This window comes from Labrus mixtus, chromosome 6 (assembly GCF_963584025.1).
Source record: "Labrus mixtus chromosome 6, fLabMix1.1, whole genome shotgun sequence".
Classification (NCBI taxonomy): Eukaryota; Metazoa; Chordata; class Actinopteri; order Labriformes; family Labridae; genus Labrus; species Labrus mixtus.
The window spans coordinates 23800322-23872410 of NC_083617.1; the positions used below are offsets into that span (position 1 = coordinate 23800322).

General features: G+C 47.1%; 1 protein-coding gene and 1 long non-coding RNA gene across 8 annotated transcripts; both read right to left on the minus strand.

The window, feature by feature from the left end:
- Positions 1 to 8426: 8426 nt before the first annotated feature.
- Positions 8427 to 51333, minus strand: fgfr2 (fibroblast growth factor receptor 2). Of its 7 annotated transcripts, none has more exons than XM_061040596.1 (18): positions 50704 to 51333; positions 48418 to 48673; positions 40614 to 40871; positions 40276 to 40350; positions 34577 to 34746; positions 31427 to 31550; positions 26683 to 26873; positions 26277 to 26415; positions 23494 to 23687; positions 22695 to 22834; positions 19161 to 19282; positions 18501 to 18611; positions 17907 to 18097; positions 17109 to 17231; positions 15394 to 15464; positions 11714 to 11851; positions 10818 to 10923; positions 8427 to 9424 (listed from the first exon to the last, which is right to left on the minus strand). In XM_061040596.1, exons 2-18 carry the CDS (start codon positions 48596 to 48598, stop codon positions 9260 to 9262), a joined length of 2499 nt encoding a protein of 832 aa, XP_060896579.1. In that variant the 5' UTR covers positions 48599 to 48673; positions 50704 to 51333; the 3' UTR covers positions 8427 to 9259. The 7 variants fall into 7 exon arrangements, with proteins under 7 accessions (XP_060896579.1, XP_060896578.1, XP_060896576.1 ...); XM_061040595.1 differs by having other exon boundaries at positions 22695 to 22833; positions 23487 to 23687; XM_061040593.1 differs by lacking the exon at positions 26277 to 26415 and adding an exon at positions 25433 to 25577 and having other exon boundaries at positions 22695 to 22833; positions 23487 to 23687; positions 48418 to 48668; positions 50704 to 51332.
- On the minus strand, positions 41291 to 48389 carry LOC132975823 (uncharacterized). The gene is made up of 2 exons (XR_009673312.1): positions 43641 to 48389; positions 41291 to 43605 (listed from the first exon to the last, which is right to left on the minus strand). It is a non-coding gene; the product is annotated as an uncharacterized LOC132975823 (long non-coding RNA).
- Positions 51334 to 72089: the final 20756 nt, after the last annotated feature.

Genomic DNA, 72089 nt, shown 5'->3' on the forward strand with positions numbered 1-72089 from the left:
CACACGCACACACACACACTCACACACACACACACACACACACACAGAGACACACACACACACACACACACACACACACACACTCACACTCACACAAATACAGACACACACACACTCACACACACACACACACACACACACACACACACAGAGACACACACACACACACACACACACACACACACACACACACACACGCACTCACACACACACACACACACACACACTCACACAAACACACACAAACACACTCGACTTGTTTATCCTTCCATGCAGAACCAGACATGGAGCCTTACAAGTCCCTAATCAAACACACGTAGCCCCCCCCCCCCTCTCACGAGCAATGACCTGCTGATGAACCGTTCATTATCTGCCACTCTGAGGATGGCACAACGAGGTACACACACACACAAACACACACACTGCACAGACACACACACACTCTGCTTCAAATGCAGGAAATAAAAAACATGAAAATAGATGGTTTTGATTGGATGAAAAAACGGCCTCTAATTTTAGCAGAAGTCAAAATGACCAAAGTACAAAAACTTTCACTTTTCCTGAAGTAAATATTCAAACATTTTAATTTCCCTCCTTCATTTAAACACAAATATCTGAACTTTTTTACCCCTTCAATTCTCTAAACAGGCTTGTTGTTTGGCTTTAAAGCATTACTAATAATAATACAATTACTGTATATTTCACCCTGAATGTTTAAAGAATCATTTATAGAAAAGCTGATCCTGTAATGTTTCTGTCAGTGTTTATGTCACAGGACAGAGAGTTAGGTTGTACTTACTCTCAGACATATTCACGTCGCTTTGGTAAAAAAAGACTGCTAAATGAATTTGTAGAATTTTGCATCATGGTGTGCCGACGTCAAGACCTATATGAGCCTAAAAGTTTGAACAACATGTGACTCAAAATCTGACTCGTTGTTGTGTCCGTCAGGTCACAGGACACAGGACAGACTTAACCTTGTTGTAAACGGTGTAAAAAGATGTTAAGACAAACAGACGTCGAGAGAAACTGTTTGGGGGAGAGGAGGCTGTGGGTGACGGGAGCCAACATGGCGACCAGCAGCAGACTGAGAGCAGACACATCAGAGGTAGGGAGGTAACGATTGACTGAACTAATGATGAACTGATGTGAGTAACCCGGTTTCAAGCTTTAAATAAGAATCGCCTTATTCAGTTTTATTTGTGATGCTTTTATTTTGCTTTTTTTACTACCTTTCACAATGTGTTTTATTTTGGAAGGACGTGTAGAGACTTTCCCTAGATTCCAAAGTTGTTGTTTTTTTAAGATCTATTTCTGGGCTCTTTGCCCTTACTTTAGAAAGGACAGTGAACAGAGTGGATGTGTCGATATCCACTGCAAATCCTTCACCTGCTGACGCCATGTCTGAACACCTTTATTCAGCTCCATGTCGGAGACGTGATGACCTCCAACAGCAGGAGTCAGAGACAGTGAGTGTCCTTTGCTGTGTGAATCGTTAAATCATGATCCATTTTTCATTTTACCAATCGTACCTTATGTATATTGATTTTTAACTGACTTCCGAGGTACAGTCACGTCCCTAAGAGGAGCGATGTGAAGGCTCAATATTTTGTTGATCTTTGATTAGAAGTTAGAAGTGAACTTCAGTTAGCTTCAGTTAGCTTTGCACACAAACAGCTGACAGAAACGTCCTCAGAGACACTCTTTACTCTGAGAGGACATCTCAGAGCCGACATCGATCGACACTTTTACTACAGGAGAGGAAACTTGAACCAGATTCTGTTTTTCACACAGCACATCTGTGCTTCTACAACCTCTGCTTATTAAAGAAGTGTTGGAGTTTGGTGGGGGGGGGGGGTTATGTTCAGGATTAAGCTGCGGGTAAAGCGGTCACTTGGCAGCTTTGTTAAACTTTAAGTCACCCTCTGATACACCTCCCTCCTCCTCCTCCTCTGTGGGGTTGGTGGGGTCTTATCTCCAGTGAATGTGGGCTCCTCTGGCTTCACACAAAGCCTCATGTTGACATTCCAGAGGACCAAGCCTTGTGCAAACACACCAGGCCCCAGCAGATGGCCTGGCGAGGGAGGACAGGGCGAGGGAGGACGGGGCAAAGGGAGGACATGGCGAGGGAGGACGGGGCGAGGATGAAGGACGCAGACGAGGAGGAGGGACAGGAATAAATATCACTCTTACCACAAAAATGTCAAGATACCCTCATGACTCCTCGCTCTGTCACAGCATCAGAGTATCTCAGTCTCTCATTTTTAAACATCTCAAATATTTCTTTGCGTGAAGGTTGATATTTGTCCCTTTGTAGATTCACCACTGCCCTAAAAATGCTCTGATGTCCTCAGGCTGCCCCCCGACCCCCTGAAGTTGTTCAGAGCTAATATTTGAGGGTCACTGGGTTAATCTTCAGGGCATTAGGAAACCATGGAGGAAAAGCCCTCCAAATGAAAAACTCATTTTAAGCTTTGACCGAGCGTGGTGGGTCGTGTTTATCAGTTTCTCCGCTCCATGAGCCCTCAGGGCATCGTGGAGGGAAAATTATTATTTTCACAGAGAAAGGAAAGCTGGGCTGCAAAAAAAACAATGGATAGATGTTTATATTCTAAAGTATTTTAAAAATGTGATCAATCCTCTGCAGGCACAGAGACAATCATACACGTCTTCATCTCATCTCACATTGATGATTTCAGGACTCTGTATCTTCCTGATGCTGGCTACACACGAGATGATTTTTAAATCTTGACCGATTTTAAAAACGTGGAGAGCACGGACATGAGGACAGTTTCCACTGATGTTTAACATCATGATCCTCTGAACGCACACACTAGGCAGACGGCGAGATCTCACAAAAACATGCTTGTTCCAATGTAACTACCCAAGAAACGTTGTTAGCTATATGTCCTGCTGTGTGTTCTGTTTCGCAGCGAAAAACAGAAAACCAGAAAAACAACACTGATGAAATCCTGGCTGAGAAGACGGATTGTGTGCGGTTGTTGACGCTTCCAAGTCTGCTCGCTCTCATTGGCTGCTTCTTTGATTCCATCGGAGGTAGTCCCACCAGGAATCGTGATTCCAGATCAGATCAGAGGCTCAGAATCGATAGTGACACCACACACTGGAGGATTATATGGACATAAAATCTGATACCGCAAGCCTTGAATCGGGCCACGCCCCCCTGGTCGTTGCTGGGGGGGCAAATCGGACTGTAAATCATCTAATTTCTGGCCAGCTCAAACCAGAGAAATAGTAACATCCTTCCTTTTTATTTACTTGTCAGTAAAAAGTCAAAGAAAATGATTATTTAAAGAAAGTGTCCTTAAATATTTCACCCTGATCTTTCTTTTCCAGGAAATACAAACGTCCTGACGAGAGCGGAAACTTTCACTGTTAGACATCTTTTGGAGAAAACAACAGACGTCATATCACTGATTTATATCCTTCCTGCCTCTTTGGGTTTATCTCTTCCCAGAGTTCACTGGATAAATGAATCTCCTACAATCTAACAAAAATATCTATCCTTTTCTATTCAGACTGTAGAGAGGTCAACTGCAGGCTTCAAATCAAGACAACAAAAACAAGAGTTGTTCAAATTACAGAAAATACAATTTTAGAGATACTAAAATATATCGTCCCGTTTAAACAAATCAAAAACTTTAAGGTCAATAATCATGTGATGATGACGACCAACAAAAAGTTGCTAACATTGCACTTTACAGAATATGTTCTGCAACGTCGCTAATGAAGTTCCACCATCACCACGTGTTCTTACACATTGAATATGCACAGAGCAATCCCCGTGTCCCAGTGTGTGAAATCACATTTTGTTACGGCGTTGCAGAAGTGCGAGAGGCACGGCTTAAAGGTCCCATATTATGCTTTTTCTGGTTTTATATGCCCTTTAGTGTGTTTTCCAAGTGTCCTGTGCATGTTTAGGCACATCTATTTGCAAAAAGTCAAAGTCTGCGAAAACGCGGCTTCTCCTACGTCCTCCTGTTAGCTGTAGCATTAGCTGCATGTAACGCTCGGTTCTAGCCTCCCTCGCTAAAAATGTGTCAGTGCAACGTCATTGTCAGTGTGAGATCACTGATCTAAGCCCATTGGCTCATTGTGGCAAGCCCAGCAGCTCATGTTGAAATTTCCGAGAAGCGTGCTGAGCAACTGACCAATAACGACAGAGCGGATCGGCAGACCAATCAGAGCAGTCTTGGCCCACGTGGGGTCTAACAGTGGGGGCTCAGCAGAGCGTAGCTGACGGACTCAGAGCGTAGAGGGAGCAAGGAGGAGCAGTACATGAAAACAGACACTTTTTTCAAACTTTAGGTATTGTGAACGTACAAAAGTAGGTACATAGATTAAATATACGAACCCTAAAAAGGGCATAATATGGACTCTTTAAGTTAGGATGCCAGAAAAGAAAGAAGAAGAAACAGAGGGAGCTGAGTCGGGTGTTTGACTCCAACAAGAACTTGTTAACAAACTTATTTCAGTCAACTCCAAAGGCTGATGGGAGCAAAGGCAGAGGGAGCTGATTTTAGCTAGGAGGCTAGTGTTAGTCAGGAGGCTAACGCTAACAGTACTGATCGAATGTGTATACTTTGAATTGAATCCTGGGAGGGTCCATTCACCAGACCTTTCAGGGGCCGGGACATATCTGTGGTGGGCCTGCTGAATACATATAAAGTGCATTTCATGTTTAAAGTCCGTGTAAATTAACATGAGCCTTCCTTGAGCTGATTAAGGGCGGTTTCACACTAGGGACCTTGGCCTGGATCCGACTACGCTTGACCCTAAAGTCTGGTTCATTTGATCAGTGTGAACACAAACGTATCGTACTCAGGTACTGTGCTTGAGTCTACTTGAAGAGGTGGTCTTGACAGATTTGGAAACCAAATATGTACATACCGCCACCTGCTCTATCGGACTGTGTACATACGTACTCTGGTATGGAGCGATGTTATTAATGTGATCGCAGACCAGCAGGGGGGAGGGTAGGGGGGAGGAATCGGGCTCGGGCACTGTACGAAACAATCGTTCCTAATGTGAAAACGCCATTAGACTTTCCTTGCTTTCCTGATGTTTGTTTCTCAGTGTAGTGTTTTTATTTCTGTATTGTTATATATTGGTTGTAAAAGAGGTTTTAGTCTAAAGGGACTCCCTGGTTAAATCTTAAAAATAAAAATGTGTCTCCGAGGGCAGGATGGGACAAACTAATCCAGTATTTGGTCTCCCTGGAGTTTAACCCCCCTTCCTCTGTGTGTGTGTGTGTGTGTGTGTGTGTGTGTGTGTGTGTGTGTGTGTGTGTGTGTGTGTGTGTGTGCCATCAGCCCACAGCACAATAGACATCCATTCTGATAAAAGTGCGCACTAGCCAGTGTGGATATCCGGCCTCCTTTCTCTCCTCCTCCCTTTAATGAGGGTGTTACTTTCTGCGGTTTATCCAGTCACTCTTTATTTCCAATCCCCCTCCAATCCCCTGGCTGCTTTCTTCCTCCTCATTCTATGGAAAAACACAAATGTTGTCTGACTTTCCCTCCAATCCCCTTTAAAGGTTCCGGAGGCGTGAGGGGACACGTCCTTATAGTGTGTGTCTGTGTGTGTGTTTGTGTGTGTTAATACAGATCAGGTTCAAACCTGTAACAGAAGAGACAGAGATATGTTGAAGAGCATTTTTTTTTTGTGTTACAGTTGTTCTTATTTTGATGATTTCTGTGTTTTTCAATGCTAATTAGTCAATAGATTAATGTGACTGGTTGTAAAAAGTGGAGCTCAGACTTCTAGAACGATCTGTTTGTCCAATAAAGCTCACAGAGAGAGACAGATTATTAGTCTGATATTTACATGAACAAATCTCCAAAAGGCTCCAACAGCACAAACACGACCCAGAGGTTAAAGGTCCAATCAGTGAGATGTGTTGTGAGTGAAATGATAAAGTGACCTTACTATATGATCAGACATTAAGGAAACATGCTATGTTGAAGTGCTGGCTTCTCTGACAACAATGCAGCAGCCAGTATGTCCTCCTTCTAACTTTAGATTCTGGTCCTGAATGATCTGGATTTGTTTGGACCAGAGAAGGTAGGCGGGTTGAGCCACCCACCAGAACAATGTCATGAATCTTGGACTTATCTATCTTGGCATCTCTCAGGGCTTTCTCAACATGTTCAAGTGTTCCACGAAACAGGTCTCCATTGAGCTCTTCAAGACGAACCCTGGTGATGGAAGTATAGAAATCTGCGCCTTCATAGAATGAATCAATGTCAATGCTGGCTCTATGGGGACTGACTCAATGCAGGAGACAGGCTCTAGTGGACACTGGAGGAACTGCAGTTTTTGGAACCTTGGTTGGTGTTGGCTTCATTTCTCAGCGCTGGAGGTTACTGCTATAAACTCAGAGCTGCTAGCACGGCTATACCAGTAAAAATGATTGCACATGTTTCTAATTACAAATGATATAAATACATCTGGGCTTGTTTTGTCTTCATCCACTGAGAGCAGCAACCTCCATCACTTAATACCCCCACATGCCTGTCTGTCTTTATCAATCACTCTCTAATAGATCAACTGTGATTAACTTAAATCAAATCAGATCAGATCAGATCAATTAACTCACTCTGTTAAATTAAATGTGCTCTGATAAATCAATCAGTTAATCACAGGTCAGATTATTCTGACACACAGTCTGATCAGAGTCTCTGATCGAGACGCACAACGATAACAAAGTCTCTGTTTATTCATCAAAATTACTCCGACCACACAGACAAATCCTTCACGGGAAATATTGACGAAGCCTGAGTGATGTGACCCGTCTGTTCCTGCAGGGGGCGCTGGAGTCCCATGGATGGCGGTCTCCATGCTGGAGATGCTGTCTCAGTCTAACTTTCAGTCAACCTAACGACAGGCTGAGAGCTGGAGCTGAGGCGGGTTTTAAACCTCCTGACAAACCGTTACACCGCGCCCACCTGTCAATCATGTCAGCTACACGCCTTATTGTGAATAACTCTTATCCTTCATCAAATCAAAACTGATGAGTCATCAAAACATTCACCCCCCCCGTACAGTGTGTGTCGATCGAGACATGAGCTAATCAGACCTATTTGTTTTTTTGAACCAGGCTGTAAACATGATAATCTCTGCTGTAAAAACAGGCTTTTTAGAATGGGTGTGTATGTGACTTCCTGAGCTTCTGCAGCCAGCCTCGGCTTCATGTTTCAACACTGCAGGTTGCTACTGCCTCTTTGAACAAACTCAGTGTCTGACCTTATCTAATTTTTAAAGGATTATTTTTGGGCCTTTATTTTAGAGACAGGACGCTGGATAGAGTCAGAGTATCAGGGAGCAAGAGGTCAGATTTTAATCTAGGCTGCCCGCTTGGAGGACTATAGCCTTCGCACATGGGGCGTGTGCACTAACCACTATGCTACCGGCGCCCTGACCTCATCACATTTACTGTGTTTGTGCCGAACGCTGCAGCTTTTCATAAATCTCTGCTTAATACAGAAATGGAAAATACAGAAATGTTTGTGCTCCTCTAGTTTTGTCCAACTCTTCTAAATGATCTACAGATGTCATGGAAACCCCCTCCTCACAAGAATCAAAGCAAACCAGCGGAATACTTTCTAGCTCTGACAGTTTAACCGTCTCCACCCACATCACGTACGAAATAGCTCGAAGGAATGTTTAGTTCAATGATCTTTACAACCCTTATCAAATCCTGCAGCTTCAACCCCCAGAAGAAGTATGAGACGAGGACGAGGACATGTTTTTTCCATCATTTATTTTGCAAAAGTGTCGTGAACACTCGCAAAAAGAACATCATCATAAAGTTGGTCCAGTAGAAAAAGACATAAAACACTTGAATGATTAATAATACTTTGTTTTCAGCTTTCAATTCTGTCGAGTCAATTTGGAGTCTAGAGTCTAAGTGAGGGAGTGGATGCTAGTAAAATAAATCTCTTCTGTCCTTGAATATAAATATCCAGAAATCTTCCTATGAAGCAAATCTACCAAATCGTTAAACATCCCGATAGAAAATGGCGCCGACTTCTACGTACGAAAAGGGATTAGCTGACTATAAAATGTACACTTTTTAAATTTAACTTAATATTCACATTCATATATCAAACTTAGAAAACCTGCATCTTTCAGAAACCCTCTAAAAAAAAGATTTATTTTAAATGACCATAAACGTAACGGATTATTTAAACGTTTGATCAGCTTCATTAATGTCGTTAATGTTTCCGCCATTTTATTCTGATTCATCTCATAAAAACATAAGTCAATAAATTAACATGCTACCTCAGTCCCTGAAAGCCGAAACTCACCTGTTACTGCGTCCCAGTAAGACAGGTTTGTGTGTATGTGTGGTTCTGTGTGTATATCTGAGTGTGTGTGTCTGTGTGTGTGTGTGTGTGTGTGTGTGTGTGTGTGTGTGTGTGTGTGTGTGTGTGTGTGTGTCTGTGTGTGTGTGTGTGTGTGTGTGTGTGCGTGTGCAGAGAAATCTAGGACACAACCTGTTAGCGTACCTGCCTGTAAGAGGGCGGGGTTATTTCCATACAAAAAATAATTCATTGTAAATATATAATATATATATTTATACATTTTTGAATATATTTACAAATATACCCAGCGCTATACATTTGACTGTGTATTTATTTCTCTCCACGATAATCGTTGAATCAAGAGACAGAAAAAGAAATGCATCAATATGACAAAATAAAAGAGGAGACACGTTTCTATATGAGCTCTCCTTCCTCTCCTCTCTTTGTTAGTTCCACTTTAGTCTCTCTGTCCATTTTCCTTTTTGTCCTTCTCTTCTGATCCCTCGTTTTTTTAGCAGTTCACGTAGGTCCATACATTCCTCCAGGAGCAGGAAAACAGTCTTGGAATGCCAGCCGCTGGAATGAGACCGCCAAACAAGTCGCCGATTGTGAAACAAAACCTCCGAGTACAAACATGAAAACGTCTGCTGAGGAGCAGGAGGAGTACAAACATGGTCCCTGTCCTCTCCTTTAAGACCTCAGGTGAGTGTGTGTGTGTGTGTGTGTGTGTGTGTGTGTGTGTGTGTGGCAGTGAGAGTGTGCGACAGCAGCGCTGCCACCGGCCCAGCCCCCCCTTCAGGTCCGTTAGTCCACCAGGAGCCAGATGGGGGGGGGGTGGGGGAGGCAGGAGGAGAGGGATTCTGTGCTGTGTGTTATGGGGGTAACCCTGGGGCAGGAGGAGCTGGGGTTGGGGCAAAAAGAGGGGTGTGGCCTCATGTTTTGACGTTCCCGTTGATGTGCTGGTACTTGGGGAGGCAGGGCTCGTCCGGTAACGGGTCGTGGGAAAACACTGAGTCGTCGCCGGAGGAGCAGGAGCTGCGGGTGTCGGGGAAGCTGGGGGAATACTGTTCTGCCGGGGCGCACAGGTCCAGGTACTCCTGCAGACACAGAGCAGGGAGAAATGAACACTCAGACACGGGATCGAGTTACAATAAGAAACACTGAACGTACACATCGTGCAGGAAAGTCTGTCAACAAGGAGCGGGGCTTTCCAGAGAGGAGATCACCTGCATGTGATATTTATCTAAACCTAAGACGGATTTATGAAACGGGACAGGAAAAAAAATCTTCAGCTTCAGGATACTGTCTGAAAATATCTGCAGGAACAAATCGAAGGTTGGCCTGCCAGCAGAGGCTGGAGGCAGAACGTTGACCTGGTTACTTTTCAGTCCAACTTCAAGTGTTGATGAGGTCGGGGAGTTCTGGTGTACATGTAGTCAGAGAAGTGGGTCAGAAAAGTGGCACCCACTGCACCCCGTCATGTTCAACCTCCTTTCAGTCCAAACACATGAGACGTGTGACACTGAAACACTCGACATCGACGCTGAGAGACGGCTGGAAAAAATAAAGAAGCTGGCAGAACCGAACACCCCCCTTTCCAAAACAGAACCAAGATGAAGGAAGATGAAAACCCGCAGAAATCCTGTGATTAATTTCTGCCTGGGCCCAGTGTTGGGAAGTTATTCTGCTCTTTTCATGTCGCTGAGGCTCGTCCCCCCCCCCACCCCCCCCCGCTCGTCTTTCATGGCGATGTTTGGGTCGAGTTGTGAGGAGGAAGAGCTCTTGGGGTTTTCTAGAAAATGAGCGCTGGCTTCCATTTTCCCAGCTCAACACGAGAAGGCTCACATTACTAAAGACCTCCACATCTGCCAGCGGTTTAGGGCAAAGAGAGAGAGAGAGAGAGAGAGAGAGAGAGAGAGAGAGAGAGAGAGAGAGAGAGAGAGAGAGAGAGAGAGGGAGGAGGAAAAATTCAAGAAAAAGACGCTTTATTACATTTCAAAAGTTCAAACTCAAAGTCGGCCTTTTTGGCATAAATTCATGAAGTTTCAACTCCACAGCAGACGAGTCCTGACAGCTTTCCATCGACGGCCTCTCTTCAGGCCGGCATGCAGATATCACAAGAGACAGGAAGGGGGATGGAAAGAAACGCAGGCTGTTATACGGAGCGAGCACGGACGTGATGATTGGGCAGCTTCACAGGGCCATGTTGGGCCTGGATCGAATCATCCGGACGTTTTTTGAGTCACCATTTAGACCTGGAGTTAGCAACGTGGCTCCTAATGCTCCTAAAGCTTTCAGCAGCTGAACCCTGTGTGCACCGAGAGCGTGATTCACTTTGGACTGAGAGACGTGTTTCTGTGTGGAGGAATGTAACGTATTATTCTCTTTTATTCTCTTAAAACGCCTCATCTCTGCCGGGAAATCATACACGAGTTCAGCACGAGTTCTGACCGCTGTGAAAACCAGGAAGAAAGAAAGAGCTGCTCTCACCTCGTTGGTGTTGAGGGTGAGGATCCGATCCAGGTCCTCGACGAGCTGCTTGAAGGTGGGTCTATGGGACGAGATGGCGTGCCAGCAGTCCTTCATCATCATGTACCTGCGAGCAGGAAGATATAAACAAGTTTAATCTGGAGTTGGAGGACGGGTTGTTTCTCTGCCTGAACTCACACCAGCTGCTCTTCTCGTCTCTTCTGTCTTCCACTTTGCAGCAGACATGATTTCTGCTTCTGGACTCCGGAGTCTCCAAAGCAAAGTCAAATCAAAACGTGTCCTCCTTGTTTCAGTCGGAGCTCAGGGAGATTAGTTCTGCCCTGAACACAATCACCCCTCCCAGTGTTTATAAAGGTTTTTAGAATGGAGACGTTTTGATTCTGTTTGTGGTACCAAGACGTGAGGCTTGATTCTACAACTCGTCTGATACCTGTGCCATGCATTAACGCTTAACCTGTTTTTGTCACTTGATCATTTGAAAGAATCCGTTTCTTTGGAGTGCTTATTACTGATTATGCTGTTGGACTGGAGCATTAATGTCACGCCTGCAGATGCCACATTTGAGTCCTCATCAGAATCTGAAAGCAACACTTCAGTCTGTATCTGAACATCGTGTGTGTGTGTGTTTGATGCACAGCCATTGTCTCTGCCTTGTTGTCGCTCTCAGTGTGACTGCTCATTGTCCTCTGACTCTCTGTGAATGAGGACACTGATAGCAGCCGCTCACAGCTGTGCAGGGGCCAAACACAGGGGCCGCGGAGCCACAGAGTCATGGATCTGATGGAGGCTGTCTGTCAGAGCTGCTGTGTGTGTGTGTGTGTGTGTGTGTGTGTGTGTGTGTGTGTGTGTGTGTGTGTGTGTGTGTGTGTGTGTGTGTGTAATAGTGAGGCTCTTACAGCTCGTTGGTGCAGTTTCCAGGCTTGTCCATGCGATGTCCCTCTTTGAGCAGCTTGAAGAGCTCCTCAACAGGAATGCCGGGGTACGGGGACCCCCCCAGGGTGAAGATCTCCCACATCAGCACCCCAAACGACCAGCTGCGGACACAGAAACAAAGATGGCCGTTAGTGTTTTCACGAAGAATGGATAATAAATCAGTGGGTGTGTAAACAGTGTTGAGAGGCCGCTGGTCCATCAGTGTCACTGTCCTTTGACTCTACAGATCGTTTACATGCAGTCACTCTGCCAAACTGTGACACAGCTCGCCCAGTGTTCCCGCCCGGCGTCAATGCCTTCTTTCTGCCGTCCGGTGGCTCGTGGTGCGAAGCCGCTCTCTGTGCCACTCTGCCCTCATCTCAATGACGCCTTTTGTGCCCGCTGACCGCTCACACAGGCGGGCATTGTCCCGTCACACCACACCAAAACAAACAGAGGACCACCCACAGCACAGAGAGGAGGAGGGGAGGGGTTGGGGGGGGTGGTCGAGAGATGGTTAACGACTGTTAACGATTAACTACTTCCTCATCCGAGTGCCTCGCTAAGTCTCACGCCGTCCTGCTGCAGGTTGATATCACTGAATGTTGATCATTCAGCATGCTGCACAAAGCCTGTGTGTCTGTGTGTCTGTCTGTGTGTGTGTGTCTGTGTGTGTGTGTGTGTGTGTGTGTGTGTCTGTGTCTGTGTCTGTGTCTGTGTGTGTGTGTGTGTGTGTGTGTGTGTGTGTGTGTCTGTGTGTGTGTGTCTTTGTGTGTGTGTGTGTGTGTGTGTGTGTGTGTGTGTGTGTGTCAGTGGTCCGAGCAGGTTAGTGAACACACACGGGCAGGGCGCAGGTTTATCAGCTCGTCCGTCTGTTTACACAGCAGCTCTATCACTGAGATGAATCTGTCCTCATGTTGACACACTTTGTCTCGTCTCTCAGTGATCGCCATCATGCTGCAGACGCTTGTCGACCTTCAACCAACCCTGACTCCCCAAACACCCACACGCAGACCAACACGCTGCGGGTCACTTTAACTGACCTTCAGTCGTTGTGGGGGGGAATGGACACTGGGGATGAAGTAAGCACACTTCCTTACATTCTTCTGTATTCGAGCTCTGGTTGCTTTACTTTAATAAATGAACCAATCAGATTAAAGAGTCTGTATCTGCAGGTTCATATTTCAGAGTCTTGTTTGTATCTCATTACACGCACATCTCCGCTCAGCCGTTCGCTCACGATATCGACTGAAAGAAACATGAATATAAATGTTGGAAAACAAGTCAATACTTGTACATGCATGAGCAGAGGCTCCTCTACATGGTGTGTGGGGGGGGGGGGGGGGGAGAGAGCCCCTCTCTTACTTAATCCTGAGCCCGTCTGTCAGAACAACACGCAGCGAGTTCCATTGGAATTCATGTATTCATTTAATCTGATGTCATGTATGGATCGCCCCCCCCCCCAATCCTCTACACCCCCCAACACACACACACACACACACACACACACACACACACACACACACACACACACACAAACACCTCCTCTACAACCCCCCCCTTCCCTTCACACTCTCTGTGAAAAAGGCAATTACTAAAAGTGAGTGATGAAACATAATTAGCAGAGAGCTGACAGACCACAGCAGGCACGTCATACCGAGACACACTCCCCCTCCCCCCCCCCCCCCCCCCCCCCCCCGGTTATTGACTGGTGCTGCTGCCGGGGATATGAAGGACATCATGTGTACAGTACACTTGTTATTTATGTGCACACACACACACACACACACACACACACACACACGCACACAGACGGTCCATGTCCGTCTCTGAACTACTTCTGTGTTCAGTGTGATGCTGTAAGAATTCATCCCTCTGAGGCATTGTCAGACTCAATGGTGCGTTCCAGTTTGATCTCGGAAGTCAGAAATTGCGAGTTGCCCGTCTGACACTTCATCAGGAACGCTCCATGAACGACTCTGTGTCGATGTTGTCACGTTACTTCCGGATTCAAACTATCACGTATTGTGTTGTTAACGCCTGACAGCCAACAAAACAAAGGTACTCCTGGAGGCGTCCGAGGTTACTGTTAAACGACTTCTTCTCTGTGCAGCGTTTACGTCTGCAACATGGAGTTCAACCTAGAGGAGCGCCCGCTGAGTCTCAGATCAACAGAAGAAGAGAAGCGGCTTCACGCTGACTCACTGCAGCGGTACGAACCTGAAGAAGCTTTATACCTGGCCTCACATTAGCGGGTCTGAAGTTCAGACGAATAACAACATGATGACGCAGACGCTTTGTCCTCAAGACGAGAAGAAGGGAACTTTTTTAATGTTTTTGAAATGGAGGTCAGATCGATCACTTCTGATGCATTCAGGGAAGTCAGGAAATCTAAGCGTTGGTTTTGTCCCACAGTGTTATGGAGATTGTTAACTCCAGTGCAAATGTTTGATCTGTTTTGGAGATCAGTAACTCATCGTTAGAGCGCCGCTGATGAGAGCTGGTGTGTCATTAGCGCGGATAAATCTCCTGCACAAACACCAACGCCTGCTGCTACGTGATTGGTCAAGACAGCTCAGACTACAAATGAACAAACAGAATGTAGAATCTGTAAATAGAGATTTCTGTATGACTACCACACCCACACACACACAGGATCTCCTCTCCCGGGGGTCAGTGTGCGAGCATTTATCTAATCGCCACACACACTCTCCGTCTGGAGCAAAACTTCAAACACTGCTGTCAGATCGTATGAGCCTCAAACACAGAAACAGAGACGCTCTTCCTTTGTTCTGTTTTTAGAACCAGAACTCTGCGAGATTAAAAAAAAGAGAGACAGAGACGGGTCAGCAGCTCACACACCAGATGAATGAAAGGGAGAACGGCGAGCGGAGAGGGAGGGGGGAGGGGGAGGGTTTGTATTGATTGAGGAACGGCTCTAAAATGATGAGCCACATGTTTCAGAATGAGAACCGGAGAGAAGAGGGGACAGAGAGGAGCCGGATCAGGAGGAAGAGGAGCACAACTTTGTGACGTTCAGACATGCAAAAGGCCCAAAAGGAGGGGAGACTTCCAGGCCGGGCCAGGGGGGTAGTGAGGGGTGAGTCTGAGGGGGGAGGAGGTGATGGCGGGCTCCTTCCAGGCCCTTTGAAGCCGCTCAGATTAGTAACACGGCATTGGCTCCAAGTCTAGCGTGAAATCCTCACTTCTGCCACAAACCGGCCAGAGCTGGACACACCCTCTGCATACACATACACACATACACACACACACACACACACACACACACACACACACACACACACACACACACACACACACACACACACACACCTAACACTTACCAGCACTGCACCAAAACACCTCACACACTCCTGAAAAACAAGCCCCTGAACCTGACAGCTGGGTGTAACACGAGTCCTCCAAACAGCACAGAAGCGGTGTGTATCACCTCCTCCAGGAAGTCGCCAAACTCAACATCGAGCCTCAAAATATTGGAACTTGCATGACTTAAAAAGCAGCCACCAAATTAGGCATCAAGGCAGCAACCATCACAGAAACAGCCTGTGAAATCTTGCGGTGCTGGCTGACATGGGAGAGTGTGTGTGTGTGTGTGTGTGTGTGTGTGTGTGTGTGTGTGTGACACAGTTTGTTTTGTACTTACACGTCACTCTGGTGTGTGTAGACCCGATCGAACAGAGCCTCTGGAGCCATCCATTTCACCGGGAGTCGACCCTGAGGACACACACACAAACATACACATGCTCAGTTGAGAGGTCAAAGGTCAAACATTTACACACAGCTCTCTCTTTGATTTCTTCATCCCTGTCCTGATAAAAACATGTTTGATTCTCTGCGGGGAGATCGGACTGGTCCTGCAGTGTGTGTGTGTGTGTGTGTGTGTGTGTGTGTGTGTGTGTGTGTGTGTGTGTGTGTGTGTGTGTGTGTGTGTGTGTGTGTGTGTGTGTGTGTGTGTGTGTGTGTGTGTGTGTGTGTGGAGGATTCTCCCAGAGGAACATTTACATTGTTAGAAGAAGCGGAGCTGATAAACAGGGTCACAGATAAAGAGGAGAGTTTATCTCTCAAGATCAATATCTGGGAGATAGAAGGATGATACGACTGATCTCTTCAGTCACTCTGAGATACTAAACACAGAGAGGACATCCTGGATCAGACTGCACCAGGTTTATATCTGACCCTGGTACACTGATGGATTGATCCAGCTCTCCCACAAGCCCTTGGTCAGCTTGTCTGTCTCACGTGATTTGAAGACGTGAGGGTTTTATAGATCCAGTGTTGTTCCTCGTTAACAGCTCACAGCCTCGTTAGCGCTTCTCAGAGAAAACAAGACATGCTTTATTTTTTTAATTTTAATCCTGGAAGTTTTGGAAACTCATTTTTAAGTTTGAACAGATTTACAAAAAACTGAGAAGGTGAGAAGGAGACAGAGCTGCTGAATGTGTTCCAAGTCACAGTGAGCATTTTAGCTATGATGCTAATGTAAGCTAGCATTTAACAGAACTGATTTCGTAACATGCATCCTTATGGTGAGTTCCATTTCATCTCTAAAGTCGATATGTCATCAGGAACGCCCCCCCTGACGTCAGACTCACTTTTAGTTGTTTTCTCAAACTCAAGTTATTTATGTCATTATCTGAAGAGGAGGAAACAATGACAGGAAGTGCAAGCAAACAGCTTCCAGTCTGACCACAGGTGCTGACAGGAAGTGATCAGACAGTCCGTCCTCAAAAGTTCAGAATTCTGCTCTTTAAAATAATCCGGCCTAATAAACACGTTCAGCACAACAACAACTTTCTATCTCCTAAACGTAACCGATCATCTCCCTCACAGCTGTCATGCTCCTAATCATCATCATCATCATCATCATCATCATCATCATCATCATCATCATCAGCGTCATCACTTAGTGTTGTTGTCACTGTCAGAGGGATTGTGCATGCGATGAAGATCCATCCATGCATACTGAATGAAGAAGAGGGGATGCTGCTCTGTGGTGGGAAAGAAAGAACCAGCCCGCTGTGGAGATGTCAATTCAGTTTAAGCCCCTCCCCCCTCCCTCTCTGTTTCTCTTTGCAGGCTAATTGTAAAAGAGTCCATGGAACTAAAAAGGAACAAGAGGCTGAGGGATAAACAAGCAGAGTCTCCAGAAGCTCCACATTCAGAGTCGGCCTGGGAACCTGCAGCTTCTGCCAAAACACCAGCTCGGAGAGAGAATCCGAGAGACGAGGAGCGAGAAGAAAAGAGAGAACGGAGGAGCGATCTCACACGGCTAGGCTCACAAACATCTCTGGGTGTGTGTGTGTATGTGTGTGTGTGTGTGTGTGTGTGTGTGGTGCACGGGGCGGGTGGAGGACTCACATTGGTCGTCTTTTTGTAGTAGTCGATGTTGTGGACGTCTCTGGCCAGGCCGAAGTCAGCGATCTTCATCACGTTGCTCTCTGTGACCAGAACGTTCCGGGCCGCCAGGTCTCTGTGAATGCACTGAGAAAGAGGGGGGGAGGGGTCAACGAGTGGAAAAAAGTGAAGAAGAAGAAGAGGAGCGTTAGCTCATCCATAAATACATCAGGAGTGAAACAGGTGTAAGCTTCACGTGGAGCCGTGTTCAGGTGTCTGTGGTGGATGTGGTCGTGCAGGAACAGGCCACTCGACGTGACGCCATGATGACCGAGAGCTCCGACATGCCTGCATACGCTCGCATTCCTCTCATACTTTAACACATACATGGTCAGAGATGTCTCCGTGTGTGTGTGTGTGTGTGTGTGTGTGTGTGTGTGATCTGTCACATTCCAGCAGTGAGAGGGAGCATGAGGCTGCGTTGGCCAACATGGCCGCCCCCCCCACTGTGAAACCCTCACCCTCTCTTCCACACAGAGGGGCTTTGTGGTGGGACGAGGGACAATGATGAGAGGGGGGGGAGGGGGAGGGGGGGGGGGGGGGGGGGGTGTTTTTTAGGAGACAACATTCCCACAGTGACGCACATGCAAGCTTTCCGCGTAAACGGTCCTGGATCCAGCGTGTGTGCTGGCAGAGAGAAGTGTGTGTGTGTGTGTGTGTGTGTGTGTGTGTGTGTGTGTGTGTGTGTGTGTGTGTGTGTGTGTGTGTGTGTGTGTGTGGATATTTGGTGACATTTTGTGTTGCTGTGTGTCCTCCTCTCACCTTCTGGGACGCTAAGTACTCCATCCCTCGGGCCACCTGATAGGTGCAGGACACCAGGTCTTTGAAGGTCAGCTGTTCGTCAGACACTCGGGCGATGTCGTACGAGTACTCCATGCCGGGCGGCCGGCGGGCGCGCAGGTACTCCCTCAGGTTTCCTTTGGAGGCATACTCCACGATCACATAGAGCGGTCCTGCAGCGGAGAAACAACACACACATTACCTCCAGAGGTCGGACATGAACGATTCTCTTTGAGAGGAACGAAACTTAAGAAAGTGAGAGAAGAAAGTAGAGGCTCTTATTTTGAAGGTTTAGACTTTAAATATCCTTTAAAGCCTTACTAACTGTGATGACAAGCTTTAAGAAAGGAGAGTTTCTAGATCTTTTTCTCAGATTTATCGACTCTTTGACTTTAATCAAATCTCTTCCTGTGTCATTAAAAAGCTTCCTGCTCGATCTTTTGAATCACAGTTCAGCTTCCTCCTTCACAGTAAAACAGAAAACTAACACCAACAAACTAAGAAGATCGTCTGAAGGAACATCTGTATATTCTGATTCTTTGAGGCAGTGAAGTCGCTCTCCTCGCCCTCTCTCACCTTCTTGCGTGCACGCCCCCAGCAGATTGATGATGTTCTTGTGTTTGCCGATCATCTTCATCATCTCCATCTCTGACACCAGGTCAGAAAGGTCCTTCTCCGTGGCGTCGTCTGTGGACACAGGAGGTTTCAGGTTCTCTTTATTACATTTGGCTGACAGGCAGATAAAACTACTCCAAACAGACCACAGAGGAATTCTTTCAGAGCAGGGGGGGGTTAAGACTCTTTTCAGACAGACCAGACAGAGCTGCATCACCTGTATAAAAAAACAGTTTGGATTTGTTGCTTTAAGGTGAAAATAAAAACTCCATATTTCTGTTTCCTATGTTGATCCACTCGCCTGCTGCTGTACCTGATCTGACCCCCCGCCCCCCTCCCCCTCTGCTGTGACTCTCCTCTTTGTGACGGAGCTCCAGCCAGCTGCTGCTCTGAGGTCAGGTATGTGACCGCCCCTCACCCTTACCTACACACAGCCTTCCCCCCCTCGTCAGTCAGCAGTCACCAATAAGGAGCCATAATGACGGCCTCAGGCTCCTCCTCACATCTCCTCTGAACTCTCAGAGCGGCTACACAAAACGTTCTCATGTTGCCCACCAGAAATAATGAAGCATCTCATTATTCCGGCGCTCTGATATTTATTTAACCGTGAGACCAACTCACCTTTCAGCATCTTGACGGCGACGGTCACAGCCTCCTTGGGTTTGTCCTTATCGATGCCCAGAGCCTCCGCCATCACTACCTGCCCGAAGCAGCCTTCACCCAGAGGTTTACCCAGAGTCAACCTGCAGAGACACAGACACAGGGGGACGTTAGGATGCTGAAACACAAACTACATTTAGACACATTTGTGTTCACGCGTCATCTTCTGGGTAACGTCCTGACACTTTCAGGATGCAGTGAACGTGTGAAAGCAGCTAAAAGCTCGAGAGAGAGAGAGAGAGAGAGAGAGAGAGAGAGAGAGACAGAGAGAGACAGAGAGAGACAGAGAGAGAGAGAGGGAAAGAGAGAGACAGAGACAGAGAGAGAGACAGAGAGAGAGAGAGGGAGAGAGAGGGAGAGAGAGACAGAGAGAGAGAGAGAGAGACAGAGAGAGAGGGAGAGCGAGAGAGAGAGACAGACAGAGAGAGAGACAGAGAGAGAGAGAGAGAGAATGAAACCAGGCACAGAGCCAGTTTCTCAGCCTCACCCTGAGTGTGTTTTTTTACTACACCACTCTGTTTCATCACATCGTGTCTGTGTCTGTGTGAGTGTGTGAGTGTGTGTGTGTGTGTGTGTGTGTGTGTGTGTGTGTGTGTGAGAGAGAGAGAGCTTTATTGGCGCGGTGACTGCAGCCTGTGCCAGGCCAGTAGGTAGAGAGCCGACATGGCGGTGATAATCACCTGATAAACCCGGGGAGAGACTCTCCTCTCTAAACTGTTTACCCTGCTCTGGCATGTTCCAGTATACACTCCCTGCAAGTCATTACACAGGGCTGAGCTCAGCATGCACTCATCAGCCTGTGAGTGATGCACTGCTGGATCGGAGCAGACAAACAGGTGTCCGACTCATTGAAATTAAAGTTTGACTTTATTGCACAACATGTCACACAGCTGCTTCATCACACTTCATCTCACAGATCGATCAGGAGACGAGATAAACACAGATGTGGACTGTAACACGTGTTGTATCTATGCAGGAAGATTTCAAACCTGGATATGATTCTAGTAAATGATATCTGTTTCATTTCCACGGCAACAAAAATGAAAGTACCAGGCCCCAAATATCTACTCATTTATTGTTTCCAATGATCAAAGATCGCAGGTAAACTCCTGCACGCTGTCTTGACGTCACAGAAACATTTTAAATCTCTGCAAATGTTTGTCTGCCATTTTGGATTTGTTCATTCTCCTCTTACACACCTCTCTGAGGAAGTAAATGTTGTTGTTTTTTTAGAGTTTCAATCCTTTTTGATCCTCTCAAACATTAAATGAACAGATGGTATCATTTAAAAAAGGAGGCTTCATAAAGGAATCGAACATTTTGACACCTTCACCTTCAACAACAGTGAGTCCCACCTCTGCACTCGTCTGACCCCTGAGTGCCTGTCTCATTTGATTGACAGGTGAAGCCCCGCCCCTCAGGCTCTGTGTCCTGGCTATGTAAACACTCACACAGCGCGCTGCAAAGCCAAGCGCCCGAGGCCGGCGCCCTGCCGCTGTAACACAATCCCCCTTCTGTCCACACACACTCTCCACGCTCAATGGCAACCATTCTGTGCGTCCAGCCGCACATAATCAATGTTATTTTTCCTCCTCTCGCAAAGCGCTAACGTTAGCATTCCTCAGCTCGCTGCCGTCCCAACACGATCCCTCAGGCTCTGGGACGACAGGAGAGGAAGAAAGAGGCAAACAGAGCGGCACACACTGATTTATTCAGAGCACACAAAAACTTCTTATGTAGCGAGTCCGTCAATTAAAATCAAAGTTCTCAGCAGAAAGCTCAGGTCTGTTTGCACACCAGAGACGCTGGAATTACTGCACACATGTTTCTCTCTGTGATCAGCCATGGTTACATTCATCATCCAGCTTTTATACACAGACAGGCCGCTGTTTTGATTGGTTTGTATTTCTTCGTTAAACCCAGAGGCCTACAGTGGGATCAAACCCGTCTGACCTCTGCTGTTCTGTAAATCCCTCCTGAAGCGGCTCACACTGTGACTAAGTGAAACCTCAGCCGTGATAATTCCTCCACTATGAACGCCAGCAAACACCCCTCGGCCGAAACATGCAGATAAAAGCTGCGAGAGCTAACCGATAATTAGCACGGCTTCATTCCATCAGAAGCAGAGAGCGCCTGTTTATGTGTGTGTGTGTGTGTGTGTGTGTGTGTGTGTGTGTGTGTGTGTGTGTGTGTGTGTGTGTGTGTGTGTGTGTGTGTGTGTGAATCAGGAGCCTCTATCTCAGACAGCCTGTACTCTCAGTTAGTCATCTTTAGCTGCCGTCTGTCAGACTTTAAGTCTCTGTGCAGTCATCAGGTCGTTTAGCAGCACAGATACAAACACACACACCCTCGTTGTGTTTCAATCTTTGACTGTAAGATGAAGATAGATGCATTAGCATGGAGGAGAAAGGGTTAAAGGTCCTGCTGTATAACCCTGAACTCTCTGCTTTTTAAGATTCTCCAGCTCTGTTTTTTAAACTCATTCAGGCCAACTGGTCCCAGTTTGGTTCAGTGTGGAGCTGAAATGTTAATTCTTTCTGGTTTCATCAATCAAGAAGGAAATGAAACAGGCCGGGTTTTCTTCTTCAGCATTAATGAACGGGCTGTTTCAAAAGTTATTTTGCTTTATTGGAGAGGACAGCTGGAGAGAGACAGGAAACGTTCGGCAGAGAGAGAGCCTGCAGAGCCGGCAGAGAGTCCGATTGGACACACAGAAAAGGCCGATGGTCGAATAAAACCATCGGCCTTTCCCCTCCTGAGACGTTCCTAAAGATCTTTTATAATCACCTCCGTTGCTGGATAGTCTCACCTGAATCTGTCTTCTTCTGCTGAATTATAATTCAGTTTATTTATTACATTTTTTTCAGATTGTTGGCATTATTATTTTACAGAACATTAAGAAACGACACTTTAGTTATCTTTTTTCAATCAAAAACATGAGACGTCAGAGAAATCACTCAATAAAAATCTGCGTTACAGTCGAGAGCAGCAGGACGTTTAGTCCCGGGAGATTCCATCTCTTACCTCCAGCAAGTATTTTTACATTCAGTTGACAAGCCTGAATCAATGTTGTATTTCATTTTTCATTTTTTTAACCAGTAAGAATGTTAAGTTAAATCCTTAATGTATAAATCTCTTCTTATTCTTATTTTTAATTTTTTTATATTTTAGCTTATATTTACTATGTATCTATTCTTATATTGTTTTATTTGCTCTGATAACATGCTGCTGTAACACCACAATTTCCCAGTTTGGGATCAATAAAGTAATTCTATTCTATTCTATTCTTTTCGATTCTTTTCTAAATGTTGCACAAGATCGTCGTCGTTGTTGTCCATGACTTCTAAGGAGTTCACTGAATTTGTGAAGCCATGTTTCTGATGCTTTCAGTTCTCCAGTGATCTCAACTGCATCCCCAAAGTTCTCCTGTCCCCCTCACAGGGACCTAAATATGTCCTGCCTGGTTCCTGCAGTAGAATCTGAAAACAACTTTACCTGTCTCGAGAGAACTCCCAGCGTGGATCCTCTGGAAGGTCGTACTCCGGGATTGGGTCGTCGTGCGCCGAGCTCCGCCGCGTCGTGATGCGTACCAGCGGCGTGCTAGAGTTCATGGACGAGCTCGAGTCCGCCGACACCTACAGGACGAGAGAGATTGGCTGATCACCGCAGTCTGGGTTCAAAGGTCAGAGAGAGCTCCAAGGCATCAAAGAGGAGTGTAAGGTGACCAATGTGTTTCAATCTTTTTTTTTTATTAAGAACTTAACGACGCCGTCTATGTGTCCGAGGTTACATCACAGTGTGACAGTAAGAAGAGTTTCAGAGTGAACCATGCAGCCGGACTTACCTGCGCACAGGATCACGCTCTCCACAGGTTGATATTCAACCCGTTTTGTACCTTAGTAACAAACCAATCAGCTTCTCACAGAGATAAAACAGCAGCCTGAACATTCGCTTTAAGGCTGGATGAAGATGTTTAAAGTTCAGCAGACAGAATCTATCAGGCTGTGTGGACTTTAGTAAACCAGCTGTAGTCTTCTTATTTATCAGCCATGCAGCTTAAACAACACTTTGTGATATTTGAACATCAGCCTGCTGCTGTGTGAAACGTCTCAGGTGTGTGTCTGTGTCTGTCTCCTCTCAGGTGTGTGTCTGTGTTTGTCTCTTCTCAGGTGTGTGTCTGTGTTTGTCTCCTCTCAGGTGTGTGTCTGTGTTTGTCTCCTCTCAGGTGTGTGTCTGTGTTTGTCTCCTCTCAGGTGTTAGATGCCATTAGAACTCTTTATCTACTTTCTGTTACCTGGCGGCGCAGAGGGATCTGTTTGCTCAGTTTGTGGACCGCCGGTTGGCCCCCAAAGTCGGGTTTCTTCGCTGTGTTCCTCATGCGACACACGACCACGATGCCGACCATGCAGGCGATCAGGAAGACGCCCGCGCAGTAAATCGCAATCTCCACGTAGTCTGGAGAGAGCGGGCCCAGGGGTTTCTCCAGAGCTGAGGGGGGGTAGAGAGGGAGGAGTGAGACGCAGGTCGGACAGAAACTCACTGACAGACACACACACACACACACACACACACACACACACACACACACACACACACACAGGTACAGAGAGACAGAAAGCGTCGCTGCAGACGACTCCTCATGTGTGAATGTGAAACAGAAGATGTTCATGCGGCCTCTCTTGAATCAGTCGGACCTGAAACGTCTCCACAGACTTTAAATCTCGGCGAGTTCGACCGGCCTTGCATCTGTCTGCCTGCTGTGCTAACACAAACACACCCACGCAGGGCGGGAAAAAAAAAGGCTTCACTTCAGATTACAAACAAGGAAGAGCGCTGTCCTGCAAGGTCGTCTACGACCTGAAGCGCCCGTAATGGAAACAGGCTGCATGTGTGTGTGTGCTACAGAAACGCTCTGCTCCGTGATGCTGCACGCTCCAGACCACAACCTCTAGTGCAGCCCGTCATCCAGCTGGAGGTGGAGGAACTTTTCTCCAGTCGACCTCGTATCTGCAGGTCCAGGAACCACAGCGCACACACACACACACACACACACAGACAGCAGCCTCAAAGGCACCGTCAGTGCAGAGGGCGCTCATCCAGGGTCATAAATGTAACATATCACCCTCAGAGGAGTTTTCTCCTGTGATCTTTGGCTTGATTTGTTTACAGAAAAAAACCAAAGTGTCCTGTGGTGAGCACATTAAGAGCGTTCATAACGCTGCAGACAGTCTCTCAATGATCTCTTCTAATGTCTGCTGGCGTTTAGATCGACATGACTTTTAAAATTCATTTTTTACCCTGGAGTCAATCTCAGAGCTGTGACGTGATACAGCCTCTTGGAGTGATGGCCTTATTTCCTGCTTTCAGGGTAGCCAGCGGTTATTCACATGAGAGATGAAGACATTCTAGTCTAGACTTCCTGCGTTCCTTCAGACGCCTCTTTTTGCTCTTTACACGACTCCTTTCCTGCAAACAGCTGAAGCCTAAGCAAATACGAACAGAAACCAGAACCCTCTCTGACACCAAGTATCTCATCGATGCAGCTTCTGGATTCTTAGCAGAGTCGGCTCACAGAGATAGCTCTGCAGTGATCGTTTGGTTTGAGTAATGACAGGCCAGACATACAGCGACTAAATGAGGATTTAACCCTCTGAGGAACGACATCACAAATGGAGAAACATTCACAAACATGAGTGTGTCGTCGTGCAGCAGTGAAGAGGTTTGGCTCTGATAATCGAGAAAGTCAAGCCAACGTTTCCGAGTGTTGAGCTCTAACTTTCGACCTTTATTTCAAGCAGAAATGAGGATCTTCAAAGACGCCGATTATCAGAGCCAGGAAAGGAGTAGAGAAACGTTTGAATGCTGAAATTAGACATGCAGAAGCAGAGCCATGATGTGGCACTGACAGAAGAGGGAGATGTAAAAGAAGACGGACGACAAACCCCTCCCCTCCTTCAGGAGTCTGGACACACTCCAGCTGCAGCTTCATTTCCGCCTCTCGTCTGAAAAACGAGCTTGTTATCTGCTCGGAGCTTTCAACAGCTCAGATCTTTGAATGTTTAACTCCGCTCTTATGTTACACCATCCTGAATGTTAACCATCGACATCACATATCTGTGTGTCTCAGACTCAGAGGGGAGGACCTGACGTCCACAGAGGTCATTCAAAGTCAAAGTCCAAAGAGTTGAGAAAAGTCAGAGAGTCAAAGAAAGGAGAGTTTAGAGTGTGTATACCTGGAAGCACCGTCAACCAAGCAGTGTGAAAGGAGATCCCAATAGAATTACCCGCCAAGCACGTATACTCCCCAGCATCCTCAAAAGTTACATTGGGCAAGTAGAGAACTTCTATCTCCTTATCTGTAGTGTTAACACCTGCAGTCTGGGGAGAGGAGGAAGAGGAGGAAGAGGAGGAGGAGGAGGAGGAGGAGGGGGTGAAGATCAGAGCAGACGGGGAGTCACAGAGGAAGTTGGGGGGGGGGGGGGAACAGAGAGAGGAAGAGAAAAAATGAGACCCAAAACACCAAGAGAGGAATAAAAGAGGTGCTGGATAACGTCCATCGTCGAGGTTCCTTCTAGGGCAAAGGATGCTGGGAGTTTCCATGGATGAGAAGACAGACACAGACAGAACCCAGTACACCACCAAAACATGAAAAACAGAACCAAAACACCAAATAAGAAGGTCCCCGACACCAACACAACCTCTGCACGTTGGAGTGAACACATGCACAAACACAGAGAGCATGGAGAGCACGGCGCTGCAGCTGCATACACCGCCTGACACAGCCACCACAGAAGAAGAAGAAGAAGAAGAGGAGAGGCTCGCCGTGTCAGGGGGGAGTGTATGAGCGCAGGACGGGCTCGCGCTTCCATGTCTGCAGCCGTCTGAGCAGCACAGGGAGGGAGCTGAAACACAAAGGGTTAAAGGTCAGGGGGGGGGGGGAGAAGGTCTGTGAACCCTAAGACCACCAAGAGACCACCAGCAGGACCACCACACCACAGCAGGGCGGGGACAGAGCCCAGGAAACCACAGCGGGGGGGGGGGGGGGGGGGGAGGTGGGGTCAGGGGTCTCGGGGTTACCTGGGATGACAGTGAGCCAGCCCGACTGGTTGGCCTCGCCTATATAATTGGAGACTTTACAGATATACTCTCCAGCGTCTTCCTCCGTCACGTTGGTGAGCGTGAGCATCTCCACATCGGAGCTGTTAATGCCTGAACGCTGCACACACACACACACACACACACAAACACACACTCTTCAGATATGAACATTTAAAGCAGACTCAATCAGACATCACGACTGTGACGGCTGGATGTGGATCTACGATGGCGAGAAAGCTAGAATCATGGACAGCTGCAGCCTGGAAACACGTTTCACTCGATAAGAGATGTAATGGTTAACTCCTTCATGTTTTCATCCCAAACACCTGAAAAAAAAACACCAAGAAGAAACGCCTCCCCGGAGAAGGAGGTGCGGTCATTTTACCTTTAAGACTCGGACGTAGGGGTGTCCATCGGGGCCGTAGCGGCTGCCGTTCTGAGTGATGTGTTTCAGCCACTGGATGTGAGGTTGTGCGTCGCTGTACACCTTGCAGACGAAGCGGGCGTCCTCGCCGACGTGCACGCTGGTGTTGGCGGGGAGGCCGGCCTGCAGGATGGGCCGGTGAGGAGAGCGCTCTGTGGAGAGGGAGGGAGAGATTTGTTTTAGGATGCAGGTTCATGAGCTGAACCACAAACGTCTCCTTGTGTTAAAACCCTGATCATGGGCGGTTCTAGGCAGGGGCCAACAGGGGCCAGTGCCTCTGTAACACTGAGCTTGGACCCCCCTGTGGCCACCCCTCCAAAAGGAAGAGCCCCCCTAATAACACATGTACACAGTATTTGACTCGAGTTCTCAACTGTCCCATGATATTTGATGTTGTGGTATTTAATGATGTGTGCTATTATTTGGCATTATATATATATTTATTTTTTAAAGCGATCATCTTTGTCTGTTTTTCACCTGGGTTTAATGTTCCCCTCTGACAAAACAACTGACCCCAGTTTGGCCCCCTCAGATAAAGTGGTCTAGAACCACCACTGACCCTGCCGACCAGCAGGGATCCAATCAGTCATCCTGTTTCTCCACCTGTTATATTGTGACGTTTTAAACTCTGGTATTGTAACAACCACAGTGGAGCTGAACTTCCTAATGAAAGTTCTTTTTGTCACACTGACTGAGTTGTATCATGTAAGCCTTCGATGGCTTGATGATGAAAGCCGTCGGCGCTCAAACCTAAAAGTGTAGGATGTGCGTTGCTTTGCAGAACAACTTGACATCCTCTGCTGGTGAATATTCCCAGCAGCCCTGTGAGGGAAGTCTCTGCTGTTTCTTATCTCAGAGGCTTCAAACAAACAAAGAGGAGGACCAGGAATTTACTATTACAGATAAAGAGCTCAGGTGGAGGAGGGTGGAGGGAGACTGCATGTGAGTGAAGGTGTCAGAGTTGGACAGAGAAATACCTCCGACCCCCCCACCCACGCAACCCCCCCCCCCATACATACATACACACACACACACACACACACACACACACACACACACACACACACACACACACACACACACACACACACACACACACACACACACACACACACACACACACACACACACCATCTCCTGCGATCTGCATTCTTTAACACGCAAACATTCGGTCTGAGAATCCAAACAGAGCGAGACCTCCTGAACAATGCCCCCTTTCAAACACCACCCGGCCTCCACTAGCCCGGAGGAGCCCCCACAACCCCCACACTGACGGCACCCACACACACACACACACACACACACACACAGAATGACATCACTCTGCCTGTGGCCCTGCAGTGCCTTCACAAAACAAAGCCTGAAGGTAGGTGCAGTAAATTCATTCTTGCGCAAGACTTGGTGTGTGTGTGTGTGTGTTTGTGTGTGTGTGCATCAGTGTGTCAGCATGTGTGTGTCTAAGGTTGGCCAGGGTCAGAGGGTGAGGCTGTGATGAAGGGAGGAGGCTCGTGTTGAGAAACAGGACTGAAAAGGAGGACGAATTACCCGGAAGAACAGATGGAATAAAGAGCAGGAAGACACTTCTTCAACGTTTGTGTGTGTGTGTGTGTGTGTGTGCGCGTGTGCGTGTGTGTGTGTGTGTGTGTCTGCCTGCTCCATCTTTCTGAAATCTGTCAGATCAGATGATTCCCACCCTCCCTCCTCCGTCCTCCACATTCCTCGCCTTGTTTATTGTCTCTCTCTCTCTCTTTTTCTCTCCATCCTCCGTCTTTCTCCAACCTCCTCGCTCTCCATCTCTGACCCACAGAGGGAACGTTTAAAAAAACCCAAGTGATATATATCTCTCTACTGAAACTAGCTGATCTTGCCCTGATGTGAGCGCTGGAGCCTTCACAGTGAGACAGTCTGGGTGTGCGTTCACAGAAAACAGGCCACATCATGATCCCGGAGCTGCCCAAAACTATAAAAGTTTGTGGAGCAATTCCTGCGTAAATTAGAAAAAGGTCTATCGCCTGAGCGTGTGTGTGGCCAAGAGCGGAGAGTCGGAAGGAGAGGGAAAGAAAAGTGGAACAGACGGAGCTCAACGTTTTGAAGAGAACATGAAGTTCAACGCTTTACTGAGTACTCCTAGTTCACTTTAGTCGTTCCACTCGAGGCATTTCAGAGCTTCAGTTTTGACTTTTTACATTCATCGCTCTCACAGCTGAAGTTACTCTTTAACCACTTGTGTGTGTGTGTGTGTGTGTGTGTGTGTGTTTGAGTCTTTTAAAAGAAAACACAAAAGAACTCAATAAATAAAAAAAGCTTGAAACTTCTCACATGGTTCCAATAACTTCACCCGTCAGAGTTTGACCGAAAAGCAAACACGAGAACAAACTCTGAGAAGTCAAAACAGATCTGCGTGTCCGACGTTGTTTTCTCTTCTCCTCTCTCGCATTAATCTTCTCACGACCTCTCACGTTTATTCAGTGACCTTTTGGGGGGGGGGGCGGGGGGCTGCTCCAGAGGTAGGGAACTACCTGATAAGCTAGATGAAAGTATTTACACCTTTAGCAGCCGAGTAAGTTCAACGACTGAGGCGATCGTTTTAACTATTTAATTCCCGTCACTCAAAGTTTCAGTGCCAGAACCAGAAGGTTGATACTCGGGGTAAATCCTGCTTTTCATTTCTTCACCGTTAAACTCCAAATGCAGGAGAGCTGTCAGGTTCCTGTTCCAGTACTTTAAGGTTCCTGTTACAGTACTTTAAGGTTCCTGTTCCAGTACTCTGATACTCTGATCGGAACATTTTCTTTCATCAAACTGAATGAGCGACCCTGCAGAGTTTTTTTGTTGACCCGTTTCCAAACTGAATCCGTTTATCAATGAATTCATTAGTGGATGAATTTGATAGGACAGAGGCAGAGAGCGGCGTGAGGAGACGGCCCGGGGGCATTCCATGGTGTCCCATGCCAGACAGATGAACTCTGGGTAACCTGGCGTCCTGGCACACGGGGGCCTGGCGGTCGGGGGAGGGGCGAGGGCGAGGGCTGAAGAAGAGCGCAGCATGGCACAGGATTGGCATGAAGAGGCCGACAAAGTGCGGCACGGCCACGTGGTGCCACAGCTCGGAGTGAAAGAGCCGCCTGGTGTGACTCGCCGTCCGTGCCCGACCGTCATGTGTTCCTGTCCCGCTGAGGGTTAGGGTTAACCTTAGGGTTTCTGCTGAGGCCGCTTTGAACCAGAAATGAGCGGCTCCTATGCGTTTAATAGCAGATCCTACAGGTCATCTCGGCACACAAAAAGAGACTGATAAGAGCATCTTTTCAGTCTCTGCCCCCCACCCCCCCACCCCTCTCGGTCTGTCCACCCCCCCATGACAGAGGAGAACGAAGCGTGAGGCTGCAGAGCCAGATGTGAAGGGGTTAACTGCTCTGCAATAAAACCGAACAAAAACAGAAACATGCAGACTGAAGGAGAGCTTTAGTAACTCCAGAGGGGAGCAGAGCGGGGGGCCACGTATGTGTGTGTGTGTGTGTGTGTGTGTGTGTGTGTGTGTGTGTGTGTGTGTGTGTGTGTGTGTGTGTGTGTGTGTGTGTGCGATCATGTGCAGAACCTTTAGGTATTTAATCTCCATCTGATATAATGGAAAGAATCCTTCTCACCATGGAAACGCTAATGAAAACACGAGTGTGTAATAACAGTAGGAGAAGAACGGTGATGAGCGGTCCTGAACGCCCCTCAGTGTTTCAAACGGCTGCAGACTCTGCAGAATAAAAAAACTGTGTCAGACAAACTTTGATCTGCCGCGTTGCGGTTCGAGTGAGGTCAAAGGAGAGCGGGTCTGTGTCCACAAACACACGCTGATCTACTCTCTTTAACCTCCTCTCCTCGTTGTCCACGGCGTGCATCGATTCTGCAAACTGAGCAGAAAGGCTCTCTTTGATTTCTGAGCTCCAAAGTTCACAGATGGGGGGGGGGGGTGACTGAGTTAGGTCTGAACTCACTGAAACACAATAAGAGCCACCAGCTCAAGTCCTCAACACACCTCTGCACTCCTAAAGCCCCGCCCACTCGGACAGATAAAGACTTATTGTATGATTTTAAAATGTGACAGAGGCCACACATGTCCACTAATCATCACAGAGTGAACCGTGGTGGGTTAGGGTCACATCGTTTTAATTCAAGTGACGATCCACAGAGAGCATGAACAGTGTTTGGAGTTCATAAATGTTTAAAAAACCACCAGGTTGGTGCATCTTGTGTTGTCATGACCTCCACTGAGCGCTTAAAACTATAGATCTTTAAACTCATAATATCATCTTAATCACGCAGGATTATTAAAAAAGCATCAAATAGTAAAATGATGGAAACTCCATTAAAACTGGTGACACACAGCTTTAGCTTCTGCACAGCTGGCAGAACTCCAGAACCTGCACCTGCATCCAGAGAGCACCTGGATGATCACACACACACACAAACACACACACACACAAACACACACACACCCAAACACACACACACACATACACACACATACACACACACACACACACACACACACACACACACACACACACACACACACACATACAGTACTCTCACTGTGAGAACTTTTTCCTGCTGAGCTCCGCCTCCTCCACCTTTGTACTCTGGTAGCTAAATATGTGTGTGTGTGTGTGTGTGTGTGTGTGTGTGTGTGTGTGTGTGTGTGTATGGTACTGACCCACTACGTCCAGTGTGTACGTGTGGTTGATGGCTCCAAACTCGTTCTCCACCAGACAGGTGTAGTTGCCCTTATCGGACGGCACCACGCTCTCCATGATCAGGGTCCAGTGCTGGCTGCGTACCTGTGGAAGAGAGGGAGGGGTTAATGTTGTGGAGCTTTTTAGAAACACACACAACAGACACACACACCTGAGACACACACCAACAGACACACACACCTGGGACACACACCAACAGACACACACACCAACAGACACACACACATGCACAGGGAGCTAATTGATGAAAAGAAGAGTTGGATGGGAGAGCAAAAGACGAGCGCTGAAAACGATCTCAAGGCCGAACTATTGGGAGACAGGTACAGCTACTTTTCCAGGTACAGGTCCACATTTAGCCGTTGGATGCAGACTCCCATTGCAACATTTAAATTCCTGCACAAACTTGAATCGCTCTCCTGTGTAAACACACTCGACAATAAAAACCCAGACTCTGAATCTGGTTCTCATTCCTGCCAACTCTCTCCAACCCTTCCCCGTTATTGGTCTAGTTCTTCTGTCAGCCCCTGTTATCTTGCGTAGGAAACCCCGGCCTGCTGACTGACACAGTGTGTGGAATCTACAGGTGTGAGCCCACAATAGAGTTTCCGTCTGCACAGCGAGCAGAGACTGTAGCTGCTGCTTGTTCAGGCCGAGCTCTCACACAAAGGAGAGATTAGAGCGCAGGGCCGGGCTCAGGTACGCCTTTGTCCCTCGGCTGTTGACAGAAAGAGAGTGGTGATCTGCTCACAGAGAGTCTGACCCGCTGACTCTTTCCTTTCTGTCACGATGAGGCAGCTTTTTGTCTACGCTGTGATGAAAATGTGTTTACAACACGACACAGTCTCTCTGTGATTTTAATGAGTCCCAAAACTACAGACCATCAGTCATGTGTTGACCCAAACAGAGAGAGAGCGCTCTCTCCAATGAAACGTTTCTGATGTGAAGCCTCGAATCTGAGTCCTTACTCTCTCCACCTGAGCTCAGATGAGGAGTGCCCACACACACTTTTCATAAAGCACGCTCAGAGACATCGGCTGCAATAACTGAAGAAATCTATTACAGACGAACTCGGGTGGATTTTTCCAGCCAAATAAAAACACAAGTCCTCTGATTGAACAGCGATGCAATGGGAAAGCCGCTACTCTCCGCCATCGAAGCGCTGGTCGGTAACCATTTGAAGGTTACCTACCATCGCTCTCACGGCCACAGACACCAGGTGAAGTGCACAGGTCACACACACAAACATCAGGTTACTCTCAGGTAAGCTGCAACCAACATTGGATTTATCCAAACTGAAATACTTCTTCCATTATCCCCCTTTTGTTTCAGAAACTTTAAAACAGGCTCCAGCAGACAGCGTGCAGGACATTACCCGGTGTTGGGTGTCAGGGACCTCCCCCTTTGTTGCTGTGGTATTAAATAGGCAGAGATATTTATTTGATTTATTCCAGAATCATCTTGAAGTCTTGTGATGGCTCTACTCTGCTCCTAAACTCGTCACACAGACTCGTTCTGTTCAAACTTTGATTCCTGCGCCTGTAAACATACAATAAATTCTGCTTTTATTAACAGACGCGCTGAGGAATTTATGAGAACCAGGACCAAGCTCGAATCTAAATAGACTCCGTCACACTGAAGGAATTCTTTATAGTCCGTCTCGTTGAAGCTGTTTTCAGGTTTTTTTTCAAACCAAGAGGAAATAAAACTCAACAACACTCGCTTTACTTTCCCATGACGTTCAGAATCAGGTATTTTTCTGCACATATAAATCTACTCAGACTGTTTGTTTCCCAAAACGGACCGGAGCGAGAGATATTTCACAACTGATCCAGAGCGTAGACGGTCTGCACAGGAAGACGTCTCAGCTGACAGAGACGACCTCTAAATGAATCCGTCTCCAGGGGATGCGTTCAGGTTTATTTATTGTTTGAATCTGCAGACAGTTTGCTTCTTTCTGCACAGTGTTTTAATCAGGGAGTCAAAAAGCTGCAGCACGCCGAGCCCCATCATTTAAACTTTAACCCGCTCAGGGACTGTTTGTGAATCCCTCTTCATAACAATAGAATCACATGTTCACATACTCGTCTCCAACCAGACCTGTTCTCCCTGATTGAGTTACCTCAGTGCTCTGAACTCATCTCAACCCTGACGCCGCCTTCTTCTATACGTTACTGTCCGGGGGCATTTAACCCTTCAGTCCCGGGCTTAAGTTTCTAATTGTTGGGGTTAGAGAAGCATTTGGAGTTACAGAGAGAGGCTCTGCAAAGTATCCTGGTGAGAGGAGGTGCACGGATGAGCAATTCCAATTTCACACCAGAAACCCTGCCCCTCGTTTCCTCCGTCTACTCTCCCCCTGTCTCTCCAGTGAAGGGTGGAGAAGGGGTGAAAGGACGACCAGGGGTTGATTAGGAAAGAGGCCTGACGTTCTTTGTAAACACGTTCACAAACTGGCCTGCAGAACAGCAGCTCAGAAAGCAGCAAAGAGCTAAAAGAGGGGGCAAGCTGAGGTTTGTCATAATCTGCTCGGATACACATTCAGCCTTTGATACCACAGGTCATTACATTCTGATTAACCACCTGAAGTTTGGGTAGTTGTCTCTGATTGGCCTGACGATATATCACCTGTGGAGTACCCCAAGGCTCACTTCTTGGTCCCCTTCTCTTTCCCATCTAAATGCTTCTCTTGTTCTTCCATAAACTTGTTTACATAGTTATCCAGACGACACACAGTTTTATCTATGAACACAAGATGATCTTGACTCTCTAAGAAACTGAGTGAAGGACATCAAAAGTTGGAAGTTATGTTGTGCATCCTTCCTTTTTAAACCCTGGAACAAAAACTAAAATGCTTTGATTTAATCTGCTTTAGCCCGCTGGAAGTATCTTAACACCTCCGTCGGGCAAAAGTCTCCAGCTTGTTTAAAATTCTGCAACAAGAGTTCTTACTTGAACTAACCGTAGAGCTCAAGGGACTTTAATTTGTTCCACAGTCCAGGATCCAGACTGAAGGGGACTAAAGGTCCTCACTCTAAAGACTGAACACCTTTTGATTTGTTCTTTTGAAGGTTTTTTTTTAAATATTTGTCATTTGAGGTGCCGGTCAGTCCTACCTTGTACCCTCCCATGCGGTCCTCCTGGCGGAACGGTCGGCTGTTTTTCAGCCAGCGTAGTCTGGGTCGGGGGTTTCCTCCTGCAGCACAGCGGAACTTCACCGTGTTCGCAGCCGGCACCGCGTGCAACTTCTTCTCCATCTTCGCCGAGGACGTCCAATAGGGAGCACCTTCAAGGACAAAAAAGGCAGAGTCAAGTCAGGGTGAGTTGTTTTATGGATAAATGTGATGATGGGTTTGTAGTCTGTGATTTTAAAGAATCAATGCTTAACGTGCTTCAGGCACAAACATGCTGAACAATAACACATTCCTCTTGTGTAGAATGACTTTGTTCACTTTAAGATGAGCAAATCACCAACTAAAATTATATACCTCACGTTTAGTTGTTTTAGGACATTTTAATGTGAATTGTGACAAATTAAACCTTTAAATCAGAAAACATTGGACTTATTTTGACCCAAATAACCAAACCAGCAAATATGTTTTGAGTTTAAAAGGTTAAAATCTGATGATTAAATAAAGGTGCAGAACCCGATGCCTCTTGTTGTAAATATTTCCGTGTTTTATGAACTTTGTGCAAAATTAGTTTTTGAAATATGAATATCTTTAGCCGTAAAAAAAAGTCAACAAGACAGAAAACATTGTGCACAATCTGTGAACTCTTTTAATTGTTTTTAGTGGTTTCATTGCCCGTCAGTCGTGATCGTTTCATTACATTCCAAAGTCAAAGCCTGCAGAATATTCTGTTTTCCAAAAGAGCTGGTTTTTAATCTGAAGCTCTGACAGAATCTAAGTTTGTCTTCGGGGGGTTTTGGACCGACTGAGGCAGAAATATTAGGAAGCGTGACTGCAGAGGAGCCAAACCTGAACCATTCCTCACACCCCCACAGACCCCCCCCCCCCCCCAGCTCCACTAAGTGACCCTCCGTCTGCGTAACACACTCACACAGTCAAACAAAAACACACTCTCTCCTGCAGGCTCGGCGGGCGTCACAGAGGAGGGGGAGGGGGAGAATGTTGCGGGGCGTTTCCAAGAGGGTAACTAGACCATCACATTCAATTTCATCTCATTCCACTTAGCAGCTTTTTTCTCCCCCTCCACTTCCTCCCATTACCAAAAACTCGCCGTTTATCTGCTGTCACAGGGCTGGATGTGGACGGGGACGCTTATCACGGCGGGAAAATCATTATGAGCCGTCAGGGGAGGAAATGAATGTCACGTTTAAGAAGGAGCGCACTTTGGTCCAGATTCGATCAGCGCCAAACTGTTCCCATTCCTCCTCCTGAAATCTGTCACCTTCATCATGTTTGGTTGTTCCCTGGTTCCTTTTTTTCTCCAGATTCTCTCGGTCAGCTGGATTTCCCTCCGAGCCCCCCCCCCCCTTGCACCTGGGAGTGTGATGGCCGCAGCAGATGGGACTCAGAGGGGAAGAGGAACTCAAAGTCAAACAACAACCCAAACGGTCCTCCACACTATCACTCCTTTAAGAGCAGAGAGAGGGAAAACCCACAGATAAGACTTCAGAATGACCCCAAATCTAAGTTCACGTCCCTGAAGAGGGTTTACTCAAAGCCCCCTCCCTCCAATCTGCATACTATCAGACTCCGCCCATCATTTCTCTGGCATGCAAGGCCGGACGTGTCGTGCATTCTTGGATAGTAAAATCAGTAAACAGAGCTCTTCCTTCCTGAATCGATGCATGCGACTAAACTCAAACTAAAATTAGTCTGTCCTTCTTTTTTCTCTTACTATCTGCTCCTCTCTTCACCTCTCTTCATGTCATCACCGTGTCCACTCAGACAGAGACAGATGAGGTGGAGGCTCGCTCGTTGCGAGGCCGTCTCTCGGAGTCGACCTCTGACTCGAGCTGGCAGCAGGTCGGAGGACGAGGTTGGGACATGAAAGGTGAGCGGGGCTGTTTCCCATGCTCTCCGTCCGGAGGGGCAGCACTTCAAACGAGACGACCCTCAGACCTCTGCAGATGAAGACAAACTCTCACTGCTGCAGACTCCAGGAACCCCCGCCTCCCCCACCTCCCCCGTCTCCCCCAAAGCTCCAAGCATCCGGATCCCCACACGGCTGTTTATCCTGAGCTGACCCGGGTTAAATGAGGTTATCTAACTGCTGCACAGAGAGTCCAGAATGATTTTATTACTCAGAGTTTGTCCAGAGAATCCATCAGTATTTTAAACTAAACGTTAAAGTGATATCCTCTTTTTTTACAACATGGCGGCTCTGTACAGCGTGTGAATGTAATAACAACGTGAGCAATAAATCAGTTTTCATTGTATTTACACAGCAGCCATCTTCCTCTGACATCATACTCGCGGTGTGTCGCTGTTATCATGTCGTGAGCTTTAGATTTGCACCTCCCTCTGGACCGGGGGATTTATACACTCCTGATCATTTCCCTTCTTGCAAATGGATCATGAACTGTAAAGACGACGGGTCGTGATGTTTTTGTTTAAGAACATTAGGTGAAACAACACGTTAGCTAACACATTACCTACCATCTGAAGGATGCTAACATTAGCTTTCAACTGCTTTCCAATTCCTCCTTTAATGGTCGTGCACCAAAGAAAAGGCGAACATGCAGATGTTAGCAGATGTCTGATGGGACCTAATTAGTTATGAAATAGAGACTTTTACATGAGATGTGTTGCCTTCTTAGCTTCTCTTCATTTTAACACATTAAATCAACCAAATAAAAAACATATTCTTTACTAAACTGGCAACAAGGTGATGAAGGATAAATCTTCTTGTGACCGGCACACGACCTCAAACCATCGCATTGTCATGTTGATTTATATGTTGCTCAATACTGATTGGTTTAGACAACTTTTTCTTCCCAACTGACGCCAAGACACTTGAAACAAGCCAGCAAAGCCCCGCCAAAATAAAACGTCTGAGAAATATCAAATAATGTTCAAAGTTTGGCAGTAAGATCGCCTGCTCATGTCGGGTTCTCTTTAGTAAGTTAAAAACATTTCACTCACACTGCACCTTCACGTCTCTAGTGATATTCTCATAGATTCATTATAAGCTGCTTAGACGCCTGCTTTCTAAACATTTGTCCACACGTTTGCAGTGATCAGAGGGGGACAGTAAGAAGAGACATCTACACTACATCTGTACACGTACTAAACCTGCATGGAAGGGCGTTTGCTTGTGCTTATAAATATCATCATCAGTCAATTCTTCTGTAATAAAATGTCTGCGTCGTTTCAGACACAACATCTCTATTTAAAGGTCACGTATTTAAAATCCACTTCCCCATGTTCCTCTAACACAATGATGAGAAAAGTCCATCCCCTCCGTCTTTTGCCTGCTCCACTTTTCAGAAAATGTGTGCTCAAACAGGCCGTTTGGAGATTTTCCCTTCATGACATCACAAAGGGCAGTAACCCCTCCCCCAGGTGGGTGACACTCCCACAGCTAGGTGTTTGTTCTGCCCTCTGAGTCTGCCTTCTCACCGTAAACAGCCTGTTCTGAGCAGGGCTGAAATAGAGGGGTTTATAGACATGATCAAATAGAGTGGATTTAGAACAAGAAAACTTCACAGACATGTTTTGAGGAGCTCTGAGACTTATTTACACTGAAGAAGAGGAGGAGGATATGTCACCTTTAAAACATTCCTTATGCATGCAACTCAAAACAAAAGCCGAGACACGACGACAGACGATGTGAGAGCGCCAAGCAATCTCTTCATTAGGACTGAAAATAAATCAAATCAAGCTCTGTGTGGCTCTTTAACTTCATCATGACATCAGAGCGTCTCTCTTCATCCACTCTCCGACTAAACCCCCCCCCCCCCTCCTTCAGAGACCGCTGCAGCAGACCCCCCCCCCCCCCCCCCCCCCCCCCCCCCCCCACCACCACCTCTCTGCTGACGATGAATACTTTTTCATTCTGGTATATGTTCTTCAATCTTCTACACAAGTCAGATTAAAACACTCTGTTTTTGTCCTGATGCCTGGCCCACTCCAAGAGAAGAAAAAAACTACACCTCCTCTCTCTCCCCTCTCAGTCCCTCCCTCGCTCGCTCGCTCCAGTCCTCGGCTCGAGGCCAAGGCTCCACGCCACGCTCAGAGAAGAGCTGGTCCTGATCCAACAAACCCCTCCTCCTGTGCTCCCCCCTCGCTGCCGCCTTCTTCCCTCTCTCTTTTAATAATAATCTCAGTTTTGAGTTTTCAGAAACACACACGGCGAGAAAATGCGAGTGTTCTGCCAGAACAGCTCTCTCTTTGTTTTCAAGTAGCTTATTACCACCAGAACGCCTGGATCTGCTCCCTCTCCCCCGTTTGCCCCCCTCTCCTCCTCTCCCTCCCCCATGTTTAATGGATTTCAGGCAATTATAGTTTTTTTTTTACAGTCAGCCCTAAAGAGGAGGAGGAGTCAGGGTGAGACGCAGCGCAGGAGGAGAATTTTAACAAGAAGTGGAAGCCCTCATCTTCACGCATGTGTGTGTGCACGTGGCCACATACACACAGCTCTACCACCGATACCCACAAACACAGACACACTTTCTCTTCCTCACACACACACACACACACACACACACACACATCAGGTGGTAAGTGGGTCCAGATGGGCGTCTTTCATAATAGATGAGCCCAGCTGACTGACTGACTGGCTCCATGAGGCTCGACTACCTGAGGGACGCTCGCTACAGGAATGTCAGGAATCTCTGTATTCCCCGAGGAAACACACACACACACACGCACGCACGCACACACACACACACACACACACACGCACACACACACGCACACACACACGCACGCACGCACGCACGCACGCACGCACGCACACACACACACACACACGCACACACACACACGCACACACACACACACACACGCACACACGCACACACACGCACGCTGTCTCTCAGTATAGGTCTGGGCAGGAATGCTGGTGCAGGGCAGAGCTCACACGAGTTTTAGTTTTGCTAACAGCTGTCGGATTTCTCTCCTGCTTAAATCAGAATCATGCAGAACATTTATTCATGCTCTCTGTGAGCTTCTCTCATTTTGTCATTTAGTGTGACAGTATGAGCCCAAACAACCCATCCACAGTCACAAACCTTTTATCCCTACGCATCAGGAGCCCAGAAATAAGGCTGCCATCACTGCGTCGTTAAAAAAAACATTTGAAACATCTTTTGAGCGTCCAAACGTACAGAAAAGGCTCTACTTGTTCAAATAATAAATAAATAAATTCTCACACGTTATGTCTGAATTAGGACCGTCAGCTGTGTCCATAAAGGCAAACAGCTTCCACACCCAGGTCCAGACGTCCTGTTTAATATTATTGTAAACCAGGACCTGCATCTAAAACCAGGACCTGGCTCCAGACTAAGGAGATGTGCAACATTTTTAGACTTGTATTGATCTCATCGTGGGCTAACTGCATCTTTTTAGTGTGAATTGATGTTGCTGGATATCTAATTCTGAGCAGATTTCACTCTGACTCCCAATCAGTTATCAGAGTGAAGTAAACCAACATGATGGTGATGTATGTGTGGATTCTATCAGAGACATAGACAGCTGCTCGGTGAATAAAGATAAAGTTTCCAGTCGTAATAACAAACAGAAGTTGCTCGTTGCTGTCCGCTTTACGAGTCTTCCTCCACAGGAGTTTGTGAGGACGCATCATGAACTCATTCATCCCCCCCTTCCGTTCCTCCTGTACTCACTTATCTGCTCTCCGTCCGCCCCCGTGTCCTCCGAGCGCTCTGTATCGTCCTCGTCATCCCCCGACGAGATGGCATCTGCACAGAGTAACCACGGTTACTGCTACTCTTCGCGTCACACACATGAAGTAACGCATGCAGAAACTCTCATGCAGCAGATTTCTCGCAAAGTTTGCAAACAGATTTGTAAAGAAATGAGGGAGTGGAGCTGTTGTAGGATACATCTGAATACACGCTGCCGTCGTTTTACACTCACTCAAAAGAAAGAGCAGATCTCCATGGCCCCTCCCTGGTCTACACTGAGCTCCATCCAACCCTGACCTGCCTGCTCCCTGACTCACCTGTGACATTCACTATGAAGCACACCGTGTCTTTGCCCACACTGGTGCAGGTGTACAGGCCCGAGTCCTTGGGCGTGGCATCACGGATCTGCAGCAGCTCCTGCTCTATCAGCGTGCGGTTGTTGGTGCCCAGAGAGCTGCCGTCTTTGGTCCAGGTGATGGTCCCCGTAGGCGGCAGAGGGCAGCTCAGCTTCAGCACCTCCCCCGGGTGCAATGAGCACACCGTGGGCTTAGATATTTGGTATTTGTTGGATGCGTCTGCAGAGCAGGTGGGGGAGGGGGGGAGGGGTGAGGGTGAGGGTGGGGAAGGCAAAAGGACAGATGAAGAGGGTGCACAGGAAGGAGAAAGGAGAGGTGGGAGAGGAAGAAACAAGCCAGAGTTTAGGAAACAAAAACACCACAAAACCCCGACCAGATGCACTTTAATCAACTTCTGCAGAGGAAAAGAGGAGGCCCGATTTAAACCGCCACACCAGCATCCCAGTCCGTCATTTAAACAGAGCCCTCAGAAAATACCACCATCCTTGTTGTTATCAGGTGTGCAGTGTGATCAGAGAGCATGCAGTAACAGCCAGCAGCATGTGAAGTGAAAAAAAAAAAACAAGCAGGTGAGCTTTTGACATCCCTGCGACCTGAGATAGCTCCGCCCCCTCCGATCTACCCAGGACCTTTAAAGCAGAGATGTAGCCAGTGTGTGTGTGTGTGTGTGTGTGTGTGTGTGTGTGTGTGTGTGTGTGTGTGTGTGTGTGCGTGTGCGCGTGAGAGTAGGAGCAGTGCAGACAGATCTCTGCAGCCTTAAAAAAAGGAAATCATACTCCAGCTCGACTGTCCATCAGAGAGGAAAGCAGCTAGAAAGGTCGAGGACAGAAGCGGTTGTCAGGTAGGGGGAAGGGGAAAGAAGGGCGATGGTTGGCTCTTTTTTGGTGAGGGGGGGGGGGGGTTTCACTGGTTCTGACTGCGCCTAAACTTGGAAAACTGGACCTGGCTGCAGCCTGACTCTTCTGTTTTCCTTCTTCTCTTCAGTAACAGCCATGGAGGATCTACAGCCCTGCTCACGATCCGCCGCCAAGGCCAACGCAAGAAACTCTGCTCGTCTCCAAAATGCATAAAACCTCCACTTCTGGGAGAAAATCCAAGTCCGCCTGTGAGCGCATGTGTGCACACATCGAGTATTCTGACTTGTGGAACTGCATGGCAGAACGCGGTGAATAACGAGCGCATGAAATCGAATTCAGACTGAACCTCTGCTTCAGGATGGATTTCATATCCTTCATGCAAACTCTGAATGTTGTCTGAAATACAAGCTGGTCCTGCATATCCAAGGCCAAATGCATTCCCCCCCTGAGGCTCCTGCAGACTTTAACACACATACAAACACACACACACACACACACACATTCATGCACAAATGTGTACATCCACGCAGCTCAAACATGCACTGATCTTGAAAGTCTTTGCACAAATCCCCGAGGAGAACTCAGAGGAAGAAATTCCAAGTTGTCTTTACTGCAGAACAAAAAATGTCCTAAACCGAGTTTTTTGTTTTTTCTTCAGAGAAAACTGAAGGAAAAGAAGTGAGGGGGGAAAAAGTAGCAACAACGGAAAAGTGTATAAAAGAAGAAGAATGTGTAGTGTCAGACTAAAGGCTGACGGTCTAATTATAGAGGCGGGGCAACACCCAGCACTTCCTGTACCTCTGTACACCTTTTCAAAAAACATTCCACCCACATGATGTCCCCGACACGTGTGATGAATATAAAACACACACACACACACACACACACACACACACACACACACACACACACACAGAAAGGGAAAGTCATCCCCCAGCAGTCCAGGCATGTGTGCCTCTAAACATTCCCCCGGGCAGGTACGCACACAGGTACAGTTCCTGTTCTTTTTTTCCTTCCTCTCTTTCCTTCATTCCGGAAATAATTAACCCACCTCCCCCTCCCCCGTTCCCTCCCCAGGACTGAGTGTGTGGTCTGATAAGAGGTGGAGCTCCTGATTGATGGGCGCTGTCTTTCCCTTCTTTACGAGATGCTTTCCACACCGCAGGCCGCGGCCTACACCTCACCGTTATTACTGACTTCAGCTCTTTTTTATTTTCCTTTCTTTTATTTTGGGTTTTAGAGACTCACACGCAGCAGAGGAGGGATGTGCTGTGAAGCTTCAACATGGTGACTGATGAAGAGGAGGGGAAACAAAAACAGAGGAGAGAACCGAAACTCTCCAAATGGTGCGTCTGATTTAAGAAAGCAAACACGTGTTAGTTAGTTCATCATGTTCTTATCTCTGCCGTGTCCATCTGTCCCCCTCCATCACCTCCTCCTCCTGTTCCTTCCCACACATTCTCACCTCTGCTCCCCTCCCCCTGACCCCACTGACCTGACCCCGACCCCTCCCAGACCTGTTGACACCTCCAGCATGCCTGATTGTTCATGGGAAAGTCGCTCATGTAAACACACGGTGAGTGCAACAACAACATATTGTTGCTAAACTGCATTGTACTGTGATTCTCTTTTTATTATAGTATTTAAAAGTTTTCAACCTTTTTTACTTCAAGGACGCCGTCCATTGAAAAAGAAAAATCTGTCAGCTCACTGGGGTACATCGACATCTGTTTCATGTTGATTCATCGACCTGTTACCTTTTAAATACAGAAAACAGACCTGAGAGAAAGTCAGACACTGAAACAAGATGCAACGGTGTACCTTAATAAATTCATGTACCACACACACACACACACACACAATAACACACACACACACACACGCACGCACACGCACACACACACACACACACACACACACACACACACACACACACACACACACACACACACACACACACACGCACACAGCTCCATTTGCAGAGGGTTTAGAAGCGTCCAGGGATGCAAACTGAGTTGAAGAGTTGAAACCCTTCACTGCAGATTTTTCATCTCTGCAAAGTTTCTTCCTCCCTCTGCAGCATGAAGGGGGGGGATCTTCCTCTCTAACACACACACACACACACACACACACACACACACACACACACACACACACACACACACACACACACACACACACACACACACGTGGGCTTGATTGTCTTTCTAAGAGCTTTCTATTCTCCACCTTCCCTCACTCAGCTGAAGCACATTTTCATTTCAAATCATCTCTCTCTCTCTCTCTCTCTCTCTCTCTCTCTCTAACAGGTATTACTCGGGTCTATCAGGTGTGATGGATTCAGGCGGTCCACTCCTCCCTGTCTCTTTGTACTCAGTCACACCATCTCGGCTGACGATAATGAGTCTCACAGCCTGAGTGTCCGCGGCAAAATGCACCAAGCAATTCACATCAACATCGCTTTGACGTCTACTGGACCGCCTGTCTCACTGCCTGTCTCACTGCCTGCCTGTCTGTCTGTCTGTCTGTCTGTCTGTCTCTCTGCTGAGTCGTGTAGTCATGTTGTCTAAGTGGCAGAGAGGGAGTCGTCTCTTCTGCAGAGGCTCACTCTGCTGCAGCTCTTTTTCTCCATCTCATCTCTGCACAACAGGAGAGGTGGACTTAATGTAATGACTGCCATCCATGAGCCCACACACACTCACACACACACACACACACACACACACACACACACACACACACACACACACACACACACACACACACAAACACAAACACGCTGCTAAATCACATTATCTCTGCTGCCCTTCTTATCCCTCCTTCTTTCCTCTCCTCTGTCCTCTGCATCCTCCTCACGCGGACCTTTCTCCTCTTTTTTTTTGTCTCTCTCTCTCTGTTCTGACGTCGGCCTCTTTTCTCATTCAAATCCCTCCTCGGCTTCTTTATGGTGACAAAGGAGCAGCTCCATGAAGTGGCTCCTGCTGACGTCCATGGCAACGGCCCCTCCAGTTCTCCCGGCTCCTCACACCCCCGCCGAGGCTTTGCCTGAACCCCACCCGACCCCTTAAACCCCCTCGGCTCCTTCTTATCTGCAGAAATCTTCAGCGAACCACGGATTGATTTCCCCTTCTGCTAAATATTAACCTGAGACTTCAAGATCTTATCAAGGCTGCAACTATTCATCTGCTCTAAACGCATCTTTAAGTCTAAAAACAGAAATTCAAACCACAGCTTCTCTATTCACATGTTTTGTGCAGTCAGAAACGACAGATTTCTGTGGATGTAAGACTGGAAAAAAGATCTTCATATTGAGGAAATTGCAATAAGACAGCCAGGAAAAAATCCCTCAACCGATAGATTGGTTATAAAAACAGTTATCAACTACTGTTCAGTACATTAGACTCATTAATGAAGTATTCAAATCTTTAATGATACATTTTTACAGGAAAGTCAGGAGGCTCATCACCATCACTAAAACAGACAGAAAGATGTGACCATGATTCACAGCAGGAGAAACTTAAAGGCATGATAAATAAGAGCTCCAGGGAGTTTTCTCTTTCTTAAATGATGAAATCTCACCATCATTCTGCTTTCATGTAAAGTTTGCTTACATTGATGTTTCCCCTCCCTCCTCTGACACCCGCCGCTCAAACTGACACGCCGAGCAGCTCCTCCTGCCTCTTGTCACACAGGTGTGAGACCGAGCGCTGCAGTGACAGCCAGGTAACTCACACACACACAAACACACACACACACACACACACACACACACACACACACACACACAAAACACACAAACCTTCTACATTAACACCAGCCAACAGCGGGCTAATAAAGTGATTGTGTTGAGGTCGTATATTCACCCCCCTGCCCCGCGGTCTCTCACACACACACACTGTGTTTGTGTAGAGTTCACTGCCATGGCCACAGTCACACACACACACACACACACACACACACACACTCACATACACACACACTCACACACACTCTCAATGTCATTAACTGGCCAGCTGACACTTTTACACTTTTACAGCTGCTCTCCTGCTGTGTAGAGAGCACAGAATTACAGAAGGTAATAAGCCTGCAACTCCTCCACATTCCCACCTTCACACACACACACACACACACACACACACACACACACACACACACACATTTCTTTATACAAGGTTACAGAAAATAAATAACACAGAAGTTCGTCCCTCTGAGAGATTGAAGTGGTCTTTTGTTGACGAGTTTTCGTTCTTTGAGGTGTCAGTCTGAGAGAATCATCCCTGACACATCATCTAACCTTCATCCAAACACTCGACTGCTGAAGTGTTTGCTTCATTATGAGCAGAGTGTTTGTTTCTGAAGAACAGATCGTGGCAGAGAGCAGAGGGGCTGCACTCAGTCTGTGTTTCTGACGCCACATGTCGTCTGTGTTGGATGGAAGGCTGGAACGAGGATGTGAGAGTTACATGTCGTGTTTCTGAGCGCTGTTATTCAGCTCAGAGAGAGAGAGACGCTTCATCACCGAGCAACAAGAGAGCACAAACATGATCAGCTGGCAGGCACATGTCCCACAACACAAACAACGCAAAGGATATTAGTGTTTTGATTTTTCATCATAGCGTGCTTCCTTTGCAACATCCTGACCGATTCAAACCTTCATGTTTGAACGATGACTCAAACAAAGCAGATTCTTTAGTGTCTCCATCGGGTCAGAGGACGCACGCCACCTGAAGAAGAGTCGCTTCAAGACGAGTGGAGACGAAGAGAGAGAGAAACTAACTCTCAAAGTGAGAGAGTGTTCTCTCTGTTGTTCTTTAATTTGAAGTCATAAAGTTTTCAGTTCCACATCCTCCAGGGTCTTTAAGTTTTCTTTACAGAGAACAGAAACGTCCTTCAGAGACGTGGTTAAAGCTTCGCCTCGACACGAGCACCTGAACCTCCGACTGAAGAGTGTGTGCGTCTCACTCCCTCAGGTAAACACTTCACTGTCTGCAGTAACAATAGTGTTGTTGTGGAGTCTGGCAGTGTGTCTAGTTACACCTCCACAGGTAACACACTCACAAAGAGAGGATGAGGAGGGGGAGGGGGGGGGGTTATTAGGACAGAGAGGGCGGGGCCAGCCAATGTGTCTCTCTGACATGTCCAGGTGACAGCAGAGCCGCCCGTCAGCTGACCACACACACACACACACTGATTCAATCACACACACACACGTCTGTGTGAGCTGAAACACAAACGATCAGAGTGAAAATCAAACAATATGGACGCCTGCGTGACACAACACAAGTCCCCCCGTACCCCACGGGTCATTATCAGACCTAAGTGGGCCGTGTGCTGCAGGGAAACTGACTCTGGATCAGATATCAGGCTGTGCCCCGCTGATCCCTCATCATGTGACCCCACAGGTCCAGCCACTTAATCTTAGTCACATGACTTCACCGCCGCAACGCTCGCTAATCTCTGCATCTGAAGGAGAAGTCAAACATGCCCCAATCCTCTCACAGCTTTCCAGGAGGATCGTCTAACTCTTAAGGCGACTTTTAGGAGTCCATCATAAGTTGCAGGAAACTCTGCACACTGCACGCCGTCTAAATGAATCAAAGAATCAAAGAATAGGCAACATGTTGGTGCTGAAACATTGCCAACGTTTCTCTGCAACTTCTGATAACTGAAAACAAATGAGCCATGATATTTGGTGACTTGTGTTTTTATTGTGTGGTGTCACACAAGTATCTTTTAGAAAACTCTCTTCAGGTTTTAGGAAACCTTTGAAAAACTCTCCCCCCCTCTCTCTCTCTTTCTGCAGCGTCCGAGCGGGACTCAGGAGCCGCCAGCTCGGAGCCAAACAGTCTGAGACCCAAAAACAAAAACACAGAGAGGAGAATCAGACGGCCTCTCGTCAGGGCAAGAAGGATACCCGACCTCAGGGCAAAGGGCAGGACCAGGTACAGAGAGTGTGTGTGTGTGTGTGTGAGTGAGTGTGTGTGTGTGTGTGTGTGTGTGTAAGGAGCGGGGGTTGTCTTTAAAGAAGAAGTGATGCTCTGTTGTTGTCCAAACGTAGAATTAGCATGCTGATTAAAGCGCGGGAACAAAAGGCTGAGGAATGTGAGCTAGCGTCCATCACAACAGCTCTAATTAGCTCGTCTCTGAGCGGACTGAAGGACCGCAGCCTGAACACGGAGACGTTTCAGAGGAACTTCTCAAAACACAACGACTGTGTGCATCATAAAGGACTTCAACAAAAGGTTTCTGAAAACTCTCCGTTTGGACCACAGGAGAGTCCTGCACTCTGTTTCTTAGTTCTCCCTCTTTGTGCCTCTTTCCAGGCGAGTGGGGCAGAGAGAGAGAGAGAGAGAGAGAGAGAGAGAGAGAGCGAGAGAGAGAGAGAGAGAGATGCCAGCATAAACACCGTCCCACCCTTCTTCACAGCTCTCCCCCCGCTCCTCCTCCTCCTCCTCCTCCTCCTCCTCGTCCCACACGGGGTCACAAACCCTCGAGTACGCCCTGAACTACCACAGGCATCAGCAGGAGAGGAAAAACGAGGGGCTCGCCATGCTCAGGTTTTATTTCTGTTTATGTGTTTTACTCCCTCAAACATCGGAGACAGATCCACTCGTTTTACTCTTCAGGATTTTAGCAACAGAAGTGTTTAAACGTTCAACGCTAACATGTTAGAGAAACTTAAATCAGGATATCATGCACGATCTCTGCACAAAAACAAACCTGAGGAATCTAAATATGCTGCAGGCTCATCTTTGATTTTTGTCGCTGGATGTTTCAGTGAAATACAAAGAAAACTCTTTAAGGAGGCAAACAAACACGTCCGACACCTGCTCATTAAAATCAAACCCAACAAATGGCCCCACACACCCCCCTCCCCCCTCCCCCCTCTTGTGTCCCCTCGTTCTTACCTTCAGGTTGCAGAGTGGCCTCCTCCTCCTTGGTGGCGGTGAGGGGGGGCCGGGCCACGCTGACGGTCAGCAGAGACAGCAGGACGGCGGCCAGCAGCCAGGCCCACGAGGCCATCCCGTTAGTGGGGGCCAGCGCTCCCCATACCCCCCTTCTTCTCCTCCCCCTGGACACTGATCCCATCTGAGGGGGTCCGCCCAACCATCAACTGCTGCCGGGCCGGCCTGTCACTCAGCAGAATTCACCCAATCACCTGGGCTGACAGGTGAGGACAGAGAGGGGGCGGAGGGTGGAAATAAAAAATAAAAAAACATGTTAATCTCACGTTGAATTCATCTGATTTCAAAGAATTGGTCTCAGGTTTGACTTTAGTTTGAGGGCGACAGAAACTGAAGAAAGCCACAGAGACGCACAGAGTTTCAAAATGCTGTCAAACAAGCCGTGCAGCAGACATACCGAAGCTGTGACACACACACACACACACACACACACACACACTGTGCTTCTGTAATTATGTGCATTCAAAGATGGTTCAGTGAAACCAAATTAAAGATGACTCCTACGTTTACATAACCAGTTTGATGTCTCGCTGAGTCAAAACTACAAAGATCTGTTTTTATTTGAACTTTATAAAAATATAAATCTGATGTTTAAAAAAAAAGTGTTTAATTTAAAATAAGATTTCCCATGATGCATTCTGATCACTCTTCTAAAGGTGATGTTATTCTCTCGTGAGGCTTCCAACAGGTTTCACTTTATGAACCTGCGTCAAAGTTTCCTCTGAGTTCATAAGAAAGAATATTCTCCGCTCATGACTCATGGTATATTATAAAGTATCTGTGGCTCAGGACAGACGACCCCTCAGCACCACCCTGCTTAAACCGGACCCGGTTTGTTCCCGCGCGCAGCAGGACCTGTTGCACGCGCTGCTGCTGCTGCTCCGTTAATGTGTCTTAATGCATCTCTCTGACTTGATTATGAGAGCAGGGAGGCTTTCATTGAAATGCTATCTCGCTTTATTGGCCGACATGCATACACTCTCAGTCTTTCAGTGTGTGTGTGTGTGTGTGTGTGTGTGTGTGTGTGTGTGTGTGTGTGTGTGTGTGTGTGTGTTTGTCAGACATCTGCGGAGCTGCGAGTCTCCGGAGGTCTGCTGCAGTCACGCTTCTCTGCCTCCTTCTGCTCCAGCTGCACGGATCGATCCGTTTGACCCGCACGGACTCATGTAGTTTGACTTATAGAGGGACGACCTGGGAACCTGATTTATCTTTAATTTGGCCCTCAGGGGCCACCGTGAGATACGCACCGTGGAGACACACAATCCAGCTCCACGTCCTAACTTCATTAGAGAAACGCACCGGGTTGATTTGATTTGTGTAATTAAAGGAGAATCATTCTTACAGCTCGAGTGATGAATTATAAACCAATCAGGACTCTTCAATTCAGCAGGTTTTAAAGATTGCAAAATTACCCACAAAGCACCGCTCTTTTTTTTTTAACTTCTTTTTAAAGGTTGTGATGTCTGAAGTACAAAACCCTGCAGTACTCTGCAGCTTGTAAAAACAGAAACTGTTAAAGAATCAATGTGACATTTTAATCACAGAATGAACTTAGAGTCGGTGTGTGAAAGTGAGGAATAAACTTAGTGCAGCATGCTGACCCTCTGACATGTGGGCTCAGGAGCTCCATGAGCAGCCTGCATTGAAAACGGACTCTGAATGAATTTCTTGGCTCTGATTGAATTCTATTGAAATTTAAATCAGTTGGCTTTTCTTCAGGGGGGGACTGAGGAGGGGGTCTCAGTGATTTAAGGCTCCGGCACCAAGCAGAGAAAAAACAACTGCAGTCACGGGATAATTAGCCCCATAAATGCTATGTCGCAAATTAAGCAAAGTAATAAATAACCGGGACACTTGTTAATGGCCCTAAAGTGATGATGCAAGGTGCTGCTTCCTCACCTCGAAAACAAACAGGGACGGATTACTCTGAGTTTAAGATGGGAGGAAAAAAAACACTGAAAACAATTATTATTTTTTTTAATGCAAAATCAAGAGGGGGTGGGGGCTTTCATCAGAGATATTTATATTTAAAGGTCATCTAAAGGAGTCACAGAGCTGAATATTCGTTATAACTCTTTACTCTGAGGGTCTCATTTTGTGGTGAAGCCGTGAGGAGGACAAACTGCACCTTCCCAAACAGCGCAGCGCGTTTCTCCTGTTGGTCGTGACAGCACAAAGTGTGACAGAGGAGACTGAGAGGGTCTTTAGGCGTAAACACTGAATACTTACCAGGGAGGACTGCGAATCGTGGAGATCTCTGTTTTGGCATGCACGGAGAAGGGAGGAGAGAGCATGAGCTGAATCCACAGGGAGGAATGTCTCCAACTCCACAATGCAGCAAAAAAAGAAAAAAAAAAGAAAATCTGCGAGGCGCTGCCTTCTTTTTCACTCAGTTATTCCACAATCACCGGCAGAAAATCCCATCACAGGATATAATCCAAGCCCGACAGGCAGCGTGGTCCGATGCCATGCAGAGAAATCCGACTTTTTACGCGTTATCCTCCAAAACGAGCTGAGAAAACCGCACCGCTGTCCCCCCGAAACTTTCCTCCCCGTCACCAAGTTTGTTCCAGGGCGCAGAGCATACCCAGCGCTCCGAGCTGACAGCCAAAGAGAAAGTTTGCAGCTTCTTAGGACACTGAGTGAGGTCTAAATGGCACAGGAGGAAAGTTTTCCGATGCAAAAAGTCCTAAAATCCATCAGTGTGCGTCCCCGCGCTGAGTGGAGCGTCTTTGTCGTCTCTTTCTGCTCTCCTGCCTTCACTCCTCGCTCGGTTCCTCAGACGCTTTGTCAGGTTTACTAGATTTTTTCTCCTCCTTACGTCTCCGCTCTCTGCCCTCCTCCTTCACTCCAGTGGGTGTCATTCCCCCCCAAGCACCCCCAATGTAATCCGAGCCGCTTCCTGGCCGCAGTGCCTTTGGGCCCTGCCTTCCTCCGCCCCTCTCACTGCAGCGCTGCCTGCCTTGCGCTTACATTACTCACTGAGAGGCGCAGACCGCAGGAACAGCGCCCTCCAGCGGACAAGGAGCGAAATCTACTGCTTCACACATGCTGTAACAAACACACACACACACACACACACACACACACACACACACACACACACACACACACACACAGACACCCAGGCACAAATCCCATACAGTATACTTCATGATATTTAGCAACATGCTGCAGTGGTGCTTGCTGCTTGCTGCAAATACTTAATAATATTTATTGTTCTCACTCTGAATGAATGTTGAGACACCAGACTGAGTCACACAGCTTTTGAAGAAGTTTTACAGGAAGTCAGGTTTGTGATCTGCACAAGAACGAACCTCTAGGGCGGGAAATGCCCAAAACTGCAGTGTCCTCCAGTCCCTATAGAGCTCCATGTTAAAATGTCCAATTCTACAGCTGCAGTTCCTCCAGTGTCCACTAGAGTCTGTCTCCTGCAGTGAGTCAGTCCCCATAGAGCCCCATGTTAAAATGTCCATCTTTACAGCTGCAGTTCCTCCAGTGTCCACTAGAGTCTGTCTCCTGTAGTGAGTCAGTCCCCATAGAGCTCCATGTTAAAATGTCCAACTTTACAGCTGCAGTTCCTCCAGTATTTACATGTTAGCAACAATTAGCAGCTAATCTGAGTCTGTGAGAAACATACCTGGACTGTTAGCTCGTTCACTGTCATACAGTCATTTATTTGTGGCCGTGCATGGAGTCGGGATTGTTGTTGGATTTCCCTGCACAGAAGACGGCGAGCTGGAGTGATAAAAATAAATACACTCTCTTCAAAGCTGGTTTTACAAAGAGCTCAACATTCAGTGTTCAAGTCTGCATCCAGGATTAAAATCCAAGTGACATAAGACAGACATCATCATGAATAACTCCGGTTAAAGATACTGACTGAAGATTCGATTATATCATACTGTCCATTTTGCATTCTGCTGCATTTTTGCAGAGTTATGTGTAACTGTAGTTCCTAACTTTTCTACAAACCAACAGATCTGTCCACGGCCCCCCTGAGAGAGACTGAAGGCCGCCCCCCTGCAGCTCGTCCCCCCTGATTCAAGCTGTCTCCTGCATTGGTTCAGCCGCTCGAGAGCTCTGAAAGAAACACAGGGGAGGCTGGAAGCTTCTAATCTGCACAGACTTTTTTATTTTTGTCTCACTTCCACTGCTGAAGCTTTCTTTCTTTCTTTCTTACACGGGGAGGGAAAAGTCTTCTATTCATTTTGAAAAGAGGCTCTAACAAGACGTTGAGTTTTTTTCTCGGAGGCAGAGGTTGGTCCCGTGAATGGAGAGCACTGCGTCTGTTTTTCTCGCCTCGGCCTGCCTGAGTGAAGCCATCAGATAACAGAGCAGCTGACAGGCTGGTTAGAAAGACGGAGCGAGAGGTGAGGACCGAGAGTTTGACTCATTTTTCAAGAGAGGCACAAAATCCCCCCCGCTGTTTCTCCCTCTCTGTGTGTCTCTTTCCTCCTACTATAAGTCTATTTACAACCGCCCAATTTATTTTCTCCTGCCCGGGCAGCCCACATCTGAAAGAACCCTCATCATGCACGCAGGCCCCTTTGACTGAGAACTGGATGGACTCAATGCCCCTGTTCTGTGGTATCTGTCAACCTGTCACTGTCCCTCTTCATCTCCATCTCTTCTTCTTCCCCCTCCCTGGTGCAGCAGCAGCAGACACAGAGTACAGAGTGAGAGTGATGTTAATATCTCCCCTCGGCGTCGCCGCTGAACATATTGATCCCGTCATTATTGGTGGAAATCATCAGGAGGTGTGTGTTCATGATGAGAGTCCCTCTCATTGCAGCGCTGATTCAAGCTGTGGGAGACGTTTGAGGCTCACTCACTCACCCATCATTAAGCTCACCTCCTGCTGGTATGCAAATTTAACCCGCTGCTGAAGTTAGCTAATCAACAACTCGCCGTTACCTCCCTTTGTCCACAGAGCAGCTAACCGCTTCATCTGGACGTCCTCCGACTCTCTCACTTTTACGTCTCTCTGATGTTTGACCTTCACTGTGCACGATGATGTTTGGTACTAAAATACTTTTTTAACTGTTTCTGCAGAGGGAGGAACGTTCCCCTCTGCCCTCGTACAAACATGATGATATGACATCACTTTCTTTTGAACCGTCAGTGTGCAGAAAGCAGCTGACTGCATGTGATGAGGAAACTTAGAAAACACGTCTTTGCAGCTGACATGAGATATATTTTGCATCAGCAGTCAAACTTTTATAAGACAAAAATAATGAACTTTTTTTTTTCAGTAAGAATGGAGGAGATGAACAAACACAAGTCAATGTTCAAAGACGAGTGTTTGTCTGATCCTTCAGGACGTCCAGAGAGGATCTTTGAACCTTTTTAACGGCATTACTCTGTTGAAGATATTTGTCTTTAAGCACACCGGCAGCATCACGTTATGGATCTATATCTGTGTTTGTTTCATTGCTAACAACTTTGGATCAGACAGAAATATCCTGAAAAGGTTCAATTGCAACATTCTAATGGTTATTCAAGGCGCCCGGAGGATGAATCACACCAGCTCTGTCGATTCGCTGGATTTCCCTCTCATGCCATCATCAGGTCACAGATCTCTTTTGTCCTCTTCATGCATCCCAAACGTTTCATTTAAGCCAACGGTAAACGTTCTGTTTTGTTGATAACGCTGGGGAAACATTTGACAGCTAATGTTCATCTTTATGCAGATGATACAGGTTTGTATTTTGTTGCATTTTCTCTTAGTCTGACTGTTACTGAGGTCCAGATTGTCATTTATCAGCTGTGATGTTTATGATACGAGCCAATGAAGGTTTATGTCTCCATTAGTGCGTATCCACAGGATCCTGTTTCTGCATGTGTGCCTGCGTAGTCCTGACCTTTATGTGTGAAGCATATAACCAAACCTAAGTTCTTGTCTGGAGTTCCCTCCTGGGTTTCAGTCATGTTTGAATTCCAACTTTTGTAGGGGAATCTCTTTGACTGTGTCGTCCCCTCAACCACCGCCGTCCATGACCTGCTCCGACCTCCACCTCAGCTGAACAACAGGAACGAGACGAACTCAAAGGAGAAATCCTTCCTGCTCTTTTTGTAAAGTGTCTCCAGATAACACTTGGTATGAACTGGTGTTATACAAATAAAGATGGATGGATTTCAGTGCTGTCTTCCTTCAGACACTTCTGTAACTCGTGGCTGAAAAACTTTATTTATTGTGCAGATTAAAACCTCAGTATACATCATTTTATACCCTCAACATCTGCATTCATGTAGCACATAGAAAAAGGCTCGACATCTTTCAGAGGACATTATCTACACACCGACTTTTCCACACTTTGCTGCATAGATTCTCGGTTCATGCTAACCCGAAGTAGACTGTCATTGGTTTGTTTTAACTTCACAGCCTTCCTTCCATCTGTAGAAGTCAAGATATTTGAGCTCCAGTAGTTTGCTGCTCTACCTAATGTTTGCTCTGAACTCAATTTTCCCTTTTTGTGCATCTTTGTTTTATTCTGGAACGTCCTTCAGAAAGAAACAGGTCACAGCTGTACTTTGTGTTAATTAGAAGATGTTAGCATGCTAACACATTAAACACATATCAAACTGCTTCACAGCGTGAGCATCTCATCTCTGTGGTTCATATTATCAAGTATGTCGAAGCATCGCAGACCCCCGTGCATGGCTTCACATTCTGTTTCCTGTGTCTACTCTGACGTTAGGAATGTGTTTTTAAGTTGCTGTTTTTTTTTTTTTTTTTAAGATTAAAATGTTTTTTAAGCATCTTCAGTCATCAGAAGGCATCTTGTCTGATCCCAACAGTGTAGTCACAGTGACAACAGGCGATGTTTGTGGTGAAGGCGTCTATCGGGGTCAATCAGCCATTATACAGACAATCCCCTCCCTCACAGCGAACCCCCCCCCCGACACTCTGTGTCTCTGGAAGCTACAGAAGCCTGAAGGAGACATTCTGTGGGTACAAAACACACTTGTTCTCTTTGAAACATCCTCCTTTCTTCTTCCGTCAGGGTGCTGCTGTTAATCATGAATGGCACTGATATGTTATTGTAGCTTCACTCTGCCAAGGCCCTCCGTCTTCTCCCCATATATCACCGGCACATATAATTAAAACAACAAACGTGGCTGACTCATATCCTGTGCAAAAATATGAAACAAATGCGAGGAGCTGTGTGTGTGTGTGTGTGTGGGGGGGGGTGGGGTGGGGGGGGGGGGTGGAGGGAAAAGTAAGAAGTAGACGCACCTCAGGCTCTAATTCAAACCATATACTGAAGCTTTCCTGCAGCCATGAAGGTTAAAGGGGGAGGTACCAAAGTACAAATACAGAGTTGATGTAGCGTCATCATGGATCTGTACGTTGCCTGTAACCTCTTGCATTGACCTCCTACATTAGAGCAGCGGTTCTCTCTCCTCCTTAAAGTTTCAAAACCGGCTGGTTACACGAGCTCGGATGCATTCAGGGAGGATTATGGATGATTTTTAAGTTGCATCATTGCACGCCACCTTTGCAACATCCTGTCTAACTCCAGCCTAAATGTAAGACCGAGCTGATAAAAAGAAGCTGACACAGGACGGACGCAACCTTGTGAAATCTGTGCAAGAAGTCATGTGAAGATAAACAGACGTTGAGGGAGTGGAGTGTTTGGTGGAGAAGAAGAGGCGTCTGGTGAACATGAAGTCTGTGAGCGACTGGGAGAACGCAGAGCCAACATGGCCGACGTAAGAGGCGGATTTAAACATCGGAGCAAAGTGAATGTTGATTACTTTCTCTCTGTTCTTTTATTTAAAGAATTCAGTTTCTCAAAACACAAGCTGAGCTTCAGTTAGCTGATAGAAACGTCCTTCAGAGACATTTTTTGTGATGAAAATAATCAACATTTTTACTGCAGGACACAGGATACATACAACACTTATACTCTAACCAGAGTCTTTTTTTATGCAGGTATCAGTACTTATACTTTATCAAACAAAGTGTGTACTTGCACGTCCAGAAATCTGCAGCAGGAGAAAGTGTAAACGCTAAACCTCCTCATCAGGAGTGCTCTCGGGGCTCTTACAGCTCCACATCAACCTAGAGTCCCTCTGCTTTAAGCTCAGGATCCATCACACCATAAGTCAGCGGGCCGTCCTCCTCGCTGTCACTGATACGTTGTAATAACCTCATCCAGACAGCCGGGCCTCCGCTGCTCTCTCCTCCCCCTCAGCAGGTAACAGAGAGTGGAGAGAGAGAGAGAGAGAGAGAGAGAGAGAGGGGAGTGGAGGGTCAATCATCCAGATTCCTCACATGTTTCCACCTCAGCGCTCCAGAGTGTTTCAAATAGCTGGGATGCCTGTAGATCGAGAGGAGCTCAGCTGAAAGAGGAGAGGCCATGTTTCCAGGTTGAAAAGGAGAGTTTGGATATTAGCATTCATGAGCTCCTCTGGCGGTCCGTTCCTTAGAGTTAGGAGGTCAGCGGCCCCCCGAGCTCGAAGTCATGATCGCATGTGATGATTCTTAATTCTCAGACTAGTTTATTATACAGTTGCAACCTTAAACAATATTACAAACACACATGAGACAAACACTGAGACTCAGTTTGTGAATTTAAACATTTACTTTCATTCAACATGTATTTGAGTAAAACGGCCGAATGAACGATAATTGAGCCGGTTGCACGCTGGTCGAATCATATCAACGTCACTGACCTCGCCCGCCCGCCCACCTGCTCGTGAGCGGTGAGTGTTCCTGAATATTTCCTGCTGCGTTCACACGTCAGCTCACCACGACTTCACACTGACACGTCACTGAGAGCGGGCTGGAACACTTCAGAGCAAAACCCGTCAGCCTCAGGTATCCTGCGGTGGTTTGGAGCGCTGATTGTTCACTTCCTCAGAAGTTAACGCTACGGGTCCAAGAGATGCAATATGCATATAACCACTGGGGGCAGTGACAAAAATTATTTCCATGGGGCGCCTATGGTGTAGTGGTTAGTGCGCACCGTGTACGGAGGCCGTGGTCCTCCAAGCGGTCGGCCCAGGTTCAAATCCGACCTGCAGCTCCTTTCCTGCATTTCGTTCCTTACTGACTCTCGCCCTGACTTCTGACCCTATCCATGTCCTGTCCCAAAAAGCTCAAAAATAAATCTTCAAAATCAATTTTAATCCATGAACCTGATTTCCAGATTTCTCTCTGAATGTTGCCAAACAGACTCACTTTTATTTTGAATTTGAACTCTTCTTGTCAATGTTGTGACAGCAGCTGATGGTGACACACTGTGAACACTTCCACACCGTGCGTCCCGCTGCAGCTGAACTCCTGATCAAAATTCGCTCTCCCTCCCTCCCACCTGGCTGGCTCCGCTCCTCCTAATAAAAATTACCCAGAGGCCTTTTCAGGGAGAGACTCTGAGAAACTCTGAGTGGAACTGACAACTTTATACGTCCATATAAAACCAAGAATGAACAGAGATTTTTCCTGGCATTTAACAGTGACCACCTCTCTCTCTCTTTCTTTGTCTCTGTGTTTTTATTTTTTTTAACCATTTTTCCACAGTTCAACGGTCACATAACACACACACACACACACACACACACACACACACACACACACACACACACACACACACACACACGGTTCAGAGAACAGGTCAGTTCAGTCATTCTGGGAATGATTCAGGACTTCAGCCCGTGCTGACACACACGCTGACTTTAGTTTGTTTTGCCTCTGCGAGCTAACGGCCCTTAAAGAGTTAATTACAACCGCTCCATATTCAACTTCCATGTATGGATGCTGTACTCTGAGCTGGCGGCCCGGGTTCAAATCCGACCTACAGCACCTTTCCCGCATGTCATTCTCTCCTCTCTCTGGCCGCTCAAGGCGAAGCGCTCTGAAAAAAGACACAAGGCGCTGCGCTCTTTCTCCGCCTGTTGCTGCAAACGCTCTCTACTCTTTGAAGACAATTGAAAAAAGACGATGGCGCTCAGAAAAATAACGCTAGCTGGACACGGAGCCTAAGCTGAGATAACTTTACTTCCCGTGTGCTTTTCTTTTGAAATAAAGTAAGCAACTTCCTGTAGATGAAGGTTAGGACAGGAAGTTTAGCACAGAAACAGGAAGTGGTGAGGGGTCCCAAAGTGAGGTCAAACCGCTCAAAGGAACGGTAACAAAGGTCAATGTGTGATGTCATAAGGTCAATGTGTGATGTCATAAGGTCAATGTGTGATGTCATAAGGTGGATATTACTTTGGACTCGTCAGCTGAGCTGTCTGAGAGTTTGTTAAAGTGAAATTAGACATTCAAAGATGCAGCAGTGTCCTTCTTTTACATCACTGAGACTACAGGGAGACACTGAGGACGACTATCTACGGAGAGCCTGAAGGGACAAACATCAGATTAATTAATGTATTACTGTCAGATGTTAATTAATCAGGATTAACATGTTAACGCTGACAGCTCTAATATGAATGTGAATCATTTTGCAGCCTGTTCCTGCTCGCTGTTCTCAGAAGAGTTAGACATTACGCTGACGGCGGTGTTCCTCTGCCGAGCTGCAGGAAGTCAGGTTAAACATTACCCGGTGCACCGAGCAGAACTGCTCCCCTGAACTATCAGCTCTGAGCGACAGACCACAGGACGTTAATGTGTGTGTGTGAGAGAGAGAGTGTGTGTGTGTGTGTGTGTGTGTGTGTGTGTGTGTGTCTGTGTGTGTGTGTGTGTGTGTGTGTGTGTGTGTGTGTGTGTGTGTGTGTATGTATGTGTGTGTGTGTGTGTGTGTGTGTGTATGTGTGTGTGTGTGTGTGTGTGTCTGTGTGTGTGTGTGTGTGTGTGTGTCTGTGTGTGTGTGTGTGTGTGTGTGTGTGTGTGTGTGTGTGTGTGTATGTATGTGTGTGTGTATGTGTGTGTGTGTGTGTCTGTGTGTGTGTGTGTGTGTGTGTGTGTGTGTGTATGTATGTGTGTGTGTGTGTGTGTGTGTGTGTATGTATGTGTGTGTGTGTGTGTGTGTGTGTGTGTGTCTGTAGTTTCTATAAGCTGTTGCTCTGAAAGAAGTGATTCTGTCTCTGATGGCGTCCTCGTGGAGTCGCAGCGCGCCGTCTGAAGTTCTTCCAGCAGCTGTTCTCTCTGTGAGCGTGTCAGTGATGAGCCGTCTGTCTCTGGAGGATCTTTGAGGCTTTTTGTCGCAGACGGTGATAAAGGAAAGACTAAAGAGGGCTGAAGAAACAAACAGGTTTCTCCTAAACGGGCCCACCACAGAGACATTCCCAGCATGCACTGCTCCCTGTGTGATTAAAGACGGAGGAGGGGCCCGGGGCATAAATCAGGAGGTCAGTGAATGGGCTGTCTGACCTTTGACCTTCAGGCTGAGAAAAGTCTCTGCTCTCTGTCATGATGTCATCAGCGAGTCATTACCGGCGAGCTCTCAACACCTCGACCACCCCGCCCTCCCTCACCCTGCTGCGCTGTGATTGGACGAGCCCCCCCGGACTCAGCACCTAAATCACCGTGCTGAGCGGCAGTTATAGACTTGACCTTGGTGGGCACACACACACACACACATTTAAGCGTGTTTATTGTTTCTGCAGCAGCAGGAGAACACGATGGAGGGAGTTATGGGAGCTGTAAACAAAATGTTTTATTTACTCCAGTGAGTCAGAGCTTACTGCGACCTGAGAACTGTTCTTCATTATTCTGACCAGCAGCGTGTTACACATCAGGAAACGCCAACTCCTTTTTTAGAAGGACCAAAAATAACGGCTGAAACACTGGACACACGTCAGACCCTGACCCTTAAATGTGTTGACAGTGAACCTTCTTTCTTAGAACACACCGTGGTGGTTTGGTTTGGGTTTTTCCACACACAGGAGCGTTTCCCTCCCTGTCCCGGGTCGTTTGGGACCGATGTGAACACAAAGATCTCCCTCCGATGAGAAAACAAATCAAGCGAGTCGAGATCGCCTTGAAGAGGAGGTCTCTGCTCAGACCACACCTCCAGACAGCCAGCCGACTTTTAGCGTTTTAACCTCGGCGCTGCTCCAAGTCGACTCATTTTGTTGGTATGTCAGCGAGCTAACTAGCATCTCAGAGACGTCCCACAATGCAAAGTGTCACTGGTGCCGTTTGTTTCCCTACACAGTGAAGAAATGAGGCTGTGGCGTCATGGCGTTCAGACACACACGTTGTCGTGGGCTTTCGCTCGCTTTATAGACGGACGTGTTTAAAAGATGACTGAGGGAACGCATGTGTTTCCTTAAGGGACGACGGGGTGAGCTCAGGTTAACTATTTTGACCGTGAACGACAATCTGAGGCCTCATTTGAGCCGAGCGGTCTCCTGAGGAGCCACCTCCTCACCAGGGCCCTGACCTTTGACCCCCACAGGCTGCTTCTGCAATACATCCAGATAGAGAGAGAGTGAGAGAGAGAGAGAGGGCGAGAGAGAGAGAGGGCGAGAGAGAGAAATTATATTTACTTTGCACTTTGTTGCAATCGGCCGGATTACAGCTGGTGAAGCTATCATCAGTCTTTATCATTCCTCCGTTCATTTAATGCACGCCATCCCTCTAGTTTCTGGTGATATCTGAAGGGGGATGACAACGTCACTTCTGCTGCGCTACACATTTCCTCTCCTCGTTTCCGCGTCAAAGCCTGCATGGAGACTGCGGAGCGCGCTCAGAACACCTCGTCCAGTCTGGTTCTGATTGAGGTCTAATCATGTGAGAGTGAATCGATCCCTGACCACGTTATCGAGGCGTGTTAGTCAAACTCTGACTCGTTTGATTTAGTCTGATTTCAGACAGACTCAGATGTTCACATGGATTTTAAAAGTCCAGTTTTAGACGCACAAACACGATACCTCCTCTTTTCCTCACTGCATGTAAACACACGTTGTGATTGGCTCCTCTGCAGGCCTCAGGTTGCAGCATGCCCCTCCTCCTGAGCTCACACAGACAGATTTACATCGTCGTCTTCCTCATTGTTCTGCATTTACATGTCCTAATCACGCTGCTGAGAAACGGCGCCCTCTGAAAGCACCACTTCTCTCAGCGTCTCTCTCTCCGCCTGCAGCGATGGCTGAAACCCTGAGCAGATTAAAAACTCTCACCAGGTCTATAAAATACAAAGTTCCTCTGAAGGCACCTGGATAGACTCCTCTGCAGAGCTGAACGCCCCCCAGGACAAAGGAGCTTTTCACTGCTACATTTATATAAAGATTACTCCAACAGAAACCTTGGAGATGGGCGGGGAAACCCTGTACAATCTGTCTTCATGTAAACACACTTGAACATGTGCAGACTAATGTACATCTCTCTCACCATCATAGAAAATTCTGTACTGAACAAATAAATTAATCAAGCCGAGTGCCGCACCTCCTCTCAGAGCTCTGAGCAGAAAGATTCCATCAGCCATCATCCAATCAGAGACGAGAACACAGGACGAAGCCAACAGGCAGAACTGGAAAACTGAGAAACACTCAAATAAATAAAAATCCTTTATGTGTTAAGGGAAACTTTCTTTAGTAAAGTTCAGTGTCTAAGAAAAGGAATCATAAGTTTGATGTATTCAAAACACAAAAACAACTCGAGCTGTTTTTGAAAGAGGGCTTGTTTTTTATTTCATTGAAGTTCAGTAAATGTGTGTTCAGTCATTCACATTGTAAGTTCATCTAAAGGCTGACAGAGTGTCGAGAGATGCAGCTAGTGGTCATTGACCTGTTATTGTGCGTGAGTGTGTGTTATGATGTGTGGGTCTCGTTTGGGGTGAGGGGTGGGGCTGTGGGTCAGGGGGACAGGCATCATGGTCACAGGCTACAAGGCCCCACAGGACCCCAGTGCCCCCACTCAGAGCGGACACATGCCCCCCCCCCCCCCCCCCCCCCCTCCCCCAACAGACCTCAAAGCCACAGGCGGACAGTTCAGCCACCAGCCGAGCCGCCCGTCACACAGATGGTCTCTGCTGAGCGCTGCCTGACTTCAGTGAGAGGAGGAGGAAATAAACTAAAATATGGGGACTGACTCACTGCAGGAGACAGACTCTAGTGGACACTGGAGGAACTGCAGTTTTTGGTAATTCTGCACTGGCTTTATTACTCATCCTTAGAGGTAACCACTTGATCGTTAGGATTCAGATACAATCCTATCTAAACTAATATGTAATAAATTAGTCTCTCTGATGGAGACACTTGGACATGGCCTATAGTCGTCATGGTAACAGTTGACTACACATACTCCACATGCTAACAGTTAGCTAACAACGGGCTGTTGATGCTAGGAGAGTCAGTTTTGATCTGAATCCTGTAATATTACAGGTCGACGTGGTTCTTAAGCTTCTCACATCATCTTTGATGAATTCTCCGCCCTCTGATTGTCAACAGATGCACATTGTCGATGAGGGGGAGGAGCTAACAGTGCAGTTTCACTCATAGACAAATGAACAAATGAAATTAGTCTTAAAGTCTCAAAAACTTCACCAGTTAAAGAATTGAAAATCATAATAAATCATGAACATGTTCAGTGAGCTTTATTTGATCAAGCAAAAAAATATTTATTAGTAAATAACGGAGTAAATATTCTGGCTTAACAACATGTTTTTTTTGTAGTTAAATCTGGATTTCATTTTTCTTTCTTCGTACATATTCACTGAATATTCTACAAAGAGTTACACGGAGGATGGCTGCATGTCCAAAGCCTCTGACACACCTCGTAAATGTTTGCTCAGTCTTTTTATTTTTCTGTGGGAACCAGTCGAAAGGTGCCCGACTCCCTCCTGTTTGTCATTCTGTGTGTGACTGACTCCCTCTTCTCTGAATCGGTTTTCCCGCCCTGCAACCCCCCCTGCCCGGGTTAATGTTTACACCCTGATTGATTCAGCTCTTCTGAGTAATGCTGGATAAACAACAACTGATCACTTCTATTAGCACATCAGAGCTCGGAGAGGCTGCGCTCTGCTGGACAGCTATTCAGCTCCTCGGTTTGAAAACACAGTGCCTGAAGGTGTCGAGTTTCACGCCATCTTTGATTTATAACTCTTCTTCTGCTGAACCTTTCTCTCGCTTCTCTCTCACAGCCTTTCTTTCCTGTTTCTCTTCTGTTTGGTATTCTTCCCTTTGCTCCCGTTTCCCTCGCCGGCTTTTTTGTTTAACTTTTTAAGTGCTTCAGGTCTCGGAGGGAACGAAAACGCTCCTCACACTCGTACAAAACATCGAAACAAGCGCTGCATTCGAGCAGGGCTGTGAAACTAAAACTGCTCCCCCTCCTCTGTCACCTCTGTCTTCTATTCTTTACTGGAGGGTCAGAGGTCAGCAGCAGACTTCAGCCTATCAGCCGCTGTGACGGTCTGACTGTCAACCTCATTGTTCCCTCTTTGAGGAACAAAAGCCTCTGAGTAGAATATTAACCCATGGATTTTCTGCAGCAGCAGGACGTTGAAATGTGGAAGGAAATATTCCAATGCTTTCAGAATGAATATGACAGATAACAGGTTTATATACATGACAATAGCCCCCCCCCCAGCCCCCCCTCAGTGTTCAGAGTGAGGGATCATGGGTAGTGTGTAGCACAGCCTGTTGTTTGTTGCCACTGTGAATTACGGTGACTCACTAAAGCAGTGACAGCTCAGAGCAGGGTGAGATGTGTGTGTGTGTGTGTGTGTGTGTGTGTGTGTGTGTGTGTGTGTGTGTGTGTGTGTGTGTGTGTGTGAGTGTGTGTGTGTGTGTGTGTGTGTGTGTTTGTGTGTGTGTGTGTGTGTGAGTGTGTGTGTGTGTGTGTGTGTGTGTGTGTGTGTGTGTGTGTGTGTGTGTGAGTGTGTGTGTGTGTGTGTGTGTGTGAGTGTGTGTGTGTGTGTGTGTGTGTGTGTGTGTGTGTGTGTGTGTGTGTGTGTGTGTGTGTGTGTTTTTAGAGAGTGAGTGCTGCTGCTGGGGGGGAGGATAGAGTGGGGGAGTCAGGGGGAGTGGCGTTCAGTATGAACTCTCAGGGATCAGTTTGAAGGTGTGTCTCCTCCACTTTCACTGTTACAGTCGTCACCTGCTCAGGTTTTTCCCACACGGCTGCTCGTTCGTTTAATTACAGCAACACCCGGCTTCACAGGAGGACGGATTATTTGTGGCTTTTCAGGCCGACACTCACGTCATCTGTTACAAGAATATTATATTACAATACATCTATTTTATGCTCAGTTACCTTATTAACTAGAGTGTGCACAGGTGACAGAATGCAGCAGAGGTAGCCCAAAAGTATGCAGTTAGTTATCTGTTTATTAAGGAACTGAAACCTAAACTGGAGTCCCCCCATGAGACTGACTTTATAAATGATTCATCAATAAAAACTACAAACCTTTGTTTGTTTGTGAACGTTCTCTTCCTGCACAACTTGTCGTTCAAAGGTCCAATCAGTGAGATGTGTAGTGAGTGAAATGATAAAGTGACCTCACTATATGATCAGACATTAAGGAAACATGCTATGTTGAAGTGCTGGCTTCTCTGACAACAATGCAGCAGCCAGTATGTCCTCCTTCTAACTTTACATTCTGCTCCTGAATGCTCTGAATTTGTTTGGACCAGAGAAAGGTAGGCGGTTTTAAGGCACCCCCACACGGCCGTTTTGGACGCCCCTCGGTTTGCCAGATATGAGAGCAGTTATCAGGTCAAACCAACAGGCAAGAGAAGTGGTTCAGATAGAAGTGATTGTACCCGACCTAAAAAGCCTCTGCATGTTTCTAATAAGCTCCACGAGCAGAAACGTGCTCAAACTAGGATCAATATTGGAGATGCTTTTGAAAAATGGAGAGAGGTTAGAACACAGAAAGGTTTACAGACCGATGCAGAGCTGGATAAACACTGAAGCTTCAGAGTCCACCACATGGTGACCTGTGTGAGCATCGTCGAACACAGAATGAAGCTGCTTTGTTATGTTTTGTTTACCGCTCATTTGTCATTTGTTAACACTGTAAATACATCCTATAAAACACTCTGGACGCTGTTTTTTCTTCCATCGGCACGTACTGTCTCCTGAGACCGCCCCTCTCCTGTCCGACAGAAAACGTCCCGCTGTGAGGTGGATTTAGGAAGGTACTAGGGGCAGTCTGTCCTGAAACTTTCCAGAAATGTTCATGCGATAAAGACTATACAGTTGTTATTGGGTTTGAGTGTATGAGAGTGGGTGTGGGCCCCTCTGCCCCCTGTATCCGGGCTCTGTGTTTGGGGGGCCGGGGGCAGACTGCTGCTCTGAATAGGGACGGCGGCTGAGCTAAGAAAGCTGTGTGCTCACAGCCTCCATGGCTAATCTGCTAATGTATTCCAGAGGTCAGGAGGGTTTTGCACCAAATCAATGGAGGGATTTACACAGCTTTGCCCTGGAATGTGCTCCATCCGCACTCTGCCGAGGGGAAAACATCCACCTCTGTGCTGCCAGGACGGACAATTTTCCGCAGCATTTAACCACAAAAAAGGAAGAGCCAGTTTGGAAAAAAACAGAGAAGTGCAGTGAAGCTCTCTATCACCGTCCTTCTCTTTAACTGAACTCAGAGCCTCAGTCCGACCAATGAGATGTTCAGTGCACCTGTCTCTGTCTAGAGTACAACCTCATTAGTACCAAGTTTACTGACAAGAACTAAAGACTGCAGTGAGTCAGTCTCCATAGAGCCCCATGTTAAAATGTCCATCTTTACAGCTGCAGTTCCTCCAGTGTCCACTAGAGTCTGTCTCCTGCAGTGAGTCAGTCCTCATAGAGCTCCATGTTAAAATAAACATGTTTACAGTCTGGTACTAAAACAGTTTGGGTCTCTAGAGCTCATTTCTCTCTTCAACTGTACGGGCTGAATGTTTATACAACTCACCTGTTTACATTATATTAAGGCTTAAAGGGATGTAGAATTAGGGGGCTTTGAGTGACAGGTGGGAGCTGCAAGATGCCAGACGTAGGGATCTGGAGTTAACCTGCAGGAAGTGTTCGTTTTACTTTCCTCTTGTAACGTCATCTTCTTAGCGGGTAGTTTCTACAGGATCTGTGTGCATCACATTTGGTCCTAGTCGTGCACTCCGGAGCTGATGGCGCCCTCTCTAGTCCTCGTGTTTCTACTGTGCACGCTGGTTCATGTGAGCAGCGCCACCCTGAGTCTATTCTTTCAACAAAGCCTGGTGCACAAACACGTCAAGCTGTACAGAATAGAAACTAGCACAGACTGTAACTTTTGATAAGTAGGCATTGTCTAACCCCTCACTCCTCTCCAGCTCCTCCCTCTCGTCCATATATGGTCACGTCTGACTCCAGAAAACCAACATGGTAACGGCAATACTCTATACTTGACATCACAGAGGTTATGTCCATCCTTTCTACAGTCTGTTGTGACCTCAGAGCAGATGATCACATGACAGAGAGAGAGAGAGATAGAGAGAGAGAGGAGGGTGAGGGTGAATATGAGGGAGGTGTGTGTCTCACTCTGCAGCCCAGCACTCAGCCTGTGATATGAGATCATGGCAGATATTTCCATCTCCTTATCTTCAGTGTGTCTGTGTGTGTGTTTCAAGTGAACGTGTTTCTCCTCTCTGTCTCTGATCTTTAGACCGGCTCAGCTCGGCTCATAAACAAACGGACCAGGACGAAGGAGGACACCTGGACACACACACACACACACACACAGACGTACAGTAAATCCAGACGGCCCAGCCTGGACCAAAGCATCACACTCAGTTATGGAGGTTAAAGGTTGTCTTCATATAAATGTGCTCAGCTCTTTGAAAGTCAGATTGATGTGCACGGCTTCACTTTCCTGTCTCAGGATGACGCATGTTTTCTCTCACTCCCTCATGGAAAGTGATAAAAGAAGAGTTCTGTGTAAAACGTGGATTTAGAGAACAAAGATCTTTAAAAAAAAGATGAACCATAAAGACGGATGAGTACAGATTTATATTTGTCTATGTATGCTTATAAAGATGTTTCAAAGATACAAACGTCGACCTCGTACTTTAAACTCCTATGAAGCAGCATCCTCTCTCTTGAATCACACAGCATGCAGCACAAACTGAAACGCTTCATGATGCTCTCTCTCTCTCCTCCTCTCCCTCTTCACTATCTCCCTCCATCAACCAGCTGATCGCTCTGCTCTCTTCACTGCTGCAATGCTACATGATCTGTTTACCAAACTGTGCTGAGCTGCTGCTTAGAAGGGGAGAAAACACTACAGGTTGTTTGAAAGGGATCAGAATCGACTCAGACTACGATTAACCTCAAACTGAGGATCTTCCTGCAGAGCAGAGGTCGCTTTATGATCTCTGGGAGAGAATATTTCAACACAGACAGTTCTGCTTTTATTGTGCAACTGGTGCTACAGTTATTTATGCTGAAATGCACACCTGCAGATTTTGAGGAAGATTTTTCCCCTTCTGGTCGATTGAAGTTGAAGTCTAAAGCTCTCTGCTGTGAAAACTTCCAGAAGATTCCGAGACATTTTCCTGACTTGTTCTCGTCTTGTCACACACTTACTTCATGGCGCATTATTTGATTTTTTTGTGAGCGTGCAGACGGAGGAGGAATGTTCAGTAATGTCTCCTGTTAGAGTCTTGATATCACTCCAACATGTACATGGCGATGTTTCCACAACAGAAGGAAACATGATACAGACAACTGAGTTGAGGAATAAAAAACATAAAGCAGAAAAAACTCCACCGCCCCGCCCCCCTCGCTCTCCATGAATGTTCCAGACTTTTACCTGCTGCGTTCACATATCGACTCATCCCGACTTTACTCAGACTTTGTACAGGGCTGTGCAGGAAACAGTCACTGTGACAGATAGATATCCACCAGGATAATGTCTGGACTTTTTCAGGAGTGCAGAGCATGTGTGAGAGGAGTTTCAGAGCGCTTCCTCCTGCACAGTACAGGAGGTTATATCTGAAACCTCTACAGAGTCTGGGAGGGCTTCACCCTGACTCTAACTATAGCTTCAAAATGTTCAAATGAGGAGGGAGGAGTGTATCCTCTAAATCGCCATCCTCACTCTCCAAGTTCACCCCAAGTCCCCCCCCCCCCCCCCCCCTCACCCCGCTCATCTTCCTCCCTCCCCCTCCTCTCGTCCCGGGCCTGACGTGATCTCTCCATTCATGTGTCGGAGCGTTTCCTGTGCTCGGGGTGACGGGGGGTCAGCGGTCTGATAAACCAATAAAAGGCCTCTGTCACCCGTTCCCACAGCCCGCCTGTCTGTCAGTCGCTCTGACTGACAGCCCTGTCACCCCACAGACTGATGGCCCCGCCCACTTTAAACCCACCCCCACAATAAAAAAAAAAACACATTAAACATCACTGAGACTGTGCTGACATGTAAAACATGATGGACAAAAGCTGAACCCCCCCCCCACACACACACACACACACACCCCCCCACATGCTCTGCCCTTGTCAGACCAGCAGTGGGTGAGGGGTTGGTGGGTGAGGGGGTGGTGGGTGAGAGGGTGAGGGGGTTTAGGCGGTGAGGGGGTTTAGGCGGTGAGGGGGCTGGTTTGGGGGTGAGGGGCTGGGTTGTGGGTGAGGGGATGAGGGGGCTGGTTTGTGGGTGAGGGGGTGAGGGGGCTGTTTGGGGGGTGAGGGGGCTGGGTTGTGGGCACGGTGCCCGGTGACTCCACCTCGTTCAGTCATGAACAGCCTCTCTCTCTTTCTGTTCAGACTCTTTGAAAAGGAAGAATGCACCGTGCTAAATCTGCCCACAAGCCATGGAGGGTGGCGTTAAAGACTGACACTGATGCCACCCCCCGACCCCCCACCCAACTCACCCCCCGTCCCCCCTCCCAGCACAATGACACAGATGCTGCTGGCCCCATGTCCCCAAACATCACAGGAGACTCGATGTTAACAATCTGCTCTCCTGAGTTTGATGCGTGGGTTTGTTTTGTAGTTCTTCTTACCAACACGAGCTGGATGAAGAAGGTTGAGACGCCTGCGATTAGAAAGTTCTGAGGTCGTATGACACGGGACAGACGTAACCTTGTGATAAAGTTGTGTGAAAACAAACAGATGTTGGGTGGAGAAGAAGTTGTTTTGTAAACGCTTTGCTCAGCACCTTGGGACTAAAACCTTCACCTAGAGGGAAGAAGCTGAAAAACACAACGAGGTAGCTCTCCGCTGTAACTGTCGAGTAAACAGGGACGCTGAGACTAACCAATCAGTCGACTCGAACCGTCTGTGAGCGACAGGAAGAACTCTGAACCAACATGGCCGACGTACGAGAAGCAGCAGATTCACCTCTTTAAAGAAGTGAGGAGAATACAACAGGAGGAGAGAGGAAGCTTTCAGTCAGAGGATGAGATGATCTGAAGGAGCAGCCTCACACACACACACACACACACACACACACACACACACACACTCAGAAACACACACACACACACACACACACACACACACACACACACACACAAACACACTCAGAAACACACACACACTCACACACGGAAGATGCACGAGGCGTTATCTCTTCAGGATAATGATCGTGTCTCTCTGCGAGTCTCTTCTGTGATGTTAATTTAGGGAGAAGACAACCTGGTTGCAGCTCAGCGCTCAGAGAGAATGCTCGTCACACACGAGTATTTCTGTCTCACTCCATCTGTCTGTCCATCTATCGTGTGAAAAACAGAAGAAAAACAAAAGATCAACACACACTCTTGAATCTGATTTGCAGCGTGCCGTTTCTTTTCTTACTTTTGCAGCACAGACTCTGAATCTGTTTCCATCCGTCGCTCGTCTCCGCTCTGCTGTTTCCTGTGCGGTGAAGCTGGCAGCGAGCGTTCAGAGCTTTCCTGCACAGACGGTTTTCATTCCAGCTCTGGAGTTTTTCTGGGGTTTCTACATGTGTGGTGTGGACCATCTCTTCCCCGCTCTGTTTGCTGAGCGGTAAAAGCTGGAGGCCGCAGACCGACGGTTCCTCTCTGAGGCTCCTCGTTCCCACCAGAGGAACGAGGAGGTTTCATGAAGGATAATATTAATAATGTGAGACCAGAACGCTTCCTCTCCTGCAGCTTCTCCTCCTACAGATTCTCCTTCAATTATTCTTCATATTACAGAGAGTGCCTCATAAACACCAACCCCAAACCACCTCCTGCTTTTCTAAAGAGGTGCACTTTAAATTCTTCAAATCAGCAGTAGAATTCATTCTAACCTCAAACGGGCTGAAACTTTCCTCCTCTGCAGATTGTCGGGGGTCTTTGAGGGGATTGTAAATGAATCTAAAACACATCAGGAGGACAGACGGTATGAAGGGAACAAACCAGAGAAGTAGAGGATGTGGAGGGTGAGAGAAAGACACAGAGAGGAGAGAAGAAGAGAAAGAGGAGGAAGGGAAGGCCTGCTTTTCTTTCCCTCTCTCTGGATTCCTGGGTAATGACTGGGCTATAATGGTTCTGTGCCTCAATCCGCCAAACGAAACAACTGGCCCCGCCAGCCCCGTGATGTTTATTTCTCTCCATTTTTCATCTTTTCCTTTTTTTTCCTCACTGTGACATAAAAATCACATCTACAGAATCTGCCTTTCATTTTCATGGCAGCCCACTGTTTTCTTCCCTCCTCTCATCCCTTACCCTTTAGCTGTTCCTGCACATTCAGCAGAGGCTTCTGGCCAGAGCAGGATTTGTGGTTTGCTAACCAGTGGAAGGGATCTTTTCTGAGAAATCCCCCTTGTTAACAACTTTCTGCAGAGCGACCTCATATGCTGACCTGAGTGTTGGTCCTCGACTCTGAGCCATAAGGGCTGAAAAATCTGCATGAAAAATCTGTTGAATTTCTGTGTTTTTTTTCCTCTACTGAGTGCAGGTATGAAGGAAAGGTCAGTGAATCCTCCATGATGTGTCTGCAGACTCGGCAGTAAACCTGCAGAGAACCTTTAAGCCCTCACACTCACGCACACGGAGCGACCCCAGCAGCGAGGAGCCGTTTGACTTCTGTGAGGCTGATCGGCTCCGACGGGCTCTGATCCAGCAGCCACAGTGGCTGGATGAACGCGGGCCAGGCTGCATGCCACTCGGGATTTCTGGGATCAGTGAATCTCTGCTCATATCTCCGTATGGCTCCGAGGCTCCGGCGTTTAGAGCGAGCAGGATTTCTGGCCACGGTCCTTATTTGGTTAGTTTTACGGCGCCATGAAGAGACCGCAGAGTCAAATCCCAGACAAAGCTTCTCTCCCCGAGTACACTGCCCAGAGGAACCTCATCAACCAAAGTATTTAATAAAAGTATGTTTCTACTGATTCGCTTGCTGCCACCTGAACTCTCAGCACTTCACTCCTTGAATAGATTTGCACAGTTTCATGCATCATTCGGCAGTGACTTCTTGAGAGGAACATTTTTCCTGCATCATTTTGTAGAAACTTAAAATAGTACCTACATCTCCTCCCGAAGGTGGAGTCACGGTTCCTCTGCAGCATGCACCATGGACTGGATAAACAACAGATGGAGCCACCATGCATTTTAGCCGACACCATCTTTGTTCTCATGGTGCCAAAGTTACCTTATTTGGAAGTACCAGGTGTGGTTCTCACAGACTCAGATTAGCTGCTAACTGTTGCTATGATGGAAAAAAAATAAAGTTCTGATGTGACTGGTTGTAAAATGTGGAGCCTCTAGTGGACACTGGAGGAACTGCAGCTGTAAAGTTGGACATTTTAACA

Bases quoted from the DNA above. Each gene is read 5' to 3' on its own strand.
- fgfr2 (XM_061040593.1), bottom strand. From the start codon at position 48,598: ATGGGATCAGTGTCCAGGGGGAGGAGAAGAAGGGGGGTATGGGGAGCG. The intron at 22,834-23,486 runs AAAGTAGATAAA...TCGTCCTGTAGG, and splicing joins TCTGCGCCGCCAGGTAACAG to TGTCGGCGGACTCGAGCTCG. The intron at 15,465-17,108 runs GTGAGTCCTCCA...GTGTGTCCTCAG, and splicing joins ACTACAAAAAGACGACCAAT to GGTCGACTCCCGGTGAAATG.